This window comes from Mercenaria mercenaria, chromosome 2 (genome assembly GCF_021730395.1).
Source record: "Mercenaria mercenaria strain notata chromosome 2, MADL_Memer_1, whole genome shotgun sequence".
Classification (NCBI taxonomy): domain Eukaryota; kingdom Metazoa; phylum Mollusca; class Bivalvia; order Venerida; family Veneridae; genus Mercenaria; species Mercenaria mercenaria.
Window position 1 is genome coordinate 76,317,733 of NC_069362.1, and position 72,089 is coordinate 76,389,821.

Consider the following 72,089-nt stretch of genomic DNA (forward strand, 5'->3'; position numbering starts at 1 on the left):
GTTCTTTGACAAAGGACATTACTTTCCATAAATATCAATATGATTTCAGGACATTTAAGTTAATGTTATTGATTTTGATTTACAAATAATCGATTGTTTTGAAAGTTTTTACTTTAGTGCCTTGGGCTGCAATTTTTCAACCTTCTAAGGAAAAAAAAATCATATCCCAAGTTTTTCACAAAGAATACATTCAGATATCTACTAACAATACAGGTCTTTTAGCAGTATGAATGTATGATATGTCAAAGTTCATTCAGTTGAAAGTTTTCTTTTTCTGATTAGGAATGGTGATGTTTAACAGTCCCAGAAAGTTTTTTGTTGCAATATTTTTGTAAAATAAATTACAGAAATTAAAATTATTGTCTTTTTCAATAAAAGGAGATTAATGATAGCATGTGTGTTTTACACCAGTTATAAATATTGCTGTAATAGTTCAATAACTTTAAATGATGTGAAATGAATTTCAATGGATTGGAGTTTGTATGCAAAGATTAAATGAAAATACAATTGAAAATGCTGAAGTATCAAAAAATGCATATTTTTGATGAATAATTTTATTACCTTATGTCATTTGCATTGATTTCATTGAATTGTCATTGAAAAAAATGCTTGCTGATGAAAAACAGATTTCAGGATATGAATAATTACAAATTTCAACTAAAATAATGCAAAGGGATGACTGACAAAAATGGAACACTGATTCCTATGCTACTGTTCAAATCAGTAAATGTAAATTTGATATCCTTAGAAGTAGTTTTTATTTCATTATTTCTTTTAATCGGTAATCTTTTAATGATGAATATTAGTGTGTTTATTCCAAGGTATCAGGTCACCTGAAGTCAGTGTCACACTGTTATGCTAATGTCATATATTGCCATATCAAAGTTCACAAAACTATTTTTCCATAAATTTACAAACATTTTACATTTTAAAATATCTGTAAATAGAATCCACTAACTTTCACACCACTTACTTTCATGCCACTTACTTTCACACCACTTACTTTCACACCACTTACTTTCATGCCACTTACTTTCACACCACTTACTTTCATGCCACTTACTTTCAGGCCACTCACTTCCATACCACTTACTTTCACGCCACTTACTTTCACACTAAATCTATTTATCATATTCAATGTTTCTGAGTTTGCCCAGTGGTGTATATGGTCTGACAATAGAACTTTAAGTTTCTTTAGTCAAACACTCTCTTAATCATGGAAATACTACTTATTTCCCATTGCAGTCAAAAAAAGGAAGATTAATCTAGGTTGCAGTATGTTTCAATAAAACTTTATTATGAACAAACGATCAAACTGAGTCTGTGCTGTTGTTCTATGCTTCAAAAGGATGTTATAGATTCCATTCATCAGGAGAATATTATAGAACAACAATATGGTTTTACCTTATCTTGTACTGTACTTGTACTGTACATCTGTATTCGGGAACAGTCAGTTTTGTACGGAGAATGGCGGAAAAGTACGGGAGCCGCCAGTCTATTTTTAGAAATATTTTTGTGGTAGTTACTAATTTTTCATTATAATTATTACATGAAAGTAAATGTCGAGACAATACTCATATAATAAGTATACAAAATATTTTCAGACGGTAGATTTGGGGAGTTTTATGTGTCCTGTAGTATCTTTAATTTCTTAATAGTAGATAATTAATAATTAGAATTTTACATTAACATACATGAGAAATTTATGGTAATAGTTATATTTATATGTTTAACATGAAAAAGGCGTTAACATTAATAAGTAATTGTATTTAATGTAATGAAATAAAATGCAAAGATTTTTACTTTGGCTTTTCAACAGTATCAGTGAAAAGTGAAATGACTTTGTAAACAAGAGGTTACATTTCGCCATACTGTTCACATTTTGGCATACAAATGAATACACAGATGCTTGTTTGTATACATTCAGGTGTGATATGTTATTCTGAGTCAGATATGTTGTATTTATTATGGATATGTCTGCTGTAGAAATACATACTAGTCCAAGTGAAAGGTTGTTTTGTGAACTTCAGGTATGCATGTCTGTGCTTGCATCAGGTGTAGCATATGGTGCCTTATTCTTTGGCCTGTGATCATTTCTCAGATTCCATGATACCCTTATATTGTGTGTATTATTGATGCTTATTCCAACCACATGTGCTTTACTTATCAGTATAATTATTTAATCTATAGATAAATAGAATCCTTCCTTGCACAAAATGCCACATTACACTGAACAGTTTTTAGTTTGCTATTGAAAAACTGCAGAAATTAACAATATTGCAGTTAATAAATGGGTCATTCAAAGGTGCCACCTTAATAGTTACTGACTTTTCAGCAATGCCCAAAAGCTGTTATCTGCTCTAGAAATAAATGTTAATCTTGGCTATCATCTAGTTCAAATGTATTTATTTTTCTGGTGAAGATATTAAAATATTGTATAAGAAAAGTCTTCAACCATATAATGTATGCCCTTTTCTCGTTATTCCACGCCCCTTAACCGGTATTTCAGTGCTGGTCAGTAACAGTTTTAAGTTTCAAAAGAGTTTCTGCTATAGTTTGATATTCCAACATCTAAACTTAAAAAATCCCCATGAAGAAAAATTCTAAGGATTGTTGTAAATGAATAATCCAGGCTTTCACATGATGATCCTAACCCTCTGAAACAGCCAGATTCTTTCTCGTTGAACCGAGACTTGTGATCATTTGTACTAGCTCTGAAAAAATAAGGCTTATTTTTGAAAAAGTTCTTTTTTAAAATTAAGAAAAGATATATTATTGTGTTTGCGGACAAAAAAGTTTTAAAATAAGTGGTTTCTGTTTTCTGTAAGAAGGTTATATATTACCCCAGTGATTTTAGATAAGCAAATTTTGTGCAAAAATTTTCTGTTGTGTATATTTCTATTTTAATGCAAGTGATACTATTTTCTTTTTATTTTTGTTTAACTCTCATTTGATTTGCTACAACATACATAAAATTTAGAAACAGGAAATAGCTGCAAGTGCAAATTTTCCAAAAGCTGGGATCAATGAGAAGGCTCGGAATTACGAGAAAGAGGCATACAATGATGAAGTTGGATGCTACTAGAATTGTGAAATATATAGAATTATCTAAGTTTTAGTTCACAGATTGAGGATAAATTTGATCAATGTTTGTATCAAATTGTAGTAATTATGAAGTTTCATGTAATGATATTGATATCAACATTTGTAACAACACAACGAATTCTGGTTGTACATGTATATTCCACTTAACCTCAAACGAATTTAATTTAGGATTAAAGTCATATTATAAGTATATTTGGCATTGTTATTTTTGTTTTCAAACCCCATATGTATCATTGGCTTTCTTTTGTAAAATAATGTAGACAATTCAGTGAATTCACGAGTAATAACTAAAATGACTGTATAATACGTTTTATGTATAGCTGTATGATAAGTAGTTTTTAGTGCATATGGTTTGTATCGTATTGTTATGGCAATTGTTATTTAGTTAATTAAGTAATGGTTGGGAATAATGTTGTATTGTTTCTTTTATAGTATGCATATCAAATGTATAAATCATTTTGAGTAAATGTCAAGTGTGGTACATTTTTTTTTCAATTGTTTTATTTTTGTTTTAAACTAAGTAAATATCCAGTGTTCACATATTCATGGATCCAGAATAAGAAAGTAACATTTTTATCAATTTATAATATTTCAGAAGATAAAAGGTAAGATCACAGTAGCTTGTAATGAGCGATTAAGCAAGACCAAAGTAACATATTTAAATATTGTATGGAAAGTTTAAAAATGTCCTAATTTCAGTAATGTTATTCGTTTTATTTATATGTAACATGTATGTACAAACCTGTGAAATTGCAAATTAGCGTGATGTGGTCCCGTACTTGTGTTTTATGCTGTCATTTTTCTCTCGTAATCTTGATGAATAAAGGGAATGACTTAAATAAAGCAATAAACTGTGATCGATTTTGTTTTCATTTAATAAAGCAGCTCATTTAATGATCATTAGCGAGAAATGTAGCACTTTCTTTGCCAAAAATGTGATTGTTTTGTTAAATACAAAACATTGTTTTTGCATATAAGATGGTTGTTAAGGGATACGTGAACCGAATGCATCTGTAAAATGTGACCATAAAGAAATCGTAGTGCCTCCAGTATATCATCCCACTTTAGCCAAAGACTGTGTGCTGTTGGTTAGTGTTGTTGTTCAGATATACACCACATATGCAGTGTGAGACTGACAATTGGCGGACTCACGAAAGGGGCTGATACAGTTGTGATCCAATTATAATCTTGTAGAATATTGTTGAATCAGTTGCGTTTTACTACTTGCTTCAATATACGGGTAAAAAGTTCTGATGACTAAGACAAATTTACTTATTCAGTACATGTATCCTGAAGACAAGGGAAACATTCCAGATATATATGCAGGGTGGGGGGGGGGGGGGGGGGGGGGGGGGTAAGGAAACATATAGTTTAAAGATCTTTCACTTCCTTGTATTAAAGTAACGTATGCAGATTTGTTCTGGAACATTTTTGAAAATAGCAAGATTTCTAACCATACAGAAAATTTGTTCTCGACTTGTTTATTGTTCTTGGTGAATGATTCAGAGAACAAAGTTCTATTTTTGTATTGTGAAACATATCTGTCTAAACATAGGAAATAATCAAAGACACGACAGTATGGCATTTTGTTTGACATTTATCTTTAATTTACCCTAAAACGATGTGGCATGCACTGAATTGCTATGCTAGAGTTAAAAATTGGAATTCTAAGCACGTTTTATCAATAACCTTGCGTCAATAGTATGGTGATTGTATGGGGCATAAAACTGCCACAACTTAACAGTTTGTTTTCATGAAAACTTTCGCATTTTCACGTTAATAATGGATGATTTCATGAAAACAAAAATTATATTATTATTTTTGAAAAATATGATAAAGACCAGTAAAATATCTTTACATAAAATTATACTAGTTAGTGCTCTAAACTGACTTAAAGAAATTGTTCATGAAAGTTTTCACGAAAACCATGGCGGTTTTCATGATAACTAAATATATGAAACCAGAAAAATAACTTATGGAAAAAATAGCAAATTTTCGCAAAAAGTGACAAATATCATGAAAAGTTTCTACTTTCATGAAAAATTAACTGGTATCATGAAAACATTAATGGGTGTATTCTAGCAGTTTGAAGCTAGCAAATTTTCATGTTATTATATTTATCTTGCATCTGTTTTCATGATATTTCTTAGGTTTCATGAAAACCTTCATTATTTCTGCGGAAGTTTTAATGAAAACTAAAAATTAAATAGTGGCAGTTTTATGCTACCATAGTTATGTATTCAATTTGTATGTCCTATGTTAATAAACAATTAACATTCGCTGACTTTTGCATGGCAAAAATCTAAAAAATACGCCAATCACTAAGTGAATACCAAAACTTTGAACCTCAAGTAAGGGATGTACAAAATTTAGACAAATTTGCTAAATTGGCTAAAGATGAAGTGAAAACAACTCATCAGTGAATTGAATACTACACCTTCAGAGCTAGATATTTTGCCAACACGTATTCTGAAATCACATGTAGACGAAGTTATCCCTAGTATCACTAAATTGGTGAATCATTGCAACAAGGTGTTTTCCTGTTAAATACAAACAAGCTGTTGTTAGACCTATGCTAAAAAGCAGGTCTTGAACTAGAGCTTTCCAACTTTCGTCCCGTGAGTAACTTATCATTTCTGTCAAATCTTATTGAGAAAGCTGTTCCTTACAGATTAAACAAACATGCAAATCAAAACAGTCTTTTGCCAGTCTGCAAATCCTGTGTATCTGCGCTGCTTCGAATGGTTAATGATCTTGGTGGTATGGAGAAACAGGAAGTCATGGCCTTTATTATAATTGACTTGCCACGACATTCTGCTGGATGTCCTGAAAGTACAGTATAGTGTCCGTGAAATAGCTCTTCAAAGGATAGACCCCTACTTAAGGCCTCGTACTTGTAAGGTTTATGTCAACAATGCATATTCATCAGACCAGCATGAATGTAGTGTACCCCAAAGGCATTGGTCCGTGGCTGTATCCCACCTAAGCTGGAACTCTTTTTTGATGTCAGTCTACGGTTTTGCTGATCACCATATAGCAAATAAAAGCTTTCGTCCCACATCTGCTTCCATAGAATCACAAGCGGCCGGAGACCTCGAACGGAGCGCAGTTACAATCAATGACTGGATAAATAGAAACAAACTGAAAATGAACACTTCAAAAACTGGATTTATAATATCATTGCATTGGTAGCAGACCTCAATTGAACAAATGTTTTACAAATTCGATTAACACTGCTGGTGATAATATCAAACGTGAAAGCACATTTAGATATCTTGATGCATTTCTTGATGAAACTTTGAACTTTTAAGATCATATAAATCGCAAATGTTGTACAGCCATGTTAAATTACCTACGAATTAAGAACATCCGAAAATATTTAACCAAAGCAGCCACTGAAATTTTAGTTCTGTCTCTGGTTATGTCGCATCTAGATTACTGCAATGTCATACTGTAGTGAAGTAAGATGCAACGTATTCAAAACATGTGTTCAAAACTTGTCCTTATCAGAAGGAAATTTGACTGTTCTAAACAAGCATCGTATGACCTACATTGGTTGCCGGTGAAAGCAAGGATTGAAATGAGCCATGCCATGAGAAAACCAACATAGTGGCTTTGCGACCAGCATGGATCCAGACCAGCCTGCGCATCCGCGCAGTCTGATCAGGCTCCATGCTGTTCGCTTTTAAAGCCTATTGGAATTGGAGAAACTGTTAGCGAACAGCATGGATCCTGACCAGACTGCGCGGATGCGCAGGCTGGTCTGGATCCATGCTGGTCGCACACCCACTATGTTGGTTTTCCCATGGCACGGCTCAAATTAAGATACTTTCTTTCATGTATAGCTGTCACAATGACAGAGCACCTATGTATTTAACAGAACTGCTTATAGAGTATGTTCCTAATAGACAAGGTTTGAGATCGTCAGAAAATTTTGAATTTCGTTATGTTGTTCCAAACAACAAGTGCAAAACATTTAATGACAGAAGTGTCTGTACTATTGGTCCAAAACTATGGAATGAACTGCCGTTAGCATTATGCAAAAGTAAATCACTTGACACATTCAAATAAAAATCTTAAGACACTGTATCTTAGACTTTATGGCATTGTTTTAAATTTTAGATAATTGTTTTATATGCGATAACAACAGGTATTGTTTTTAATATTATATGAGTTTTAACATTTCATCATCAATATTTTAAAGTTTGTTAAATTGAATGTACAACGTCATTGGATATGTCTTTGTATAAAAATAGACGTTTAATCAAAATAATCAGTTTCAGTTTCAGTTATATGCTCACAAAACAAAAACACACGCACAATTCAACACATCAAACCTATATTAAGTCGGTGGCTTTTACTTTCAAAGATTGTACACTAACACGGTTGTTGTAATTCAATATGAAAGTGGACAAAACAACAAGCACATTACTCAAATCAGTATGCGCAAGTTTAATGTCGTAAATTGGGATATCATTTTAGATCGACCTGGCACCAAGAAATACCCCTGTTTATAGCGTAAATTTACACTTACCCAATATCAAACAGAATGGACGATCGGTTTGCTAATGAGCTATTTCCCGGCAAACAAAAGAAAACAGAAATTAACAAAAATAGAACGGCTAAAATGAAAGATAAGCGAAAGTTAAAGCATATTAAAACATAAATTGCTTTGTAGCGGTTAAGAATGACATGGTTATATGATGTACACACACACACACACACACACACACACACACACACACACACACAGCACATATAAGCACAAACCTGTAAATAAAAGTACATAAGTAAAAGGGAAATGGCATACATATAATTATAGGTTATTAGCTTTGTATCGGGAAATATGCACGAGTTCTTCAGCGAAAATATTGCGCGACTTTAGCAGCGCAATATTCTTCCGCTGAAGAACGAGTGCACATTTCCCGATGCAAAGATAATAACCTTTTTATTACATACGCATTTACACTTATAAATATAATGTAAATATCATAAATATGTTCAATAGCCTGAATAGGATTGACAATACTGAACTAAATAGAAAAAAAAAATAGTGCAACAACACACACTGAATTACGTCACGCACCCGATATGAAATTCAGGCGTCAGTGTATGGAAAAATATTGACGTTTCCGGTACCAGTGTAACTTAACGGGGAATAGAAACGAGTATGTATTAATACAAGTTACATAGTGAGTTTATTGGATGGAAGGTGCTACACTTGACAGCAACTATAAATATATAAAACAGTTTAAATGCAATTAATAGCATATTTACTAAGGTTGGTGTGACCTTTAGCACCTTCCTCTAGAACATATACAAAGGAAAGCACATAAAGGGCTTAGTTTAAAACATCAACAAACAACAAAAACACTGTCTCTACTGCAACCAGAACACTTGTCATTGTTCTGTTTGAGACGAAGTGATTGAGACGGAAATGTCTCTCTGTCATGTTACAAATTGTTTGAGTCTTAGATACAGTAATATAAACGTTGTATGATTTTATTAGTAGCCCAACTTCAAGTTATGGAGTTTTTTGCCAAAATTAAGTATAATACAAATACTGACGTAATATTTACAATATTTCACGACGGATTGGCGTACAACTCGTTTAAATGGGTCAACCGTGTTGTTGTACTTATATAAAATAGACTGGCCCGGTTTATAGGTTGGTCAGGGCTAAGATATGTATTGTATTTTGCCTTCGAAATATTTCTATAAAATGCATCTTCTCCTTCCGTTTGGATCCGTCTATGTTTACAAACACGTTTGTTTATTTTATGGACTGTTCTTTTTTTTGTATTTAGAAAGGCATAGCATTATTTTGGTTTACATATAGAACGACTGTAAAGATGGTCTGACATACAGTAGTCGCAACTTGACCGCGATGGTTGACCTTAGGCTGATTATTCAAGGGGTGCTTAGGTTAGCCGTGTATATTTATATGGAATTAGTTTGTATACAATGCAGTATCAAAGTATGTATACTTACATTTGATCAGTTAAAACTTTCCAATACACTGATTTATATTTACACAAATTTATATTTCCTTTTTCTCGTGCAGCTCGTGTTTTTTCAACAAAATTTATGAATGCAAAGAGCTGAAGCGTATTACGTACACTCTTTTTCAATAATTAAATAGGTTGTGCCTCATTATGTATTATGATACAAAGGTAAACCATCGGGGTCAAGTTGCGTCCACTATACAGAAAACTATAGCACGGTCTTGTAAGCAATAATTACATGCACAAATAAACTGAACGGTCTGTTATATAGAAATATGCAGAATGGCCAAACAGAATGACGTGACATAAGCACATATTCAGACAAATTTATGCAGTATGGCGTGACATGCAGTATTATGCAGGATGATCTGACTTAGAGAAATGCGCAGGATGTTCTGACATACAGAATATTCAGAATGGTCTGACATACAGAAATGTGTAGGATGTTCTGACATACAGACATACAAAAATGTGTAGGATGTTCTGACATACAGAATATTCAGGATGATCTGACTTAGAGAAATGCGCAGGATGGTCTGACATACAGAATATGTAGGATGGTCTGACATACAAAAATGTGTAGGATGGACTAATATACGGAAATAAATAGGATGGTCTGACATACAGAAATGTGCAGGATGGTCTGACATACAGAAATGTATAGGATGGCCTGATATTCGGAAATGTGTAGGGTGGTCTGGCATAAAGAAATGTGTAGGTTGGTCTGACATAGAGAAATATGTAGAATGGTCTGACATATAGAAATGTGTATGATGGTTCAGTGTACACATGTCAATGTAGGATGGTCGGACATAAAGAATTATGTAGGATAGTCTGACATACAGAAATATATAGGACGGTCTGACATACAGAAATGTGAATTATTGCTGACATTCAGAAATATGTAGGATGGTCTTATATGTAAAAACGTGAAAGATATATGAGCCGTGCCATGAGAAAACCAACATAGTGGGTGTGCGACCAGCATGGATCCAGACCAGCCTGCGCATCCGCGCAGTCTGGTCAGGCTCCATGCTGTTCGCTTTTAAAACCTATTGGAATTGGAGAAACTGTTAGCGAACAGCATGGATCCTGACCAGACTGCGCGGATGCGCAGGCTGGTCTGGATCCATGCTGATCGCAAAGCCACTATGTTGGTTTTCCCATGGCACGGCTCATATGTTGAACAGATATATGTAGGATGGTCCGACATACATCTAACATGGAGAAAGATAATATATGGCAACTTTTGTTAAATGACTGAACATTTGTCAGGTTTGTCTTAAAATTACTGTGTGCAAATCTACTAAAAATGATGTAGAAAATATGCATGATTTTCTCATAAAAATAGCAAAACCATGTTGATGATTAGGACAAACTGTTTCTTGATAAATATGTAATTATATCGTAAATTTCAGGAAAAATGTTAAAGTAATGACAATAATCTTGAAAAATTGATTTAAGTAGGCGTTTCAGTAAAGCAGGATGAACAACAAAAGTTCTTCGTTAGGCGTTGTTGACTGTGGTTTAAACAAAAACTAATTGTCATCATGAAACTAAATTATTCTGTATCGGGTTTTTGCTGCAAATTTTTTTTAAATTTCTTCAATTTTTTTAAAAGGAAAAGAGTTTGTTTTAAGGGGTTTTTTCGCGGGTTATTTCTTCTTTACGTTTTTTTTTAAAAAGTCAGTTGCCACCCTTTACCCTTCCCAAAAATTTCCCTTTTCCCGGGTAATCTTTCCCACAATATTGAAATTTTTATCCAATGGGGAGGGAAATTGGCATATTTCCAGATCGTTGATGCATTTAGCTTAAGTTTAGGAGTTGTGGGGGTTCGAAAAAATTACAAAAATTTTGTATACATTGTAAATCGGAATAAAAATTTAAACACGATTTTATCAAACAATGTTTAAACGTGCAGAAAAAATTTTCAATAAGAAGGGGCTTATACTACCAGGGATGATTTTATTGTCTAACCCAAGTTAAGCCAAAAATTTCTCCATGTTTTTTTTGTGTCTAGGGGGACACGAAAACCTTGGTGGTGTTTTGTGCAGGTCACACATGTTTTCCCTTGTTCGGCCATGTCCCGGAAACCCCTTTTACCCCTTTTCTGGTTTTCCCTGTCCAGGTCACCCCTTTTACCATGTATGGTCCAAAGTGCAGGGGAAAACAATGTACAATGTTCGGTTTGTTTTCCAGGGGGCACCCTTTTTCCATGTCTGGTCCAAAGTCCAGGACACCCTAGTTCCATGTTGGTCCTTTCCCGGGGGCATTGTACCCGTCGGGCCATGTCCATGAAACCCCTGTACCATGTTTGGTCCCTTTTCCAGAAAACACTGTCCATTACAAAAATATACGTACCAGCCGGTCAAAGCCAATAGATGTGTTTACTTTGCCTGGGCCATGTCACAAAGTCCCGTTATTTTTTAGGTTTTCGGGTTTTAAGCCCCGGTTTTGCAAGGAATATTCGGGGAAAGCAAAAGGGGTTTTTTTGTAGTTTTTGTCCTAATTATAAATTTTAAAAATTTCAGATTTCAAGGTAGAAAAACGTTTACTGCATCTCAAACAAAAACCAAGTATCTTCTTGCCCCCTGATCGTGATATTGGCATTTAGCTTAACTTGGTAGGCCGACCCAAATGTGTTTTAAATTTGACCCCCAACCCCGGGTTTTAAAATTTGGGCCCCGTCCGGGGGGTCCTTAAACATCAACTTTAACCCAAAAAGTTTTGATAATGTTAAAAATGATCATTTGGGTAAGCTGTTACACCGTGGGAAAGGGATAAAGTCATGAAAATCGCCCATCTTTATTTAAAACCAATTCCCGTCGGCGAACGTACAGGGAAATTTTTTTACTTCTTTCTTGCATTAAATTAGTATTTTGGTTTTAAAAATTGTTGCAGGGCCCCTCTGTCTCACCAAAAATTGGACCTCCCATACTTTATTTTTACGATGTAAAAAATTTTCAAAAGGTATTGTTTTAAAACCAGAAGTTTTTCTCGGGTTTATTTTCATTAAAAAAAGAAGGAAAATGAAGGTTACGTCCATTCCAAGATGGCGGCGTTTCCCCTTCAAACGCCTTTTGGGGGGTTTCTCAAATTTAGCGGCGGCTGATCTACAAAATTTTTTAAAAAATAGATATTGAAGAATTAAAAAAAAATTCGTGGAATGCCTGTAGGGGTTTTTTGAAAGGTATGTCCTGAAAAATTTTTTAAAAACGTTATTTTTCCGGGCTCAGGTTTTTTTTTTTTTGATGGGAAAATTTTGTTTGTAATTTAATCGTTAACAGTGACATTAAATTTTTTGCAAAAATTTGGGGGTTTACATTGATAAGTTTAGATAATTTTGGGGGAGGGAAAAAAAAAGATTTTTTCATATTACAAAAATTTTAATTAAAAATTTACTTAAAAATTTTTTAATGCTGCAAAATGGCCCCCTAAAATTAAAAGATTTCCTGGGGTTGTTTTTTAGATGATTAAATACTCTATCAGTACTTTTAAAAATTTAACATTTATCTACAATTAAAGATATTAACCAACCCCCCAAAAGGTTTACCAAACCCAATTTGCAGCAAGGAGCTACCTACCCCCAAATGTTAAAGCCAAAAGGACTGGCATGTTAAAAGAGCAACAGAAAAACCCCCTTGGCGCCGGAAAACCTTAACCCCCGAGACATGCAGCCTTTGGGCCCCCAACCAACACCCATGCAAGTTTAAAAAAAATGTTTCCCACCAGCCCGGGGCCCACCCATCCCCAAAGGGTTTTCATCCCCCTCACTCAAAACAGGGGGTCGAGAAAAATTTGGGATCCCGTTTTAAGAAAAGTTTTTAGTTCAACTATGGAGAAAAAACAACAACAAACATATGCAACATGACAATACCATTTACTATTGTAGTATAAATCTACAAAAATGCGGTCTTAACAAAATTTTCCGTGATGACATATATACAAATTGCATAATGGTTTCATTATATTTACGAAGTAAAAATAATAAATACAAATAAATTCAAACAGAATCTTAAACTTGAACTATAAACGTAAGTCTAATATGACTAGCAATGTTTAAAGTATTGTTATATTTTCTGGTCCTTTGGAATTATGTAGCGCATGGTTAAGCTGGTGCTAGAGAGCGCGAGTTTATCAAATAGTTCTGCATATTTTAGTAATCTACCAGTGCGAATAGAATACATTTTGAAATTCTAGGACTTATTAATCCATTGCGTGTTTTTGAGTCGGCTAAAGGCTGAAAGCCTTTTGACGAGTCCTTGCTATCCAACGATTCTCTAAATGGACCGAATAACATGTGAAGGGATGTAGTTCCATTAGATTTCTCAAATTTCAAACAGTTCACTGCATGAATGAAGTTAAGTTGTGTCAATTCCCTTTGCTACGACCAATATACGATGTAATCTGTCATATTTATGACTTGTAATTGTGCAATTCTCGAATGTAACTCATCAAGCATAAATGTGCATTTTAAGAATTGCGCAGGCTTACAAAGCTTGGGTAACATCCAGCGAAAGACAAAAAATAGTTCCAGCAGGGCTCCAGATAAGATGCGTATTAGCGTAAATTACGTATAGAAATAATGCAAATACGCATGTCTAATAATTTCTAAGCGTATAAAAACGTATATAAAATTACAGAAACGCACACAATCCTTTTTTAAAAACAAAATCTGAATCGTCTGGATGCGTTAGGTAACATAGCCGATCAGCCTTAATTCTCCCACATTGAACGTAAACACGCATCGTATGATTTCTATAAACTTTGCGTGGGTTGAATTTTGCAGTCAGTAAACGGATAAATTATCGGAAGAAGAAGCTCTTACTGGTTTGTTAAGTTACTATTGATATTAAAAATGATTTTGATTCTTATTTTTCGAGAAATAAACAAATCGGCGAAACATTTAATTGTATTTTCTTGTAGTTTTTGAAATCGAAAGTAGATCGTCTATGTTTGGCGAAACGAAACAACTTTTTTATGAAAAGATTTAAATAAGAGGTAATTTAACCGTAAACTTCAATGTCAGATACTGCCAATTGCTGCTAAATGTCTTCGTATCATCACAATTTGTAAGATATATTGTTCAAACTGGAGAAAAGTGTAATCGTATCCGGATATAATATTTTGGGTAAATATCGAGCTGTGTTATGAAATTTTAAGAAAAAAACTAAAAACAAACTGAAACTGGTAGACTGTCAGTACATCAATCATTAGCCGACTCAGGCCATTCAGGCCTTTGATTGTTAGTTGGTCTCGTCTACTTATAAATGTTTTATGCTGACATCATTTTCTCATAATCTTGATGAATAAAGGATAATAAAGCAAGAAACGGTGATTAATTTTGTTTTTTATTTGATAAAACAATTCATTTAATTGTCATAAGTGAGAGATGTAGCAATTTCTTTGCCAATTACAATGTGATTTTTTGTTACATAAAACCCATGTTTTGCATATCTTATGAAATTAATTTCAAAATGTTTTAGGCGTTAAAAAGGAATTAAAACTGACTTTATATAACTTGTTTGTAAAATCTAGCTACGTTTTCACCAATATTCAGAACCACCTGCCAGTTTGTATATCATTTCAATAACCGTGGAAACAAAAGAAATAAAATATAATCATATAAATAATGTGTGTGTGTGTGTGTTCGGGTTAAACGTCTTTTTCAACAATTTTTCAGTCATATAAACGACGGTGTCTACTTGTAGCAGAGAGCACAATGCCCAACTTTATAGTACTGCCTCACTGGAATATCACGCCGTAGGCACGTGACATGATACCCCACCCAGTCACATTATACTGACGCCGGGCTGACCAGTCCTAGCACTACCCTTTTAATGCTGAGCACCAAGCGAGGAAACTGCTAGTACCATTTTTTACGTCTTTGGTATGACGCGGCCGAGGATCGAACCCACGACCTCCCGCACTCGAAGCGGACGCTCTACCACTAGGCTACCGAGGCGGTTACATATAAATAATGGAAGTGCTGCCAATACGAGGGGCGTTCAATAAATAACGTTACTCCGTATGTAGTTCCGTAACCGGTGGTTAATTTTAAATGCGGTTTCGGCACATTATTGAGCAATTTATTGGAAACAAAAGGCCTTAAGAATGGTACAAATCAGTAGATTCAAGGTAAAAATATAATCATTTGAGTGAGGTGTACTCGTGTATACTGAACCATAGCAAAATAATTATATCTTAGGTTTGTCCTGGGCATCCAGGGTCTCAGAAAAATAGAATAACTTGTAAAATCACAAAATTATATCATTTTTCTACGAGATACAGCAATTTGTGATTTGAGTTTGAGTTTGTTTTTAACTACTTATTGTGTTTTTTATTTTACAACACAACTAAAATATCTAAACTCTAGGTTGATTCCATCTGGAATGTGTCTCGGGAGCGATTAATCAAAGTTGTAAGAACTTGTTTCGCAATCAAGAATTAAGAAATTAGTATCAACCAAAAATACAAGATTTTTTTTTCAACGATGAACATCACGCCTGACAAAATTGCAGAGGCTTATTGTACTCATCTTATCATTTTTCGAGTAAAAAAATACACACTCAATTTAATACTGTTATCATTTATTTTATTTTAGTTTTCAAATTATGTAAAGATGATGACTTGTTTTAGCTGTTTAAACAAACAATTGAACTACAGTTATAATTGTTGAATAGTAGAATCAAGGAATTGCATATTACAATCTAAATATTTTGGATATAAAATGGTCCGGTATACATGAGTACACCTCATTCAAATGATTATATTTTTACTTTGAATCTACCGATTTTTATTATTCTTATGGCATTTTGTTTCCAATAAATTGCTCAATAATGTGCAGAAAACCGCATTTAAAAATAACCAACGGTTACGGAACTACATACGGAGTCACATTATTTATTGAACGCCCCTCGTATACCAACCCACTATGGTGGCTGATTTCTGCCATTTCGTGTTGGCGTGTTAGCGGGCCGAAAACACGACAACACGAAAACTCGACAAAAACCTAATTTGTCGAGTTTCCGTGTTTTCGTGTCGGCTGGGCAAAACACGACACATTTTACGCGAAAACTCGACGTTTAGAGGGCGCCGACACCACAAATTTATCTGTCGAGTTTTCGTGTTGGCGGGTATACATATGTCATGTTGGCGCCATTTATTTGTCGTGTTTTCGTGTTTTCACCCGACACGAAAACACGACAAATACCTAATTTGTCGAGTTTTCGTGTCTTCGCCCCGCCAAGACGAAAACACGACAAATATCTTATTTGTCGTGTTTTCGTGTATTCGAGTTTTCGCCCCGCGACACGAAAACACGACAAATAATTTTCAGACATCTCTTATTAAACGTAGAGTTATTTTAAGCCAGTGTTTTAGAAGCATTTTTTGCTTCTGTTCGAACGAACCGTCAGTTCAGAATTTATCTGTATTCACTAAAGCTGCAGTTGGAGACTTGAGATTATAAACAGTACAATAACTATGTTAGAGGTCAGTTATCGTTTTAAGAATATGAACAGACCCGGTTCCAGAAATGTTTCATTTGGGTGGGGGGAGCGGCACCAGTTAAGAATGAATGGGGTTAAGTAACCCTGCTATAACTACGTATACACATGGGCCTCAATAAAGATTAACCTCCCTCGTTAATATTACAGGGCTTTGATATCATTATTATGATATTGTTCTTATAAAACATTAAACGTATGATACAGCACGTCTTCCGATTTTTTTATGTAACAAAAATGGTATTCGGCCGAAATATACATAGAATATAAGTCAATTTTTATTCTTAAACTTATATTCTCTAGTTGTTTAGGCATATGTTTGCGTGCAGTTATGTTGTATTTCGTTCAGTAATTGTTAGAAAACACTGTCGTGTTTTCGCCTCGCTAACACGAAATGGCAGAAATAAGCCACCATAAGTAGCTGCTTGGGCTGCTAGTAAGTCTGCCAATAAAAATGCCATTGCTGGAGATAGACGCTTGAAATCTGCTGACGCAATGTCGATACTACCGTAAGCTTGAAGTAAATTGCTGAACCACCTGTATTTTTATGCTTTGAAGTAAACTTAGAACGTTTTCACAGTTTACTTTTTAAATATTATATATATCTTGGATAAAATATGTGAAACTTTTTAAGAAATGCATAGATTTGGAATATAGAAATGAGCCGTGCCATGAGAAAACCAACATAGTGGGTTTGCGACCAGCATGGATCCAGACCAGCCTGCGCATTCGCGCAGTCTGATCAGGATCCATGCTGTTCGCTTTCAAAGCCTATTGGAATTGGACTGTGCGGATGCGCAGGCTGGTCTGGATCCGTGCTGGTCGCAAACCCACTATGTTGGTTTTCTCATGGCACGGCTCATTTTAATGTCTTTCTTTATAATGTATTATAGTAATCAACATACACAGATTTTGTTAATGTCAAAGCATTCGAAAATTTCTAGCATTATGAAACATGCACGGAAGCATGCTAAAGCTTATTTTCTCAGATAAAGCCAGTTGTTTTCGCAAGATATGAACCGCTACAAAAGCTTTGAGTGAGAATTGCTTTGCTATAAGAGATACAATTTAATTGGCCAGGAAATTATTCAACATGACTGAGCAATCAAAATTAATATATTATCAATTTAAATGATTTTGTGTACATTCTGAAAAAAAAACAAAACAAAAAAAAAACAGCACTTCAATCAATAAAATGCAAAACACAGGAAATAACCAATTTATCTGTAGGCAATAAAATTTATGATTCTCTGACAATAATTAGGCTACATGTCAAGTCTACGGGGGTTTTATGGATCCTTATCAGAGTGGACCAGACAGGATCTTGTATATTGGGGATTAAAAAGTCTGGTATTTGGGGGGGGGGGGGTCACTTATATAGGAGATTTTCTTTGCCTTTAAAGCAAGACAAAAAAAACCTTATGCATAAACGAATAATGGAGATAACGTTATTTTTAAAAGCTTTTGTAGCGGTTCATATCTTGCGAAAACAACTGGCTTTATCTGAGAAAATAAGCTTTAGCATGCTTCCGTGCATGTTTCATATGCTAGAAATTTTCGAATGCTTTGACATTAACAAAATCTGTGTATGTTGATTACTATAATTACATTATAAAAAGACATTAAAATGAGCCGTGCCATGAGAAAACCAACATAGTGGGTTTGCGACCAGCACGGATCCAGACCAGCCTGCGCATCCGCACAGTCCAATTCCAATAGGCTTTGAAAGCGAACAGCATGGATCCTGACCAGACTGCGCGGATGCGCAGGCTGGTCTGGTTCCATGCTGGTCGAAAACCCCAAACTATGTTGGTTTTCTCATGGCACGGCTCATTTCTTATTCCAAATCTATGCATTTCTTAAAAAGTTTCACATATTTTATCCAAGATATATATATATTTAAAAAGTAAACTGTGAAAACGTTCTAGTTTACTTCAAGCATAAAAATACAGGTGGTCAGCAATTTACTTCAAGTTTACGGTAGTATCGACATTGCGTCAGCTGATTTCAAGCGTCTATCTCCAGCAATGGTATTTTGATTGGCAGACGTACTAGCAGCCCAAGCAGCTACTTATGGTGGCTGATTTCTGCCATTTCGTGTTAGCGAGGCGAAAACACGACAGTGTTTTCTAACAATTACTGAACGAAATACAACATAACTGCACGCAAACATATGCCTAAACAACTAGAGAATATAAGTTTAAGAATAAAAATTGACTTACATTCTATGTATATTTCGGCCGAATACCATTTTTGTTACATAAAAAAAATCGGAAGACGAACGTCGAATATCAAACTAATTACTTCCGCCCTTTTACACTTCGCCAACATTTTATGTATTTTCTGATAATGCATCAAAGCAATTTCTGTAAGCTAACATATACACGTATGGAGGATATCACCATTATTATGAAATTACAGGATAAGTATTTGATATACTTGATATTAATCCCATGACGACAATATAGAATTACAATCAATTTATTGTATGTGCAGTATTCTATGAGAAGGCTGTGCTGTATCATACGTTTAATGTTTTATAAGAACAATATCATAATAATGATATCAAAGCCCTGTAATATTAACGAGGGAGGTTAATCTTTATTGAGGCCCATGTGTATACGTAGTTATAGCAGGGTTACTTAACCCCATTCATTCTTAACTGGTGCCGCTCCCCCCACCCAAATGAAACATTTCTGGAACCGGGTCTGTTCATATTCTTAAAACGATAACTGACCTCTAACATAGTTATTGTACTGTTTATAATCTCAAGTCTCCAACTGCAGCTTTAGTGAATATAGATAAATTCTGAACTGACGGTTCGTTCAAATAGAAGCAAAAAATGAACACTGGCTTAAAATAACTCTACGTTTAATAAGAGATGTCTAAAAAATTATTTGTCGTGTTTTCGTTGTCGCGGGGCGAAAACTCGAATACACGAAAACACGACAAATAAGATATTTGTCGTGTTTTCGTCTTGGCGGGGCGAAGACACGAAAACTCGACAAATTAGGTATTTGTCGTGTTTTCGTGTCGGGTGAAAACACGAAAACACGACAAATAAATGGCGCAACATGACATATGTATCCCCGCCAACACGAAACTCGACAGATAAATTTGTGGTGTCGGCGCCCTCTAAACGTCGATGTTTTCGCGTAAAATGTGTCGTGTTTTTCCCCACCCGACACGAAAACACGGAAAACTCGACAAATTAGGTTTTTGTCGAGTTTTCGTGTTGTCGTGTTTTCGGCCCGCTAACACGCCAACACGAAATGGCAGAAATCAGCCACCATAGTGGGTTGGTATACGAGGGGCGTTCAATAAATAATGTGACTCCGTATGTAGTTCCGTAACCGTTGGTTATTTTTAAATGCGGTTTTCTGCACATTTTTTGAGCAATTTATTGGAAACAAAATGCCATAAGAATAATAAAAATCGGTAGATTCAAAGTAAATATATAATCATTTGAATGAGGTGTACTCATGTATACGGACCATTTTATATCCAAATTTTTTAGATTGTAATATGCAATTCCTTGATTCTACTATTCAACAATTATAACTGTAGTTCAATTGTTTGTTTAAACAGCTAAAACAAGTCATCATCTTTACATAATTTGAAAACTAAAATAAAATAAATGATAACAGTATTAAATTGAGTGTGTATTTTTTTACTCGAAAAATGATAAGATGAGTACAATAAGCCTCTGCAATTTTGTCAGGCGTGATGTTCATCGTTGAAAAAAAAATCTTGTATTTTTGGTTGATACTAATTTCTTAATTCTTGATTGCGAAACAAGTTCTTACAACTTTGATTAATCGCTCCCGAGACACATTCCAGATGGAATCAACCTAGAGTTTAGATATTTTAGTTGTGTTGTAAAATAAAAAACACAATAAGTAGTTAAAAACAAACTCAAACTCAAATCACAAATTGCTGTATCTCGTAGAAAAATGATATAATTTTGTGATTTTACAAGTTATTCTATTTTTCTGAGACCCTGGATGCCCAGGACAAACCTAAGATATAATTATTTTGCTATGGTTCAGTATACACGAGTACACCTCACTCAAATGATTATATTTTTACCTTGAATCTACTGATTTGTACCATTCTTAAGGCCTTTTGTTTCCAATAAATTGCTCAATAATGTGCCGAAACCGCATTTAAAATTAACCACCGGTTACGGAACTACATACGGAGTAACGTTATTTATTGAACGCCCCTCGTATTGGCAGCACTTCCATTATTTATATGTAACCGCCTCGGTAGCCTAGTGGTTAGAGCGTCCGCTTCGAGTGCGGGAGGGTCGTGGGTTCGATCCTCGGCCGCGTCATACCAAAGACGTAAAAATGGTACTAGCAGTTTCCTCGCTTGGTGCTCAGCATTAAATGGGTAGTGCTAGGACTGGTCAGCCCCGGGGTCAGTATAATGTGACTGGGTGGGGTATCATGTCACGTGCCTACGGCGTGATATTCAGTGAGGCAGTACTTATAAAGTTGGGCAATTGTGCTCTCTGCTACAAGTAGACACCGTCGTTTATATGACTGAAAAATTGTGAAAAGACGTTTAACCCGAACACACAACCACACATTATTTATTTTGATTTTTATTTTATTTCTTTTGTTTCCACGGTTATTGAAATGATATACAAACTGGCAGGTGGTTCTGAATATTGGTGAAAACGTAGCTAGATTTTACAAACAAGTTATATAAAGTCAGTTTTAATTCCTTTTTAACGCCTAAAACATTTTGAAATTAATTTCATAAGATATGCAAAACATGGGTTTTATGTAACAAAAAATCACATTGTAATTGGCAAAGAAATTGCTACATCTCTCACTTATGACAATTAAATGAATTGTTTTATCAAATAAAAAACAAAATTAATCACCGTTTCTTGCTTTATTATCCTTTATTCATCAAGATTATGAGAAAATGATGTCAGCATAAAACATTTATAAGTAGACGAGACCAACTAACAATCAAAGGCCTGAATGGCCTGAGTCGGCTAATGATTGATGTACTGACAGTCTACCAGTTTCAGTTTGTTTTTAGTTTTTTTCTTAAAATTTCATAACACAGCTCGATATTTACCCAAAATATTATATCCGGATACGATTACACTTTTCTCCAGTTTGAACAATATATCTTACAAATTGTGATGATACGAAGACATTTAGCAGCAATTGGCAGTATCTGACATTGAAGTTTACGGTTAAATTACCTCTTATTTAAATCTTTTCATAAAAAAGTTGTTTCGTTTCGCCAAACATAGACGATCTACTTTCGATTTCAAAAACTACAAGAAAATACAATTAAATGTTTCGCCGATTTGTTTATTTCTCGAAAAATAAGAATCAAAATCATTTTTAATATCAATAGTAACTTAACAAACCAGTAAGAGCTTCTTCTTCCGATAATTTATCCGTTTACTGACTGCAAAATTCAACCCACGCAAAGTTTATAGAAATCATACGATGCGTGTTTACGTTCAATGTGGGAGAATTAAGGCTGATCGGCTATGTTACCTAACGCATCCAGACGATTCAGATTTTGTTTTTAAAAAAGGATTGTGTGCGTTTCTGTAATTTTATATACGTTTTTTATACGCTTAGAAATATTATTGACATGCGTATTTGCATTATTTCTATACGTAATTTACGCTAATACGTCTTATCTGGAGCCCTGCTGGTAACTATTTTTGTCTTTCGCTGGATGTTACCCAAGCTTTGTAAGCCTGCGCAATTCTTAAAATGCACATTTATGCTTGATGAGTTACATTCGAGAATTGCACAATTACAGTCATAAATATGACAGATTACATCGTATATTGGTCTATAGCAAAGGGAATTGACACAACTTAACTTCAATTCATGCAGTGATCTGTTTGAAATTTGTGAAATCTAATGGAACTACATCCCTTCACATGTTATTCGGTCCATTTAGAGAATCGTTGGATAGCAAGGACTCGTCAAAGGCTTTCAGCCTTTAGCCGACTCAAAAACACGCAAGGATTAATAAGTCCTAGAATTTCAAAATGTATTCTATTCGCACTGGTAGATTACTAAAATATGCAGAACTATTTGATAAACTCGCGCTCTCTAGCACCAGCTTAACCATGCGCTACATAATTCCAAAGGACCAGAAAATATAACAATACTTTAAACATTGCTAGTCATATTAGACTTACGTTTATAGTTCAAGTTTAAGATTCTGTTTGAATTTATTTGTATTTATTATTTTTACTTCGTAAATATAATGAAACCATTATGCAATTTGTATATATGTCATCACGGAAAATTTTGTTAAGACCGCATTTTTGTAGATTTATACTACAATAGTAAATGGTATTGTCATGTTGCATATGTTTGTTGTTGTTTTTTCTCCATAGTTGTACTGATAGCTTTTCTTAAAACGGGATCCCAAAGGTTTCTCTGTGCCCCTGTGTTGAGTGACGGGGATGCAAACCTAGGGATGTGGTGGTGTCCGGGCTGGTGGGTACATTGTGGTTTAATCTTGCATCGGTGTTGGTTGCGGCCATGGCTGCATGTCTCTGTGGGTAGGTGTCCGGCGCCAATGGGGTTTCTGTTGCTCTGTACATGCCAGTCTGTGGCTGTAACATTTCGGGGTATGTAGCTCCGTTGCTGCATATTGGTGTTGGTATACCTTTGGTGGTTGGTTAATATCTTTAATTTGTAGATAAATGTGTAAAGTTTTAAGTACTGATAGAGTATTTGAATCATCTATGATAATCAATCTCATGTAACTCATTTTATGAGTGGCCATGTGCAGCATTATAAATGTTATGTAAATTGTATATTATAAATGGTTGTAATATGAGAATAATCTATATTTGTCCTCACCTCAATTATCTATATCTGTATCAATGATACACACCTAACTTGCATTTATTTTATGTCACTGTTAACGATTAAATACAAACACAATTTCATCAAAAAGTTGAAAACCTGAGACGGAAATAACTGCTTAATAAGTTCAGGACATACCGTGCAAGAAAATCCTACAGGCATTCCACGAAGTTTGTTTTATTCTTCAATATCTATTATTTAACAATTTGTAGATCAGACGCCGCTAAATGTGAGCAAACCCCCAAATGGCGTTTGTATTGACGCCGCCATCTTGGAATGGACGTAACTCTTCATTTTACTTCTTTTTTAATGAAAATCATGCCCGAGATATTAAACTTCTGGTATTAACAATACCATTTTGACAATTTTACATACAGTATAAATAAAGTATCGGAGGTCCAATCTTTGGTGAGACAGACGGAGCCTGCAACTATTCTTAACTCATAATACGTAAGTTAATGCAAGCAAGAGAGTAATAATAGCCCTGTAGCGTTCGCCTGACTGGAATTGGTTTTAATATATGATAGGCGAGTGTTCATGACTTTATGCATTCCACGGTGTAACAGCTCCAGCATATGATCATATTTACATTATCAAACTTTTTCGGTTATAAGTTGATGTTGTAAGTGACCCCTACGGACGTGGCCAATTTAAACCGTGAGGGTCATTATTTAAACACACTTGGTACAGGCCTACCAAGTTAAGCTAAATGCCAGATATCTACGATCACGGCAAGAAGATACTTAGGTTTTGTTTGAGATGCAGTTAACGTGTTTCTAGCCTTGTATCTGAAACTTTAGAATATAGATTAGGACATAAGCTACATATAAACCTGTTGCTTTTCCCCGAATATGTCCTTGACATGAACCGGACTTGAAACAGGCATCCTGAAAATGAACGGGACTTTGTGACATGGACCAGGCATAGTACACACATCTATTGGGCATGGACCGGGCTTGGTACGTATATTCTGGTAATGGACATGTGTGTCTTGGTAAAGGACCAAACATGGTACACGGGTGTCATGGACATGGACCAGACATGGTACAGAGTGTCCCGGAAATGGACCAGACATGGTACTAGGGTGTCCTGGACATGGACCAGACATGGTACAAGGGTGTCCTGGACATCGACCGAACAGTGTACATTGTGTGTCCTGCACATGGACCAGACATGGTACAAGGGTGACCTGGACATGGACCAGACATGGTACAAGGGTGTCCTGGACATGGACCGAACAATGTACATGTGTGACCTGCACATACACCAGGCATGGTATACGTGTGCCCTAGACACAGATGAACATGGAGCACGTTTGGCTTAGACTTGGGTTAGACATAGTACATGCATGCCCTGGTAGTATAAGCACTTCTTATTGATATATTTCTGCACGTTTAAACATTGTATGATAAAATCTGCGTTTCATTCTTATTCCGATATACGACATGTATACAGATTTTTGTAATATTTCGAACGGCCACAACTCCTAAACTTAAGCTGATGCATCAACGATCTGGTAATATGCGCAAGTTCTCCCCATTGTGATATATTTCTATATTGTAGAAAGATTATCCGGACAAGGATTTTAGGACGGTCAAGGTGGCAACTGGACTATTTCGGAAAACGTAAAGAAGTAATAACTCGCGCAAAAACACGTGTAAGAACAAACTCATGCCATTTGAAAAATAGAAGTAATTAAGGTATCTGCAGCGAAAATCGATACAGAATAAGTAGTTTCATGATGACTTAATGTAGTATTGCTTAACCACAGTCAACAACGCCTAGCGAAGAACTTTTGTTGTTCATCCTGCTTTACTGAAACGCCTACTTAAATCAATTTTTCAAGATTATTGTCATTACTTTCACATTTTTCCTGAAATTTACGATATAATTACATATTTATCAAGAAACAGTTTGTCCTAATCATCAACATGGTTTTGCTATTTTTATGAGAAAATCATGCATATTTTCTACATCATTTTTAGTAGATTTGCACACAGTAATTTTAAGACAAACCTGAAAAATGTTCAGTCATTTAACAAAAGTTGCCATATATTATCTTTCTCCATGTTAGATGTATGTCGGACCATCCTACATATATCTGTTCAACATATGAGCCGTGCCATAGGAAAACCAACATAGTGGCTTTGCGACCAGCATGGATCCAGACCAGCCTGCGCATCCGCGCAGTCTGGTCAGGATCCATGCTGTTCGCTAACAGTTTCTCCAATTCCAATAGGTTTTAAAAGCGAACAGCATGGAGCCTGACCAGACTGCGCGGATGCGCAGGCTGGTCTGGATCCATGCTGGTCGCACACCCACTATGTTGGAACCATTTAAATTGTGCGGTGTTTAGTTTTGCAATTTGAAAAATGTTAGACGAAAGATGAATTTAGATGAAAAGTTCATAAACTTCTTTCCTTATTGCAATTCGCCGACCATCATTTTTAAAGATATTTCTTGTTAAAAAGTAAAAGCGACTTATTTCAGATTTGAGATGGCAAAGTGAAGGTTTGTCTGTATTCCGTTATTGTTTGTGCATAATTGTTTGTTTTATGTTCTGTTATAAAAGAGGACGTGTAACGTATGGTTGGTGCCCGAGCCCGGTAGGGCAGATGTTATAACACGAAATAAACATGCGCTAACGCTATTCTAGCATAAAATGCGCAAAAAAATAAATGAATGCATTTTCCCTCAACGTCATTAAATTTCCATGAAATGAGCGGGAATGTCTAAGCTGCTTTTTTTACGTTGATGTTTTGTCAATATGGATACTTTATTCGTTTATTTGTTTTTTACGCGTTTTATAGAATATCGTTAATGCATGCTCATTTTGTGTTGTAACATCTTCTGAACGTTGGTACACTCGCCCTACCGGGCTTGGGCTCCAACCAATCCCTCGAAATTCTGCAGATGTCAGGCCCGGATCCAGGACCCGGCCGAGTGGCCCCCCCCCCCCCCCCCCCCACAAGTTGGCCGAGAAGTGACTTGTACTCATCAAAGATGCCCGTCAAAATTTAGACTCAGAAATGCACCAGAGGCCATCATTTCATACCTGTATTTCAAAATTTTTAAGGGGGATATCCCCCTGACCACCCCCCCCCCTCCCCAAATCAAGAGGGGAGTATCGTAATTTAGACCTTAAATACACCAGAGGCCACCATTTTAAGCATGTATTTTAAAAATTTCCACACGGCCAAAGGCGCCCCCTCCAAAACCTTGCGCCTCAGCGTTGATGTCTTCGTTCAAGACTGGTGCACCCCCCCCCCCTCCCACGCCCGCAGTAAAAAAATTCTGGATCCGGCCCTGGATGTTATAACACGTAAAAAAATGCGTTATCCCTACAACACCATACAATTCATGATAGAAATAAAACAAATTTCTAGAGCTGCACTTAAATTTCTGGTAACTTCAAGTTATGCTACCTGTTTCAGTGCGACATTGTAGTCTTTTGGTTGATATTTAGCTTAAAGACACTGATTCTGGTATGCAAGGTATGTGGCCTATGGTCTGCATATTGGCGGTAAGAGCCAATATACAAGACTGGACGATTGATAGACTTGCTACTGTTTATCATAATAAGCTACTGTATAGCTACTGTGCAGTAATTAAATTGCAGATGATATTTCTTACCTTTATAGCAAATCAGTTCTCACCTTTATAACGATTTAGAAAGCTTGATTGAATTTGGGCTAAATAAACAAAGTGATAAGATACAACAGTGTTTTTATCATATTTTTAATAAATCAAGTTTTCTAACAATTACATCTCATCATTGCTGTTTTTTTTATCAAAAATATAAAAAATGCATTCAGGCACATAGCTTTTAGAAATAATAAATTATGTGTATTTTGAACAATGATATATCTTTATTGCTGGATTTATTATACATAAAAGAAACATTATTTAGACAACACAAGGGGAGTTATGCATTTTAGTATATAAAATCCTTCTGTCCATATTCCTTTTTTATCTATTAAAAATGCAACTGAACGCTTCTTTAAATAATTTCTAATAAAATCCAGCAATTATCTTTTTTCTGGTTTTATTTTGTTACTTTTGATAAAAAGATCATAATCATTGAATAAACAAACTTGTAATTTCTGTTTAAATAAATATTAAGTTTTAAATAATTATTTTATTGTTGAGGAGTGAGAATTGCTTTGCTATAAGAGATACAATTTAATTGGCCAGGAAATTATTCAACATGACTGAGCAATCAAAATTAATATATTATCAATTTAAATGATTTTGTGTACATTCTGAAAAAAAAAAACAAAACAAAAAAAAAAAAAAACAGCACTTCAATCAATAAAATGCAAAACACAGGAAATAACCAATTTATCTGTAGGCAATAAAATTTATGATTCTCTGACAATAATTAGGCTACATGTCAAGTCTACGGGGGTTTTATGGATCCTTATCAGAGTGGACCAGACAGGATCTTGTATATTGGGGATTAAAAAGTCTGGTATTTGGGGGGGGGGGGGGGGGGGGGGGGCACTTATATAGGAGATTTTCTTTGCCTTTAAATGTCAGACTACAATGTCGCACTGAAACAGGTAGCATAACTTGAAGTTACCAGAAATTTAAGTGCAGCTCTAGAAATTTGTTTTATTTCTATCATGAATTGTATGGTGTTGTAGGGATAACGCATTTTTTTACGTGTTATAACATCCAGGGCCGGATCCAGAATTTTTTTACTGCGGGCGTGGGGGGGGGGGGGGGGGGTGCACCAGTCTTGAACGAAGACATCAACGTCGAGGCGCAAGGTTTTGGAGGGGGCGCCTTTGGCCGTGTGGAAATTTTTAAAATACATGCTTAAAATGGTGGCCTCTGGTGTATTTAAGGTCTAAATTACGATACTCCCCTCTTGATTTGGGGAGGGGGGTGGGGGGTGGTCAGGGGGATATCTCCCTTGAAAATTTTGAAATACAGGTATGAAATGATGGCCTCTGGTGCATTTCTGAGTCTAAATTTTGAGGGGCATCTTTGATGAGTACAAGTCACTTCTCGGCCAACTTGGGGGGGGGGGGGGGGGGGGGGGCACGGGCCCACTCGGCCGGGTCCTGGATCCGGGCCTGACATCTGCAGAATTTCGAGGGATTGGTTGGAGCCCAAGCCCGGTAGGGCGAGTGTACCAACGTTCTGAAGATGTTACAACACAAATTGAGCATGCATTAACGATATTCTATAAAACGCGTAAAAAACAAATAAACGAATAAAGTATCCATTTGACAAAACATCAACGTAAAAAAAGCAGCTTAGACATTCCCGCTCATTTCATGGAAATTTAATGACGTTGAGGGAAAATGCATTCATTTATTTTTTTTGCGCATTTTATGCTAGAATAGCGTTAGCGCATGTTTATTTCGTGTTATAACATCTGCCCTACCGGGCTCGGGCACCAACCATACGTTACACGTCCTCTTTTATAACAGAACATAAAACAAACAATTATGCACAAACAATAATGGAATACAGACAAACCTTCACTTTGCCATCTCAAATCTGAAATAAGTCGCTTTTACTTTTTAACAAGAAATATCTTTAAAAATGATGGTCGGCGAATTGCAATAAGGAAAGAAGTTTACGAATTTTTCATCTAAATTCATCTTTCGTCTAACATTTTTCAAATTGCAAAACTAAACACCGCACAATTTAAATGGTTCTCTTTTAATTTTTCGCAAAGGTTTCGTAGGGCTGCAATTTTGTTTCGTTTATCCTTAGACGAATAATTACAGCAGTAGTTTGATGAAGATTTATGAAGCGGTTCATGAGAAGATGTCATTAAACGTGTTTATATTTTTAGCTAAATTGGTCCCTATCCCTATTTGTAACAAAATAGCAGGAGACCTTACGATATTGTTACACATCGAGTTTGATAAAAATCCATTACATTTTAGTGGTTAATGCGAAGAAAGGCATATCTACTTTTAGCTATAGTGGTCACTAATAGGGCTCAAGTTCCTATATAAATAAATTTGGAAGAGGACCTTATAATGATGCTCCAGACCAAGTATGACAAAGATCCACCAAGCTGTTCATGAGACGCTGTATAAAGGCATTTCTAGTTTTAACTCTAGCAGCCCCTAAAAGGGGTTAAATGTCCCAGCTGAACAAAGTTGGCTGCGGGCCTAACCAAGATGCTACAAATCAAGTTTGATTAGAATACTTGAGAAAAAATCAATTAAAGGTTTTTTTTATTTATTATTTTTATTTATTTCTAAAACAGGCCAACTGATCCCGCTTTAACAAATGCATATTCGCTATTCATGAATCTTTGGACAATGACGTCACACCTATAAAAAAAGTGAAGGTCAAGCAAAACATACAATTGTAATTATTTCAATATTTCTGTTTCATAAGCAAAGTTTGACCGTAGTCATATCACATAGATAAACTGTATGCAGCGTACCTTCATTTCAGTGTAATGAGATTCAGTCATTATATAGCATATATATAATAAAACAGATTTCAACTGAGTTCAATATTTGCATACCATACTAAAGAAAAATATTTATATATAATAAATCAGTTAAATAATTTATAACAAATACATCAAAGCAAACAAGTACTCATTTTAATATGAAATCTGAATAAGTCACAAAAGCAAGAAACCTTTTCATATACAGACGACAATTGTAACAAGGAAAATCTTTTAAAAAGCACTTCTCTACATAAAAGACTCTTATCACACCCTTATTCATGTGATACGCAGACCGTATTCAGCTCTTCCTTTAATTTTATATATGTTGGTATTTGAACAGGTTTTTATCATATTTATTAAACTTACTTATCATTTTGAGATATATCAATATTCTTGCTAAATATACTGAGCCAAAGTTATATAGCTTTAAAACTGTGAACAGCGTCATTTAGGATAAACGCTTTGTCTACATTTCACTCAGCGTAGCACAATCAACAGAGTGAAAGAAATTGACACTCTCGTCCAATCAGGCAGAGTGTTGCATAAATCTTCCATGTTGATAAATTATCTATAATGCGTTATCAAGTAGTTTGATTTGCAAACTGAAGTCACGTGGCATAGGTAACGAAAACGAATTTAAACGGCGTCGCCGAAAAAAAATGACAAAAGGGCTTGACTGTAATATATTATTATTGAACGCAACAGCATACAATGGCACTAACAAATACCTTAGGGCGATCTGTCATTTATGCATGACCGCTTTAGGACTCGCATCGGTTGGTTAACACTTATACAAAATTCAACTGAGTGGACAAGCGTGTAATCTAACCGTAAGTCGTATAAAAACAGTTCAGTTAACAGAAGGATCCTCGGTAACCTGGTAGAAGTTAGAGTAACAATAGACCAACGTTTTAAAATATGTAAAACTAAGCATGACAATAATTTAATCACTCCTTGAATGGCGTAGGATTTATGTTGGATTGGTCATTTGTCAAACAATGGGTACTGGGATCAGTGAGGCGGTTTTACAAAAACGCCAGATTCAGGATGGGTACTAGAATCTGTGAGATGGTCTGACAGTAACACACGATTCAGGACCATATTCAAGTTGGAAAATGCAGATTCAGGATTTGAGGATTATGAGATGGACTGACACCATATTCAAGATGGGAAATGCAATGTGAAAGATGGTTCGACAAAAACATCAGAATCAAGATGAGCACTGAAATCTGTAGGATGATCTGACAAAAACACCATATCCAGAAAATTTGAAATTTACGGAATGAATTGAAATACAAAATGTTTACAGAATGGTCATACACAATGTCCTGGCATTTAAAATATACGGAGTAACATGACTTTTAATAGTCTGTTTGTAATGGATTGACATACAAGATCTGAAATACAGGAATATAACTGAGTGTCTGGCTCACAGAAATATATGGATGGTTTTGCAAAGAGATAAATATGACAAGACATACAGGTACGATACAGAAAGTCGTATTTATCGGCTACTTAAAGATATCAAATACTCTATTTCCACTAAATTATCTAATCTTTAGATATTTACTTCTAATATAGAAACTCATCATCAAATGTATTTAATTTTTAAATTGCTAATTGTGTAGGTAGAGCTACATTCATAATGAAATGCCAATCAGTCGTTCGTTAAGAAAACTAGAAGTAGTAGTAGTACATGTTTGGTATATAAGCTCGAGTCACAGCATGCGTCCTGTAAAACTTGGTGCTATTTATAGTAACGTATACTATAAAGACATAATCATACAGAATGCAATGACAAACAGAAACATAAATAATGACCTGACATACAGAATAAACAGAATGGAATAGTACTAACTGTTAAGACGGTCTGAAATACAGAAAAATATAATGGCAAGACATTTACAAAATGAATGTTTGTCAGCTACAAAAGTATGCAAACAGACGCATAAATAATGTAGAAAAAACTGTTTTTAATGAATTTTGCACGGTGTGTTCCGCTGAGTTCGATCTATCAATTTGTTTTTACATAGTAAATTCCTGGAAAAGGCGACAATAATGACGCTTTTCATGAAAAACTGTTTCAAGTAGGCGTTCTTGTTGTTTTTTCACTAACACATATCGCTAAATCAAGCCTTGCTGTTTAATTAGTATTAAGCAGAAATAAATTAATTTCTGTATGAGGTTATTCAGTATATTCAGGAACAGCCGTTATAGGTTTTAATGTTTTATTGATTTTAACTTTCCTTATTCGACTTGTTCATTTCTCGGCGAAAAAGATATGACATGTGTTCAGAACACGTTTTGTAGGTCTTAAAGTGAGTAATTAAATCATGTTTAAGGAATGGTTAACGAGATGAGACTTTATCTGGTATTAATTTGTTTGTTTCTTATTCGCGTTTGAATAAGGAATAAGTAAAAAATGAAACCAGTTACTTATTCCTTATTCGACTTAAAATGATTTTCGGTGAAATAGATATGAGATGTGTTCAGAACCCCTTTTTGTAGGAGATGAGACTTTATCTGGTGTTAATGTGTCTGTTACTTATTCGCATTTGAATAAGGAATAAGTAACAAAAAGTACCTAGCTACTTATTTCTTATTCGAAAAAGGAATAAGGAATAAGTAACCAACTAGTTTCATTTTGTTACTTATTCCTTATTCAAACGCGAATAAGTAACAGACAAAATAACTTGAGATAAAGTATCACCTTATTTACCATTTCTTCAACATGATTTAATTACTCACTATAAGACCTACAAAACGTGTTCTGAACATATGTCATATCTTTTTCTCCAGGAAATGATATAAGTCGAATAAGGAATAAGTAACTGGTTTCATTTTGTTACTTATTCCTTATTCAAACGCGAATAAGTAACAGACAAATTAACTCCAGATAAAGTCTCACCTTGTTTACCATTTTTAGCTCATCTGATTTTTTGAAAAAAAATGATGAGTTATTGTCATCACTTGAGCGGTTGTCGGCGTCGGCGTCGGCGTCGGCGTCTGCGTCGGCGTTGCCTGGTTAAGTTTTATGTTTAGGTCAGCTTTTCTCCTAAACTATCAAAGCTATTGCTTTGAAACTTGGAATACTTGTTCACCATCATAAGCTGACCCTGTATAGCAAGAAACATAACTCCATCTTGATTTTTGCAAGATTTATGGCCCCTTTTGTACTTAGAAAATATCAGATTTCTTGGTTAAGTTTTATGTTTAGGTCAACTTTTCTCCTAAACTATCAAAGCTATTGCTTTGAAACTTGGAATACTTGTTCACCATCATAAGCAGACCCTGTACATCAAGAAACATAACTCCATCTTGCTTTTTGCAAGAATTATTGCCCCTTTTGGACTTAGAAAATCAGTTTTCTTGGTTAAGTTTTATGTTTAGGTCAGCTTTTCTCCTAAACTGTCAAAGCTATTGCTTTAAAACTTGCAACACTTGTTCACCATCATAAGTTGACCCTGTACAGCAAGAAACATGACTCCATCCTGATTTTTGCAAGATTTATGGCCCCTTTTGGACTTAGAAAATATCAGATTTCTTGGTTAAGTTTTATGTTTAGGTCAACTTTTTCTCTTAAACTATCAAAGCTATTGCTTTGAAACTTGCAACACTTGTTCACCATCATAAGCTGACCCTGTACAGCAAGCAACATAACTCCATCCTGCTTTTTGCAATAATTATTGCCCCTTTTGGACTTAGAAAATCATTTTCTTGGTTGAGTATTATGTTTAAGTCAACTTTTCTCATAAACTATCAAAGCTATTGCTTTAAAACTTGCAACAGTTTTTCACCATCATAAGTGGACACTGAACATCAAGAAACATAACTCTATCCTGCTTTTTGCAAGAATGATGGCCCTTTTTAGACTTAGAAAATCATGGGTAGGACAATATTTCTATTACACAAAAAAAAAAATCAGATGAGCGTCAGCACCCGCAAGGCGGTGCTCTTGTTTCAATATGTTTTAGTAACACACCTTTTAACCTACAAAACGTATTCCGAACACATGGCATCTTTCTTTCACCAGAAAATTGCAGAAGGCGAATAATTGGAAATCGAATAAGTAAAAGACGAATGAACACCAGATAACATCTCATCTCGTTCATCATTTCTTCAACATGATTTTGCAACTCACTGTCACACCTACAAAACGTGTTCTGAACACATCTCATATCCATTTCACGAAAAAATCATATAAGGCGAGTAAGGAATAAGTAACTGGTTTCATTTTGTTACTTATTCCTTATTCAAACGCTAAATATGATTTGGCATTGCATCTGGGGCTAGTACATCTTTTACTTATCCGTGCCCAAATAAGTACTAAGTAACGTACGGGTTGAATATAATTCAAACATGTTCAGAACCAGATTTATATGACTTGTTATAGCTTACTTAATCATGCTGAACATAAGTGTGTTCGATTTGCGACTTCATCTGGTGGTATTTCATCTGTTACTTATTCGCGACCGAATAAGTAACAAGTAACGTGCGGGTTCAATACATTTCAGACATGTTCAAAATCGATTCTATAGGTCTTATTATAGCTTACGGCATCCTGATGAACATAGTTTTGGGACTTCATCTGATTCTTCTTCGTTTTTTACATGATCGTGTCCGAATAAGTAATAGGGGAAATTCGGGTATAATCGGTAAGTGGCTCAGTTACCCGGGTGGCTCAGTTACCCGAATTTACCCTAAGTAACGTACGGGTTCAATATAATACAGACATGTTCAGAATCAGGTTTATACGACTTATTTAGCAACCACACTCAATCAGTAAATCAATGGCTTATCAGCTGGAATTCTGTGAAAATCCAATACCTTCTTGACTCTTTTTGCCATAAAATTATTTTTTGTTGTCATAATTTCTTAATTCATACACCAAATTAAAGCCAATAAAATTATCTTTCTAACCAAATCATTTCATGATCCCTTATCATGCAGTGCCAGATGCCCTAGGTTATGTAAGAGTTAATGGTCAATTTCACGCTAATCAGATAATTAGTATCATGGCTAGAACACCCGATGCATCTGTATGTTTACAATTAAAATGCGACTTACTAAAATCGATGTTTCATTCATGCATCACACATCAAAAGACAGGTGATTGGCTGAGCTGTCCAAAGGTGTTTTTATAATTTGCATATTCGTCTTCCACCCCGAGATATAATCCGCCGAAGTCGGGACATACTTCTCATTACATTTCTAAAAAAATCACAAATATAATATATTTTTCTGATTCTACATGCTCTCAGAATTATTTTGATATATAGATCATAATTCTAAACCATCGGGAAGTGCGTCGCAAATGCGGATGAAAATGAACTACTTAAAATTTGACCCGAGCCGACCTCGCGGCCGCCATATTGTTTACCTCGCTAAAATAAATGATCATCATACCAGGATAAAAATCGATCAATGTGTGTTAAAAAACAATGATCAAAGTAAACATTTGGAAGAAATGTAAAGGTAAGAAGTTTATTTTATTATAAATGTACATATTATTAACAATAATTGGCTATTAATGGCGAAATTTTCCGTTTTCTAGCGACGTCCATATGAATGAACAGTTTCAAAACCGCCGCTGATTTTGCGTCATTGAAAATCATAAATTTTATGGAAAAATGCCGTAATTATGTATTCAATTGATGAAATTATTGAAGTGTATCACTTATAATATTATATTCGTGCAATATATAACTTTTTCATTAGACTTTAATGAAGCCAACGGCGGTTTAATTATTTTCTTTTTCGTCCTCAATAATTATCGAACTTTCGTACTCGGTCGAAAAATACTTAAATATACAACAGGTAAATAAAAAAGTGAATACATAAATACCCTACTGCCACAATTTTAAATGATATGCTAATTTGGAAAACATGAATTGCTGCCCAGCGGCTAGTGCGGAAGCTATGCCCGATTTTTAAGTTTTGATTGAATTTTTTTTTCTATTTTCAGATTTGGCTGTGATGAAGTGAATCAAGTTGTTGTAAAGATGTCGACCCTCGGTCCATTCTGTCAGTCGGCAGGAATAACAGTTGATGTTATTGAAAGCCAGAAACTACAAATTATAACGGAAATCCCAAACGGACTCGCATTAGAGTTGAAAGCATATTGTGATGGAAGGGGTTACACTTTAATCCAGTTTGTGTCATTGTTACGTGACATTAATCCTGACTTTCAGAATGCCAGTGCACCTGTTATACTGAATAAGCTAAAATATGTTAAGGATCAGAAAAAGAAACTTGTGCATAAGAAAAAAGTGAAAGGCATTAAAAATGTGACAGAACTTTTAAATAAAACATTCAGTAGCCCAGTTCCAAACTCTACACAAAGACCAACCATCATCCCTTCCACCAAAGACACTACTAGTAGCATTTCCCCAATCAAAACTTGTGAAAGTACAAATGTGCAAAGTCAAAGTGTAAAAGTTGATCTTAATAAATCAGTGCAAACAGAAGCTTCAGCAGACTCCTTGAAATCAGAAGTGAAAGACTTGAATGTTATGCAATACAAAACACGCATCCAAGAACACAAGTTAAATAAATTGAAAGAAGAGCTGACAAGTTGTCAGGAAAACTTACAGAATTTGAAAGGGCATTACTCCGTGAAGAATGTTAATAAAAGAGACGAAACTGCTAGACGAAATCTTCACAAGCTCCGAGAATGTCAAAGAACTGTCATCAAACAGGATAGAATGTTAAAGTTGAAAGCACTTGACCAGTCGTCATTCGCTAGCCTTAAGCGTGAAAATGAAAAATTGAAACGTGAAAATATGGGTTTGAAAGACACTGTTGAATCCCTGTCAGATCGCATTGACACAGAAATTGCCAAGAAAATCATGTTGCAAAAATCAAACAGTTATCTTAAAATTGAAATTGCAAATTTAAGGTCACAGGTACAAAGCAGTGAATCAGTTGAAAAAGAGTGTGATTGTTCTGAAAATATGATCAAAATGAAATTTGAATTAAGTGAAAAGGAACAAAGGTTGTCAGAACTCGAGGAAGAACTTGAAGAAGTGAAAGTAGATTCTGTGAAAACAAAAAATGAGAAAGGCATGTACAATGAAAATATACGACTGTGTATAATGGAGTTGGCAGGACTTGAAGTTGCCACGGAAAAGATGTCTCCTGTAATAAAGGCAGTTGTTTCCCATGTCCTTGGAAAAAAAATTGACGACCTACCAAATGCAACATCATCACAGAAAATCATTGATGAAGGTCACTATATATGCAAGGCATTTATTGCAGACAAACTTGAAAATTCACAGCAGGGGATTAGGTAGAGATGGCACGACTAGACGAAAACAGAAAATTCTAGATACTTCAGTTACTTTAGATTCAGGCGATGTCATAAGCCTTGGATTTACGAGAGTTGCTAATGAAACAGCCGATACCATACAAACTGTTACGCAGACACACCTTAATCAGTTATCGTCCCTGAAAAAAAACCCCGAATACTTGGCAGAGACATTAAACAAATTATCATTTACAATGAGTGACCGAGCATCCAATGAAAAAAAAAGCTGACAGACTGTTAGATGAATGGCGTAATGATATGCTTGCGGAGTATGGAGGTGATAAAGAGGAGGTCCTTCATTTTCACTGCATGGCCCACGTACTTCTAGGCCTACATAATTACACTACCCCTGCCCTGAAAGACTTTGAACAATCCCTGAAAAATGAGACTGATGAGAGTGAAAAGATTTCTTTCTTCAACCCATGGAAGTCCGAGTCCATTGCCAATCGTGTTGTGCGACAAGTTGCCGAAACGTTCGGTCCAGCGGGAAACCATCTTGGTGTCAGAGATCGTTGGGAGACATACTGCTCTAAGAATGGTGTGAAATCTCTCATCGGAAATTACAAGGACAATAGGTTCAATGCTTTTTTCCAGACCGCAGCAGAAGTGTTTGTCCACAGAAATGAATTTGTGAGTGTTCTGGAAACAGTGATGTCACAAAATGGGAAACTAGTGGCAGTAAAGAAAGACTTAGAATCGAATAATGTCGCTTCTATACTTCAGGGTCTTGGATTATTTTACCTGAAACTCACAGGTCCTTACTGGAACCTTGTAACTTGTGGAAAGGTCCCATACCTGCAACTGTCCAAACATCATACTGAACATAAGTTTGATCCATTTGCGACTTCATCTAGTGGTATTTCATCTGTTACTTATTCGCGGCCGAATAAGTAACGTGCGGGTTTAATATAATTCAGACATGTTCAAAATCGGTTATATAGGACTTGTTGCAGGCTACTGAACATAAGATTTGGGACTGCATCTGGTGCTAGTATATCTTTTACTTATTCGTGACCATTATTCGTGACCAAATAAGTAATAAGTAACGTACGGGTTGAATATAATTCAAACATGTTCAGAACCAAATCATGCTGAACATAAGTGTGTTCGATCTGCGCCTTCATCTGGCGGTATTTTATCTGTTACTTATTCGTGGCCGAATAAGTAACAAGTAACCTGCGAGTTCAATATATTTCAGACATGTTTATTATCGGTTTTATAGGTCTTATTATAGCTTACTGCATCCTGCTGAACATAATTTTGGAACTTCATCTGGTGCTAGTTCGTTTTTTACTTGATTGTGCCCGAATAAGTAATAAGTAACGTCCGGGTTCAATATAATATAGACATGTTCAAAATCAGATTTATACGACTTACTGAAGCTTACTCAATCATGCTGAACATAATTTTGGTCGATTTGCGACTTCATCTGGTGGTGTTTCATCTGTTACTTATTCGCAGCCGAATAAGTAAAGTAACGTGCGGGTTCAATATAATTCAGACATGTTCAAAATCGGTTTTATAGGACTTGTTAAAAGGCTACTAAATCATACTGAACATAAGATTTGACACTGCATCTGGTGCTAGTACATCTTTTACTTATTCGTGCCCATATAAGTAATAAGTAACGTACGGGTTGAATATAATTCAAACATGTTTAGAACCAGATTTATATTACTTGATCATGCTGAACATAAGTGCGTTCGATTTGCGCCTTCATCTTGTGGTATTTTATCTGTTACTTATTCGCGACCGAATAAGCAACAAGTAACATGCGGGTTCAATATAATTCAGACATGTTCAAAATCGGTTTTATAGGACTTGTAATAGGCTACTGAATCAAGCTGAACATAAGGTTTTGGACCTCGGCTAGTGCTAGTATTCATGCCCGAATCAGTATTAAGTAACGTACGGGATCAATATAATTCAGACATGTTCAGAATCAGTTTTATTGGACTTGTTATAGCTTAATTAATCATGAACAACAAAACTGTGGTCAATCTGCGACTTCATCTAGTGGTATTTCATATGTTACTTATTCGCGGCCGAATAAGTAACACTTAACGTAAGGGTTCAATATATTTCAGACTTATTCAAATCGGTTTTATTGGAACTGTTATAGGCTACTAAATCATCATGAACATAAGATTTTGGACTGCATCTGGTGCTAGTACATCTTTTACTTATTCGTCCGGGTACACTATAATCCAGACATGTTCAGAATCAGTTTTATATGACTTACTATAGCTAACTGAATCATGCTGAACAAAAGTGTGGTCTATTTGGACTTCATTTGGTGGTATTTGATCTGTTACTAATTCGCGGCCGAACAAGTAACAAGTAACGTATGGGTTTGAGTATAGCTTAATGAATCATGTTGAACATAAGATTTGGAACTTCATCTGGTTCTAGTTCATCTGTTACCGATTTGCGTTGGAATAAGGAATAATTAAGTAGGATACAATACGTTTTGTAAGTTAAAAGGTGTGTTACTAAAACATATTGAAAAAATGGTGAACGAGATGAGACTTTATCTGGTGTTAATTTGTCTGTTACTTATTCGCGTTTTGAATAAGGAATAAGGAATAGAGACATACTTCATAAATGATAATATTTTCTGCCTTATATGTTTTATCTCTAATACAATTTTACTGTCGGGAGAGGGGTCGTGTAATTGTTGCCTTGTCTGTTCGTCCACCCATCTCGACAGTCATGTTCTATAGTTTGCAAGGTGTTTGGCCAGAAATTGCTTTGAAGTTAATTTTCACATACCGTCCTGACATACATGCATTTTCGACTAATGACTTGAGACCAGTCTTATTACATGTTATGACTATCTGTGGTCAGGAGATAACTCCATTTATTGGGGCGGGGGAGGGGATTAATAATTCAAAGGTCACAGCGCAATTGAGAAATAAAACAGGTTCTTCTATACCAACAACTGGCGAACTACTGGGTCCATGGTCAGCAAACTTTATGTGATAATTGCATGAGGCGAGTAGATGACACATTGAGACAAAATGTAAAATCAGCAACATGGACACATTATAAGTAGACGACGGCTCATTATCTTGTGTATTTTCCTTTCCAGAAACAGATGACAGTAGCTGTTACAGTTTTATGCAAATAATATTTATTGCTGTATCACTTAAAACTTCAAAGGATGATTAACCTTCATTTTGATGGATCGAAATTAAAAATCAGTAAGATTTATTGCTTAGGCTACACAAATACGTACATCAACAGAAAATATGCAGGATAAAAATACATATTTTGTGTTTTGACAAAGTGTCAATTGCGTACGCACTTTTTAGCTCACCTGAGCAATGCTCAGGTGAGTTTTTCTGATCGCTCAATGTCCGGCGTCCGTCGTCTGTCGTCTGTCTGTCGTCTGTCGTCTGTCTGTCAACATTTAGCTTGTGTATGCGATAGAGGCTGTATTTTTCAACTGATCTTCATGAAAATTGGTCAGAATGATTACCTTGATGAAATCTAGGCCGAGTTTGAAAGTGGGTCATCTGGGGTCAAAAACTAGGTCACTAGGTCAAATCAAAGAAAAACCTTGTGTATGCGATAGAGGCTGTATTTTTCAATTAATCTACATGAATTTTGGTCAGAATGATTACCTTGATGAAATCTAGGCCGAGTTCGAAAATGGGTCATCTGGGGTCAAAAACTAGGTCACTAGGTCAAATCAAAGAAAAACCTTGTGTATGCGATAGAGACTGTTTTTTTAACTGATCTTTATGAAATTTGGTCAGAATGATTACCTTAATGAAATCTAGGCCGAGTTTGAAAGTCGGTCATCTGGGATCACAAACTAGGTCACTAGGTCAAATCAAAGAAAAACCTTGTGTATGCGATAGAGGCTGTATTTTTCAATTAATCTTCATGAATTTTGGTCAGAATGATTACCTTGATGAAATCTAGGCCGAGTTCGAAAATGGGTCATCTGGGGTCAAAACTAGGTCACTAGGTCAAATCAAAGAAAAACCTTGTGTATGCGATAGAGGCTGTATTTTTCAATTAATCTTCATGAATTTTAATCAGAATGATTACCTTGGTGAAATTTAGGCTGAGTTCGAAAATGGGTCATCTGGGATCAAAAAGTAGGTCACTAGGTCAAATCAAAGAAAAACCTTGTGTATGCGATAGAGGCTGTATTTTTCCATTAATCTTCATGAATTTTGGTCAGAATGATAACCTTGATGACATCTAGGCCAAATACGAAAACGGGTCATCTGGAGTCAAAAACTAGGTCACTAGGTCAAATCAAAGAAAAACCTTGTGTCTGCGATAGAGGCTGTATTTTTCAATTAATCTTCATGAATTTTGGTCAGAATGAATGCCTTGTTGAAATCTAGGTCAAGTTCGAATATGGATCCTCTGGGGTCAAAAAGTAGGTCACTAGGTCAAATCAAAGGAAAAGCTTGTATATGCGATAGAGGCTGTATTTTTCAATTGATCTTCCTGAAATTAAGTCCAAAATGATAACCTTAATGAAATCTAGGCCGAGTTTGAAAATGGATCATCTTCGGTCAAAAAGTAGGTCACTAGGTCAAATCAAAGAAAAACCTTGTGTATGCGATAGAGTCTGTATTTTTCAATTGATCTTCATGAAATTTGGTCAGAATGATAGTCTTGATGAAATCTAGGTCAAGTTCGAATATGGGTCTCGTGCTCTGGGGTCAAAAATTAGGTCACAGGTCGAATCAAAGAAAATACTTATTTATACTCAAGATTTTTGCTCCAATTTTAATGATAATTGGTCAGAATATTTATTTCCATGAAATCACTAGGTCAAACATGTTTACAACACTGTTATGGTGTGTTATGGTGTGTTTCTAAGGTGAGCGACCTAGGGCCATCTTGGCCCTCTTGTTATTTCTATTGGTTAAGGGTTAAGATATGATGATAAACAGGTTTCTAGATTACAATATTGATATATCATTTTCCATCTCAAATAGAAAAGAACAATGCATAGAAACTAAAACAGGTGACTGAACGATTTTACAGATTGTTTATGATCCTTTGAAATATGTCTGAACTTTTTTCCAGGGAGTCAATAAATTTTCGACCAACAAAACAAGAAATCAAACAGGAAAAGCCATATTCAAAAAACGCAGCCAACCACACAGCAGTCAACGAGGAAATACGGGCATGTTTAAGGTCAATGTCTACACGTACACAGCGGCTGCGCATATTTGCACAGTGACACGAATGAATGAAATAATACTGACATAGAAGTAATAAACAGACATAAACATACATGTAAAAGCATTACATCAGGGAACCGCCTTTGAACGATCAGAGACAAAAATGCCACTGGGGGGTTAAACTAGGTCTCACTCTCTTACATCTACCATATTCCTGTGTTACATGACAGTGTAAATAAAATGAATCCCTAAGACATTGTAAAACAAAACATGCTTATGTAAATCAGAATCAATGGAACCCTTAACGTATTTACTTGATGACTTTGCAGAAGTCAGAGCACCAAAGGAAGCACAATTACGGGCACAACGAATCAGGGCATTGGACAAATATCAAACAAGTCCGTCACAAGAGGAAGATTTAGGAGCTAGTTGCCACGGAGTCACCGCCTGTCACACCATCACTATACTAAACTCTATAAGATGTGGCACGGGTTAGATCACAGTCATGGTTAGGGAAATATCAAAATTAAAGTCATCTCTCACGACATATTTTCGTACGTATAAACCATTATTAATGGAGAGATGATAGTCAATGGAAGCAATGGTGTTCAAATTGTCCGCCATATTAAACTGAAGCTGTTTAGGGTTTATATTAGCGGACATAGGAGCAATGTTTGATTTATTGTCCAGACAGCGTGAAGTACACTGATGACATTTGCCTGGGTATCTGGCGATCAGTTTTATCGTAAAATCTTTTTTCATAACAGTATAAAACAAGTTTGTGACGACTGGCGCGCAGTAAGTTCCCACTGGAATACCAAGAACCTGTCGAAAACCAGTATTCCCAGAGCTGACAAAAATTTTGTCTAATGAAAAGGAGAGGGTCTTAGAAAAATGTCACAAGTCAACAACTTGCAACATTTAACAATGCTAGTTATAACCATAATAACAAGCCAAATATAAGCGGTTCTCTCTGGCAAAGGTGTTTTGATAAGAGCAATCAGTTTGTATTTAATAAGAATACTAGTACATTGGTAGTGTAGTGGAGAAAAACTTATATTTACGCCGGCGGGCAAAGCCTGCCAGTCCCCAGGAACAAGTTGTACGCTCTTATTTTGAGTAACACATAGCTTTTCTTTGATGTGCAGTTTCTCATTATTACGCAATGTAGGTATATGTAGGGGAGGTTTGTAGTCAGGATAGGGCAAACTTGGAGGCAAGGCAGTGTTACATTCAAATATCTCATTTGTTCACATCAGAAGCAACATAGCAAGCATCATCCATGTAATCACACATACATTCATGGGTCTATTGTTATATATACAGTTATATTCAGAAACCACTCCAGTTATGGGGACTTCTTATTACTTTAATGTTGCTTACATGTTTATATTTTATTGTAGAGAATTAGGACCTAAAAGATATTATTTATAGTGGACAAATGTTTATATGAGAGATCTGGATACCACTTTTCAGATGGAGACTTTCTGTGTGCCATTGTCGGTATAAGAAAGGTTCACATGTCCCATTTTTTTTTAAACCAGAACGTTACCTCTCAAAATGACGTCAACATTAATGGGTACCCAGGGAATGGTAGCAGAACCCAGACAATTGTGGACATTAAGTTAGTTGAGAAGTTTTTAGTGATCATGGAATAATACGAGGATGACAGGTACATTTATTGATTTAAATAATTATGAATAATTATAAATGTATTAATGTAAGAGACCAAAAGTTTTCAAATGTATCGGGTATAGAAGTGGTTTCCAGAGGAAGTAGAAGTGTTTTAGTATTCCGACAATACATTCTAACATATGCAGTCTGGTAGCTCTTCAGATGAATTTTGTCCAGAATGTCTCGGTTATTCCTTACTGACTAGAACATATGTATTCCAGAATTCCATATACTTTATCACAGTATTTATCTACATTCTCTTTACAGCAATGAGTCAAACAATTTATCGTGCTTGACATCAGCCACGACTCCAAATGCGAAAATGTAAAAATTCTGTTAAAGTACAACATCAAGCTCATCGGATGGAGTTACATAGTTAGACTTGGTATTTGTAAATGTATTATTTAAAGTATTTATATTATGAAGGCGTCAGATAATATTTATATTGATATCTGATTCATCTGCAGAGACTAAAATGTATTTTGTATGGAATTCCTAGATAAACGGCTTTAAAAGTCGAAAAGTAAATGAAAAGATGTTCATTAAATTTCTAAATATGAGTATCGAAAATATTAAAAACGGTACCTTTCCAAGATGTAAGGTCATTGACATCTACATTTTCCCGACGTCAGCATTTGACACTGAAACGGCTGACATAGATTCAACACTCTGACCAATACATGCATCAATCTCAACACGAAACTTCAAATCTTATGCATTTATTTAAATAATAAGTGAACAAAATTACTCTTTTATAAGTCCCAGATGCTATAAGCTATCAAACCGAGTTTTATTGAAATAAACCTTAATATTTTATTAAACCTTCATATACTAATATGAAATCGGGCGCTGCCTATCCAACGGCACTTTGTCGTAAAATATACATTAGTCTTGTAAATATTTAACTGAAGGAACAAACTCAGTAGATATAATAACATATAACACGCGAATCTTGATTAGCGTTTCTTTTGCGGTGGCAGGATGCTTATAAGAACCTTTCAACAAAGGTGTCCCTGATATTCAGATGAGTTTAGTTGCACTTGATATTTTACTTTCGCTCATCAATAGAAGAGGTTAATAAAAGCAACACTACTTACATTAAAGATGTACGTTTGATTATTTACTGAAAAATGTGTGACACTAAATTTCTGGTTACAATGTTTGGTCATTATTATAGAATTACCAATTTATAACAAATAGGAATTTCCAAGTATTTTGAAAAACTAATTGAAAAGTATCAATATCTGGATCTGTAGAGGTGTTACCTTCCTGATATATCTAAAGGAAAGGGAGTATGCAAAGTTTTACCATTTGAATTCTGATATATGTTTATCCTAGATTTACAGCCAGTCGGTGCATTTTTTTTTGCTATAAATTACTTGTTCTACATTACTGCGAGCCGATTTGCTAAATGTTAGAATAAAAGGTAGTAAACTAAAATGTTCTTTGATGGTACGCTTCCTCAGTGTTAGAGATCCTGTTTTACTAAATGTTATTCTTTAGATGATATCTTCTAAATGGGCTGTCATAGAACTTACGGATTCCGTGACTTACCGATTTTAAAACAAGCAAATTCGATGAAATGGAATCCCCCGCCGAAAGGGTCAGAGTTGAGGAACGGCAAAAAAATATCTCCAGCAAAAAGTTAAGAATGTTACCAAGAAGCAAATAATTTCATTAGTCAAAATCAAATTAAAAGAAAATGAATGGTTTGTTTGGGTGGGGCTGGGGGGGGGGGGGGGGGGGTGAGGATACAACAGTTTACATGTTGATTATAAATATTGATAGAAAATGAAAAATGAAAAAAAAAAATAAAAAAAAAATGGTGGGGGTGGGGGTGGGGGGGGACCAAGGTAAGGTGGTGACCAGGTGTAGGTACACAACATCACATGTTTATAATAAATGTTCATGGAAAAGAATGAAAGAAGTTTAATGAAATTCTTCCAATTGGTTGGTTTGTTATGTACAGATCTGTGGATTTTTAAACAATTAAAGGGCAATAACTATATGGAAAATTGACCAATCGAAAAAAACCTTGAAGGGCATCGTCGCAGTATCTTGGTTCATGTCTGTTTCAAGTTTGATGAAATTCTACCTGCTAGTTACTGAGAAATGGCTGCAGACGGACATTTTTCATTAAATCAAGGGCAATAACTCTGACGGAAATTGACCTATCAAAAAAAAACTTGACGGGCATCAGCACAGTATCTTGGTTCATGTCTATTTCAAATTTGATGAAATTCTACCTGTTAGTTACTGAGAAATAGCTGCAGACGGACATTTTTTATTAAATCAAGGGCAATAACTCTGAGGGAAATTGACCAATCAAAAAAAAAAAACTTGACGGGCATCATCGCAGTATGTTGGTTCATGTTTATTTCAAGTTTTATGAAATTCTACCAAGTAGTTACTGAGAAATGGCTGCGGACGGACGGACGGACTGACGGACGGACAACACCATTTCAATACCCCCCTCCCGATTTCATCGGCGGGGGATAATAAAATGTTAACTTAGCACTATTTTACGCCGACAAATAGATTTCATTTCATATGTACACTTGGTAACAGTATAGAGTTAAAAAATCGTGCATTTACATCTACACAAGTCAAAGGACTCTGATGGCACTGAAAACATATTTTGCATTTTCATATCAAAATTTACTAAAATTTGTTCCATTGAATTATACAGGCTGGATATTACGTTTCACTAATTCAATAAATTAAATCATTAAATTTTGTTTTTCAAAACTGATTCTGGACAATTTTATTTGTTGACAGTGCGACTCTGGTTTGTGCTTGAGAAAAACGTGCTCTAGTCTGTTTATGTAGATTTCCTTATAATAATAATATACCTCTTCTACCTATCTCTCCTCCCTTGAACTCAGTTTTTATGCAAGAATTGTATCACGAATTATTAGTTTTTTTTGAAAGGCTTTACATATTCATCATTAGATATAATATATAAATGATATGATATATATAAATGCTAGCTATATTGAAATTTAAGCTGGACATTTTAGATATTTATATTAATAGTCATTCTTGAAAATATGTACTGATTACTCACAACTTTGTCTAAGTAATGTTTTTTCCTGTGATACCTGTTTAATCTATTCGATAAAAAGGTTGCATTTTATTTTTGAACTTGTTCATTTTGTTATATTTCTATAAATGTGTCCTTTGATGTTTACATTGATGTTTTCTTATGTACGTTTTTTTGCAAATAAAACGTAAAGTTAAATAGTCTGTCATAATTATCACCCGTTCTAGTGTTAATGTTACTTCTTTTCCCATAATTCTGATAAATACAGGGATTGACTTTTATATAAAGCAGTAAACTGTGATTGATTTTTATTTGTTTAATAAAAGTTCATTCAACTGTCTATAGCAATTATTTTGCCATTGAGCAATGCATGAATGTTTTCTTGCCCTATAAAATAGGGCTATTATAATAGTAGCTCGATGCGGGAAGCTGTATTCGGCTCGAGTGGACTTTTGCTAGATCGACCTGGCAAAATTCACGAGAGTCGAATACAAAATCCCATATCTAGCTACTGATATAAAGACCTTTATTATATACCACCAGGTTTTTGTCTGGTGTTTTGTTATTGAACGAAATCTTCAATGTTTATCGTTGTTTAAAGTTTTTATGTGCGCTTTTTATAGAACTGTGTCAGGTCATGTACATTAATGAAAGAAGTCCGGTAACATACAATACAAAAGGTACAATACGGATTTTTTTCTGCCTGTTCATATTTACTTGTGAAATACAAGCCGATGTTTTACAAAATTTATATAGGTATGTAATTAAAGAAAATGTTTGCTCTGCGATTCACCAACTGGTTTTCACTGTTCCTTAACTAAGAAAGAATTTGGAATGTGAGAGTAAAGTTAGGGGAGCATCATAACCCGGCTCAAACTTCCAAGTGGGATTTTTATTAATGACCGTTCCAAGGTGCGCAACTGTGTTCCTATATTTCTTTGTTTTGTACGCGTGGTCTGAATGTGTTGCTTTGTCTATGTCATTTTGTGTAGTGTACACATGTACACATCTATGGGTGTATGCGGAGGCAGCGTTCTTGATCGACGTTGTTGTTTAAGAAGTTAACATTATTTTTATTATTATTATTATTATACCAGATTTATATAGCGCTCTTTTCATGATCAATTTCACGTTCATAGGCGCTTTACATAGTTCAAATGCAGCCACACAGGGCCATAATTCATCTTTTACTAGTACAGACACAGAACGATCTGACCAGAGGGACAGAGCGAGACAAAGCCCCAACGACAGAGAGGTCAGAAATCAGATGGAGGCTTGTCCGGCTAACTTAGCCTAGCTCGTTGCGAATAGACAGCCTGGTTCTTTAACGTGCCCAGTGTATAGCCCTGATACACGCAATGATTGCCTGGGTTCCTGACCAGTACATGCAAGTGGATGAACATGTTTGCTTTGCACTCTTAAAAAGCATTGAATGTGTTCGTATATGGTTGATAATGTTTTCATAATGATCCGTTTTACATATCCTACATAGGTAACGTGCTGGCGCATTGTAGGAGTTCATCTGGCGGGAATAGCTGCGATGTACACTATCCCGTAACGGGTGAAGGGTGAGATTTCAGTGCAATATATCCCGGTAAAAAAATTCCCCGATAGTGGATGTTTCAAGTCGGAGCCCAATCGTGTTCCATTATTTGATTGTTTTATCCTCATAGTCGCAGTTTTTCACTTTGCCTTATCTGTTTTGTATATATTGTTATATGTCTACAATCCATAAATATATTGTCCGTATGACATATAATTGTGTCGGTGCGACGTTAAACCAAACTATATATATATTTACAAGCCAATTAACATTTTGTAGAACATGTTTCTGATTCTAATTTTATAATATAAGATAGATATATCTTTAACATTGACAGAAAAAAACAACAATTCTAAGATATGAAAAGTTCTAATAGTATTTGAACTGCACTGCTTTCTTCTGTATTTTTTCCTCATAAAATTCAGTTTTTGCTATTTCCGTTGTACATCAAACACGGTCACGAATTCCAAAACTGATTTTATTAGCCTGACAAGAAGATTACATGTGTTATGTATAAACATGAAAAAAAATTACAACGAACGACGGAAAAAACGATTGAAAAGTATGATTCAGTTTGAAATATAAAACTTATGACTTCTTTTTTGAGAGAAACGCAGACAGAAAACAGACGACTATTTTCAATTGAAGGTACCATATTTCAATATCTTAACAATATTAATCATTTCAAATAGGTTTACAACGAATGTACTGAACCCACAAGAAAAAAAGGTTTCCTTTTTTTTTATAAAATGAAGCAGTGTAATTTAATGCTCTCTTTTCAGTTTTATAGGAGGAAAAAATAATAAAACATTTATTTTTTATGCGAAATATTGACATAAAAAATTAAACAACCTGAGACCACCTCATTCTTTCAAACTGCTGAAATTTCATTAGTATACGTCCGTTGAAATATCTTTTTCGCATGTGCAAAGATTGTCAAATTATTTGCTAGCTTTAAAATGACTTTTTGGTTTAAACAATATTTTATTCATATATATTTACAACATGAAACGTTACATAGTTACAGCATGAAGGATTGAGTAGAAAATGACTTTTTGTTAAACTTTGTGGAAGCAAAACGCATGTAATGAACAAAAAAAATGACAGTAAAATAGAAATCATGAAGTCTGATACCTAATTTTTCATCAGAGTTTCAAAGAACATGAACTATACACAATTCAGCACACTCAAAGCTAAATGATCTGTGTGAATTGCATGTAAAGATTGATACTCTAAAGTCTTTTCCATAATATCCGCTATTGGGTATCCCCCATTTCTTTTACAGCTTTTTCTTGTTGGATCTTCAACAAGCCTGACCTGTAGCATCTTTCTACTCTGTCTCTGTTTCTCTGTCATTCTCTCTCTTTCTCTCTGTCTCACGCTCTTTCTCTCTTTCTCTCAGGCTCTGTCTCTCTCTTTCGTTCTGTCTCTCTTCCTTTCTTTCAAGCAAACACGCACGCATTCTTTAACACACACACACACACACTCGAACGCATGCAAATATATGCACAACTTTATAAAAGGGTTTGCTCCACTGTCTAAAACAGTCACCACAGGCAAAAGTAAACCTGTTTTGTAGCTCTAGTTTTGCCCTAGAAGACTATAATGAATATGTCCTTATATGGACATATGAAAATGCCGTTTAGTCGTAAACCACAAAAATATAAATAAATGTCATTATTTCAATGGATATGAGCCGAGCCATGAGAAAACCAACATAGTGGGTTTGCGACCAGCATGGATCCAGACCAGCCTGCGCATCCGCGCAGTCTGGTCAGGATCCATGCTGTTCGCTTTTAAAGCCTATTGGAATCCAAGAAACTGTTAGCGAACAGCATGGATCCTGCCCAGACTGCGCGGATGCGCAGGCTGGTCTGGATCCATGCTGGTCGCAAACCCACTATGTTGGTTTTCCCATGGCGCGGCTCAATTATATGTTTGTGTTCCACAAACTGGTATACTTGAACATAGCATTGTATGGGAGATAAAGGTGTGCAATTCATTTAAATTCTATGTTTACTGTACTGCTTGGTAAAATGAAAGTGTAGTGAGGTACTTCTTCAGGATACCTACACAAATTAGCATTTTTATCATTGTTTAAGTCACATGACCATGGCTTTCTTGCATTATGATTAACACGGAGTTTTTAGTATTTTTTCATTTCCTATACAAAAGACCTTCAAGATAGTGAACGTTTAAAGATGTTATAAATTGTTATTTCAAATAGGAAATAACAGAGACGAAAGAACTAACGAACGAATGAACGAACAAATTTATTTTCACATAAACTTCTAGTGACAAGCATAATATATACTAGTGTCACTAGCATCTATCCCATGCTGGTGACACCAGTTTGACATTTTTGTTCAAATTCGTCTATTAAACGCTGTTTTAAAATATTGGCAAATTCTTTATCATTATTATGAAATAAAGTTCTAGTATTTACAACTTCATCCATATGTCAACAAAAGGTTTGTAGCATGTGTTTGCCATGTACACAATCGGCTAGGTTTGACTCTATAACATAGTCTTAACCAATATCTTAAAATATGCACATACCTTCGATGTGTACCAGGTATCTGCTCAATTCACCATACAATGTATACAGCAACATTAGTCGATGACTGCCTCACTCCTATTAGTGTTTTACAAAATTTAACATTTGTATTTTCAATTGGTTGGATTTGGAAAATCCCCATATTTCGCATCCGTAGTTTAATGTAAACAGAACAAAGGAATCAAATAACTGCAATGCTACCTTTAGTAAAGTTTCATGTTTCTTTAGATTTGCATCAAGTATATTTATGGCATACTGATTCTGGATATTAAGTGACACCTAATTACAGGTTCAAGCACACATAAATCATTTCCATACAACCAGGCATAACCCTCCTCGTTTCCTAAAATCAACGCATTTTGTTTTAGCTACATTTACTTCGAGGCCCTGGGTATTGCATTAATCGTACAATTTATCAAGTGATGTTTGCAGATCAAATGGGTGTGTAGCTAAACTTACCATATCATCAGCGAATAATAATTAGATAATACATAGACCATCTAAATTGAGACCACAGTCTATTCTGTCTTTTAAAGACAGCTCTAGCTCTTCTATGAACATAGAAAAACTTAATCGAAGAAATTGTTTTACCCTTGACGTAGCCCGATTGCTATATCAAAGAAATCAGAATAATTGTTACTATTACTTTCACGGACACATGACTTTACTGATTGATACATGTTTCTAATAGTGCGGTATATTTTCCCATTAAGGTCCATTTTATACAGTTTATACCACAGTAATTGTAGAAAACACAATTGTAATATTACAAGTTACATCATGCAAATAAGTATAACAGTACAGTACACAAGAAAGCAAATTTGGAAAAGAACAAATCCAAACATAATTGTAAATTAACATGTATAAACAAAGACATAACAGTCACTGTATTGATATATTTCCAGTGTTTACATATATTTTGCGGGAGGTCGTGGGTTCGATCCACGACCGCGTCATACCAAAGACGTAAAAAATGGTACTAGTAGCTTCCTCGCTTGGTGCTCAGCATTAAGAGGATAGTGCTAGGATTGGTCAGCCCGCTGTCAGTATAATGTGACTGGGTGGAATGAATTTAACACAACTTGGCATACGGCAGAAAAATTTCTTATTAGTCTACATAAAGTGAACATTGTATGACAATAATATTAATCTTCCAATGTCTTACATATTTTACACTTCATTTCATCAAACGGTACACTTTGAGGTATTTATTCCATTAGCTACAGTCTGCTTCAACTCTATGAGAGGAGATTCTTTATTGTGGTAAGGAAATACGATACTTGAGCCGCGCCATGAGAAAACCAACATAGTGGCTTTGCGACCAGCATGGATCCAGACCAGCCTGCGCATCCACGCAGTCTGGTCAGGATCCATGCTGTTCGTTAACGGTTTCTCTAATTGCAATAGGCTTTGAAAGCGAATGGCATGGATCCTGACCAGACTGCTGGTTTTCTCATGGCGCGGCTCATTTCATAAAATTTGCGACAGTTGAATACGGTTACCATGGATCTGTACTTGTAGTACTACTTGTTGTTACGTGTGCTTACATTTTATCAAAATAATCGAATACACCAATTTAGTTTAAAGAAATGTATAATATAAATACTCAAAGAAATTAAAGAAGTCCCTGTTACGGATAATGCGAATTAAACATGAGATGCTACTACGGCCTGTATTTTGCATGACATTTGATTAAAATGTTTACGTGTGCTTAATGAGTATTTAACGATGACGTACAACAGTGACGAAGGAAATATTCACACTTAAAGCGTTAAATTTTCAAATCTATCACCGTGATAATGTTAAAACATAATTTTTTAACTGTAACATTTTTGTATTTTTTGCACAAATTTGTTAACCCACTTCTGAATATAGGTTACATACTCATTTATACACTACAGTTAATTTTATGGTACTATTTTATCATCTGCAATTACTTTTTGAAGAGTAAAATAGAGATTTAATTGTCATTTTAATTTTTTTCTGACACAGTATAGGTTATATTGCGACTTTTCCAGCTTTTGATGTTGCCCCGGGCATTGTTTTAACACGGGCGAGCTCATGGGTAGAACAACCGACCTGCCGTAAGCTAGATGTATGGCTTTCTCACATGAAGAATTCTACACTCCAAGAAAGATTTCAAACCCACATCGGTGAGGGGAAAGTGATTATTGTCAGATTTAATAGTTATATGAGCCGTGTCACGAGAAAACCAACATAGTGGGTTTGTGACCAGCATGGATCCAGACCAGCCTGCGCATCCGCGCAGTCTGGTCAGGATCCATACTGTTGGCTTTTAAAGCATATGGGAATTAGAGAAACTGTTAGCAAACAGCATGGATCCTGACCAGACTGCGCGGATGCGGATGTGCAGGCTGGTCTGGATCCATGCTGTTCGCAAAGCCACTATGTTAGTTTTCTCATGGCACGGCTCATATATTGTTCATACGGCGGCTTTGACCCCACATGATCCAGTTTCAAACTTGGTCTAGAGATCATCAAGATAAACGTTCTGTGCAAGTTTGTGTCAAATCAAAGCATAAATGAAACCTCTCTTTGGTTGAAAGGGTCAAAGTAGAAAATTTTGCCCCTTTCAGGGGCAATAACTCTAAAGCCCATGATGGAATGTAGCCGGTTTTCGAAAGGAACCTAGATCTTATTGTGTCTGAAGGTGTGTGTAAGTGTGGTTAACACTTCTATCGTGTTCACAAGGTAAAAATTAACCAGTTTTGGCTCTTTCAAGGGTCAATCAGGGGTCGTTACTCCGGAACCTATGATTGGAACTGACGGATTCATCATGGGATCCAAGACCTTTTGTTGTTAAAGATATTTTGCAAGTTTGTATAAAATCAAACCATAAATTAAGTATGTAGATGGCTGCAAAAGCCAAAATAGCAAATTTTGGCCCTTTAAGGGGCCATAACTGGAACCCATAATATGATCTAGCCAGATTTCGAAAGGAACCGAGATATTATGCCAATACAAGTTGTGTGCAAGTTTGATTTAAACTGATTATAAAATGTGGTCTCTATCGTGTTAAAAAGCCAAAATAACAAATTTTGGACCTTTAAGGGGCCATAACTCTGGAACCCATGATGGGATTGGGTTAGTTTTCGAAAGGAATCGAGATATTATGCATATACAAGTTGTTTGCACGTTTGATCAAAATTTATTGAAAACTGTGGTCTCTATCGTGTTCACAAGCCAAAACAACAAATTTTGTCCCTTTAAGGGGCCATAACTCTGGAATCCATAATGGGATCTGGCCAGTTTTCGAAAGGAAGCGAGATATTATGCCAGTACAAGTTATGTGCAAGTTTGATATACACTGATTGCGTCTCTATCGTGTACACAAGAAATTGCGGACGGACGGACGACAGACGACGGACATAGGGCAATCACAAAAGCTAACCTTGTCACTACGTGACAGGTGAGCTAAAACGCTTCCCTTTCATGGCAATGATTGATGACAGGTGAGCTAAAAACGCTTCCCTTCCATGGCAATGATTGAATGTAGCACCGTGTGACAAAACATGTTTTTTATGGTCTTTCTGAACTGGCTCTTTCCTCGGCGACCGAACCAAAAACTGTACACTTGTTGACATTTGTGTTCTTCTGCTGTCAAATCTGGTAATGTTGCAAGGCCACGATCCGACCAAACGTCCAAGTCCGTCGTCAAGCACGATGTTGATCCAGCATCTCAGCAAAGCACTGAAGCAATACCTGGAAACCAGCTACCGTTCTCCGCCTCTTAGTTCTCTCTTGACCTCCGCTGTCTTCAGCAGTTGTGGGCCATTTGCGAATCGTTTGATTAAAATGCAGATAACCGGCTATTGTTTTAGCGTCTGCAGTTTATAATTTCAGTTGGTGTTTGCGAACTCTCTACAGAACTTTATCTATACAAGCCGATGGCGACATTACATGCATGATAAAAAGCAATAGTCACTTAATTTAAGCGTTCCTCCCACGTCCGAATGACTCCATATTTTAGATGTATGTCGCCTTGGTGTAGTACTGCACTTTGGCGAAGTTTCATGCAACTACGCCAAAGTGCAGCACCACATCATTAGCGGTCGAATTCAAATCATGACGGATGAAAAAGCGACTGCGCCGGATATACGTAGCTATGGTAATTTAAACGTTCTGCGTGCTTCTCTTATCTGCAAAAATGTTACAATCAAATTATGACCGAATTACACAAAGAATGCGAATTGCAATCATATTGCACTATATACAAAAGGCGGCTTTTGACTGCAGAAGTCTATGCTTTTTTTTAAACAGCTCTCGTATATCTAGTTAAATTGCAATGTCGTATATCTAATCAAATTGCAATGATGTCGACTTAAGAAATGGAATGCTTAAAAGAATACAACAACATAAAAGCAACGACAATAATAAAAGACATTTTCATATACATTGTAAACAATAGAAATGTTCAAATAAATCCACTTAAATAAAGGGATAATACATGTTTTTATGTATTAACGTCAGCAAAAGCCAACAGGAATTTCTGTGACCTCGGTAACAAACATATCTCATATCCCGTTTTTATGCAAGAATAGATATTATTCCGTGATTTTTTATTCAACGAATCATAATACTTTCCGCGTCGTGAAACTTCTCCCCGTGCTTGGACTCGTTGTTTTCTGGCCATTCTGGACTGTGGAGTCCATCAAATATTTCTGTATAGCAGACTTCTCCTTAAGCCGGTATTCAGTATTAAATTTTCATGCCCTCTCATTGATTTGATAGAATCAACCAGACATAGTCTGATACTGTTTGTATTCTATGCGTCCAAGTCGGTAAGGAAAGAAATGGTAAAAATAAGTAATAGATACAGTATGAATTTTTCTTCAAAAGTGTCCTCTTACAGACGTAAGAAGCCGTTTCGCTAGGACGAACACCAGTATTGTCCGAGGCGAAGTGTCCTCTTACAGACGTTAGAAGCCGTTTCGCTAGGACGAACACCAGTATTGTCCGAGGCGAAGTGTCCTCTTACAGACGTTAGAAGCCGTTTCGCTAGGACGAACACCAATATTGTCCGTGGCGGAGCAGAGGATAAAATTGGTGTTCGTCCTAGCGAAACGGCTTCTTACGTCTGTAAGAGGACACTTTTGAAGAAAAACGAGTAACTGTATCTGACTTATACGACATCATCACCTGGATTCACCGGAAGTGTGAGTTTTACCGGTGTAGATGTGTCTTTCGGCTCAGAAAGTTTATCTGCTATTGAGGCTCCAGCGGGAGCTGTCACTTCAGCGATTTTACTCTTCTCCTTCTCTTTCACTTCGAAAGATAAACATTAAATTATTATCGTGTGCCTTTCTAAATATACTGTAATATGAATTAAGGCACCGCCTAGCATTGGGGATTTATCTTTTATATATCCGCTTAGAAAGAAATATTCAACGCTCAAGAAAGTGAAACTTTGCTGTAAACTGTAGTTTACATTTAGTGTCATCATACCTCTTACAGCGAATATCATACTTTGCAAAATTTACGGAAGCCATGCCGGTGACGTCATTCAGCGTTCTCGCACTAGCTTTTAGAATTTTGTTTTGTTTGTTTGCACTCCACGCAGAAACTTGACGGTCTTTACACTTCCTTACTGTTTTAAAAGTGTTTTTCAGTTGCATGTACAGTTTTCATTACGAAAAAGAAGTAAAATAATCATGTTAGCGCGGTTTACGAATTTCTATGACTGATTCGGGGTGTTCGGATGTTCATAAAGACAACCAGTCAGCGGATTTTACATAAACCGGAACCGGAAAACATCGAAAAAATTGCCTCAGTATATGCAAACAGCAAAGACGAATATCTATATACGGACGTTACCGTCTCGGGGGTTTTCATCTCCGGCGCTTCGCGCCGGTGATAAATCCCCTATTAACTAGTGGTATAACCCGAAATTTTCGTGCATTCAAATTTCAAACGGGTGGCTGACGTGTGTTTGTATATTGGTATACATCACTACATGATATACAAGTTTTAAAAATGACAGAAGCCGTTTTGACGAGGAAACGAACGAACAGGACGAAATCCTAGACCTCTTAGTACCATCCTTGACTGTTTACATTAAGGCATCGGAGCTCCGTTGCTGGATGTGTCATTTTGTATTGTAGGTACGATATATTTTATCTGTTTATAAATACACGTGTATTACGTTTCAACAGTAGAGGTTTGTTGTGATTTTGATCTTGGTTCTATAATATCTATTAGCAATACACTCGCCTTAATGTTTTAAAAACAGCCTGTTAAACGGAAAAAGACCGCAAGAGGTAATGTGAGCTATGTAGGCTCACAAAAAGAATGGTTACTAAGCTCAACTGAGAACATAATGCTCTTTAAGGATCGATGAATGCCTGCTCCGTGTTTATATTGATTAACTTGAACACAATACTCAAACGAATATCACCAGGCAGAGTGTTATTTATAAACAAATAATAAAATTGTTTACTTTTCTGGTGACAAATTAAAAATATTTAGGGCCTAATATAAATAATATTTGATTAGGTCTAGACAACAGTCTTTTGTTATCCCTAATCTTTTGGTAATCTGTGTTCCTTCAATCAGTTCGGTTATGTTCTTATAAATTTACGTTACACAAGATTATCAGTAATTCTAATATTCTTGTCTCTGTTAAAACAAGTTTACGCTAGAATGACATCACGTTAACTTGCGGTGACGTCAAAGTTTTTGTTGCGACTAAAGAAGAGCGCTACTACATCTTATCTATTGTTTTAGATAAAGGGCATATTCGAATCGAAATAATATATAGCAAACCGTGTTTTAACACTATTTATACATTCGGGCGGTAATATGTCGTACAAATAAGTTCTGCGCATGATTGACAGGACGGCAACAGTACGATGGTGAAGAACGAAGATACGATGGCAGAGCGCGACAGTACGATGGACTGTCACCATCATACTGCCGCGCTCCACCATCGGACTCTCGTGTTATCGTCATCGTACTATCGCACTTCGTCATCGTACAATCGTACCTTTGCCTTCATAGGGAGCAGTCGCTGGCCTTAACGGAACACCGTAGTTTTCACATGGCGCGGCTCACTTAATTTCTAATTTGTCAGGTATTGCAGTGCGGTCTAAAACTATCATTATCAGTTGAAATTAATAATTCTTTCTTATGTTGTTTAAAAAGCTTTATTTGCATTGCAATTCTGAATTATTGATACCTTCAACAGATAGTCAAAAATTAAGGTTCTTCCGCAAATTGAAATTAGAAATTCATGTGAAAAATCAGAATCCTCGAAACAGCTTTCAAAATGCAAGGACACAAAAAATATATGATAAAAGTTGAAAAGATATATCTGTAGGTAAACTTGCGAGCATGAAAGCTACGCTGAACCCTATCTCCACAGTGCTTTGGAAGAAAATGAGTGAAGATTTTTGGTGCAAAATTTCGGTATCGTATGTAACCTAAATTGCTATAAAATATTTATTTTCAAATCAAAGAAATGCCAAAATAGTGCATACGAGCGTTACTTTTTCAAGAAAATGTCGTTAAACATTCTAATGCGCAAAACACGTGCACAGTTTTTCTAAAATATTTCGCCGCCATGTTTATTTCAAGGAATTAAATATATGATTGTTCTTTTACCTCAGATTTCCTTACTGAAATATATATGCCTCCTTATTCACGGCTAGAGATATCCATTTAGTATAGTTTAGCACTGCCCGATCTCCTTAATCTGTTACCGATCCTTTACATTTAAAGAATAAACGCAATGTGTAATGATAGCTTTTCGCTTTACACACCACCTTTGGACAAGAAAGGCATTTCACTTAAAATTTGTAAGCATCCGCTGGCAAAATATTATTGAAAGATCGGAACTTTTTCTAAAATAAAGTTCAATTTCAATCATTTTCAAAAACTGGAAATATTGCACATTGTGTTGAATACATAAATAAAACAAAAATCCCCAAAATAAACCATTTTAGAACTTTTCCGGGAACTATAAGTTTCAGCCGAACAACGCATTTCAGGATGACACAAAACTGGTTTCTCTTTGTAAACAGTGTCAAAGTTCACCTGAGGGACATTGCTGAAAAAGTAAAAGTGCTTACTTGTTTCAGTTTTACATCCTGTAGAAAACGATAAACTTTCAACTTTAAATGCATATATGTTCTAAAATTATTCCAATATCAAAAACCGTCCGATCTTTTCCGTGAGAAATAAAACGAAGCAAATTTAACTATTTGTTTACACTTTAACCATGTGAAATTAAAGGCTTGACTATCACGAGACTCCCATGCATTTTGAACCTCGTGGTGAATAAACTGAATTTACTTTAAAGTATGGTGTCTCAGTTGAGCCAGTTATTTGTTAATTTCAGAGAACATACATTAAAGTGTGTGTGTGTGTGTGTGTGTGTGTGTGTGTGTGTGTGTTGTGTGTGTGTTTGGGTTTAACGTCTTTTTCAACAATTTTTCAGTCATATAAACGACGGTGTCTACTTGTAGCAGTGAGCACAATGCTCAACTTTATAGTGCTGCCTCACTGGAATATCACGCCGTAGACACGTGACATGATACCCTACCTAGTCACATTATACTGACACCAGACTGTCCTAGCACTATCCTCTTAATGCTGAGCGCCAAGCGAGGAAGCTGCTAGTACCATTTTTTACGTCTTTGGCATGACGCGGCCGGGGATCGAACCCACGACCTCCCGCTCTCGAAGCGGACGCTAGATACCACTAGGCTACCGAGGCGGTTCATACATTAAAGAAGTGCTTATGAGATTATGCATGTGTGCGCATATTTCAAAGTCTACTTTATATTAACGACTATAGAAAACAAGTGTGCACTCGGCAAATAGCAAGTCTATTATTTTCAGGTGTATACTGAACACTGATCCTTATGTTTGTACTCGTTATCCTTGGTTTCGTAGACAGTCTTAGTACTGGACCGCTGCTTCCGCTGTCAACACCGCAGTAATATAAAGTCAGTGTCCATTTCTATGCCGGAATTTCAATACACATTTATTATCAGTTTATATCTATGAAAGTGTGAAAAAATATTATTGTTTAACAAAGAACAGTAACTTTTGAGATCTTTCTGATTTTAATCATCAGGTTTTCGCCTGAAAAGTTCAACTGATTGCATTTTGTTTGTTTTGTAGTTATCTACAATTGTATACAAATTGTATTACCTCCTAACATATTTGGCTGTACATTTTTGTCTGCGATTTATTCTCACTGCGTTTTTAAAAACATGCTGCATAAATTCTCTAATACCGTGTTCAGACTACGTTTTTAATCCTACATTAACTTGGGTTTATTTTTTAAACTCGTTTGCGTCCACACTATATGTGGTGTAAAACGTGAATTTTGTAAAGGTCAAGTGGTTTCTGTAATGTAGCATTAAAACTACCTCGGGAGGTGGTTTTAATACTACATTAAAAAATAATGCTACATTATTTTACAAATGTGAACGCAAATGTGGGTTACAACTGGTTTTACAATCCCAAATCTACAGATCTTACCTTTTGGAGGACGAATACCATGTGTTTCTCTTTTGTATCAAACAATTGATGCTGTGGCTGGCAAAAGTTATTGGACTGTTGTTGAAACAAAAACGTTAAATTGCGATATGGAGTCATGCTGACGCTCAAAATGGATAATAGATGGAATGAACAGAAATTTTTAGATGAACAAAGAAGTTTAAATATTGATGACCCCTTCTTGTTTCTGTTAGCCTCAATTCTTTGTAACCTTTTTTGCTTATTGAAAGATATTTGGTGACTTCCAACATCCAAAATTGCATGTCTGTATTTAAACCACATTTCTTTGCCTAGTGTGGATGCAAACTAGATTATTTTTTGATGGGTTTTGAATGTCAAATACCAATTATAGCCAATTAGTGCCTAATAAAAATAAAACCGTTCTGCTAGTGTGAACACGGTAATAGTGTATAAAAAGTCGATAGATCAAAACTGGTTAGTTTACGACGCATGAAACATCTAATAAGGAATCTCTATAGGCCTACACATCGAACTTGTCCCGGACCAGTATGCGGAAATACTGTGGCCCAATGTTTCAAGATTGTCTAAAATGTTTGCATATATCGTGATAAAGCAAATATTTCGATTGTTTTTATAATTAATAAATATAAAATCACGTATATGTGAGAAAGTTACGTTAAGTAATTTCGGTAGTTACCGCAAGAAGTTTCGAAAATTCCATTTGCTCCAAAGTTTCCTTGAGATAAGCAGCGTGTAAGTCGTAAATTCTACTGTAATAAATTAAACCTTTCTTATACGTGCACAATCCTTTAAACGAATTTTTGATCATTGCCAAATCTTGGTCGCATTAAGTCGGAGACTTTTCTTACAATTTTAGGCAGTTTGGTACACCATACATAGAAAAATCAGTGTGTGCACATTGCACTACTTTTATGTATGTTGAAAATAGCAATATGTACAAATGTATTTTCGTTTTAATACATGAAGTGGTCAGATTTGAAAACAGATTTTGTAATAAGTTAAGTTCTATTCAGTAAGACAATTCTCCTATGCACTAATTGAAACTTTGAACTAACTTTTGCCATTCATGAATTTTTAATAAAGTATTTTGAAAGGATTTATAAATCTAACCAAAAATTTGGAAAAATACAGGTAAAATATCTGCTTTGTTTATTTCCAAATTTTAGTATCACTTTTTATACAGCTACTTTTAGTTCAGGTCTTGCAAACTGAGCTGTTTTTGTGCTGCGGAACAGCTGCATTTGAAAGCTTTGGTTCACTATATTTTCACACCTCAAATGAAGGTCACTCTAAATTCAAGATGGCGGAAGTACCTTAATTCACCTTGAAAAGTGACATTCTTACATCAGGCACAGTTTATGACTTTGTTCACGATTTTCACGTGCAGGTAGTTAACCGTAAGAAAGCTCTGCTAGGGGTATAGTCGTATAATTATCGATTTACTGCTATACGGAGTGCGTAAAAACCGTGTATACAGTGATCAACTACTGACAATTTAGATTCACGTTAGGACGGAGATCATTAACATGAAATATGCATTATTATTATTTTCAAAAATATCTGAAGCACAAACAGACTTCACATTTTCCGTTTATGTCAAAATAAAACCAGGTAAGATTTATTATGAAATGTATTTCCTACAGGAAGCGGCTAATTTCCTTATATAGAAAGAATTCCAAATGTTTTGTGTTATTGTACGCGTTTCTAACTTAAAGTAGTCAAACTGGCAGGACACAAACAGGAGCTAAATTAACATACACAAACAGGAGCTTTTTGTAGCGGTACAATACTTCATAAATCTTACAACGTCACTGATATTATGGGGTAAAGGATAGCTTCGCATGAATGGCTCAGTCGATTTTTTAAAAAAATATTTGGGGTGGACCTATTTAATCAGTATAGTAAAGTTTGTAAATAATATAATAGGGTGTAATTGCGCAAATTTGTATAAAATGGTGGTCTTAAAGGTAGGGAATTCATTCGAAGTTATGTGGTGATAGTTTTACATGTGTGAGTGATAGCTGCAAAAAAAAAAAAAAAAAAAAAAAAAAAAAAAAAAAAAAAAAAAAACACGAATTTTGAACTTCATTTTCTTTTTTTCTGGCTTGCTTTATGGGTGGGTTTCTTTTAACTTCAGTACTGAAAAATGTAGTAAGATAGAGTCCCATTTTCTACTTTTCTGTATGTGTTTCAGACTTCATTTATTTATTAGAAATGCATGGAATACCTGAATTTTCTGCGTGTATGTATCTTGAAGGCTGTACACGAGTAGCCATTTCTATACTTTCTAGCATTCATAATTCCATAGCTCCTTTCATGATAAAGTAATACAGAACACGTAACTTTACACACTCCAGTGTTACAAAACGGAATTGCATGTAGACACAGTTTGACAATATTAATGCACGAACTTGTGAAGGAGTATAAGACTGTGTTTCCTGTTCCGGCGTTGGCACCTCATTTGTCATCGAGGCTTTTTTTTCGCCACAAGTTATTACAAATGGAAAATCAGTTTAATATGTAAGACAACATACATGTACATCCACCATTACCGTGTAGAATAAGGAAGTTGTGCAGTATGAACTGCACCTTAACTTGTCACTTTCAAGTCAAGGGTTCACTAAAATAAACTACACTCTCACTTTATTACCAGCTGGGCATTAATTGTTATTAATTGTCATTAAAGAGATACATTTACATAGAAGAACATTCGCATTGTGACATTGCATTGCGTTCTTTCACCTCTGTTCATTTCAATGATTGTTGAACAGATTTGGATATACGAAGCTTCAATTTTGAGTGTTTCTACATAACTGATCGGAGTAGCGTACGGCGATGATTAATCAAATGTACTTTAATGTTTTACTGATTTTAAAGGCATAATAAATTATGCACAAATGTTCAACATGAATACTGATGTACAACGCATTATAGTTTATGTCAATGTTCTTTACAGGCTGTTGAACATCAATTAATACTTTTTTGAGCGTTCGATTTTTTGACGTTGACGTATAGCAAATCTTACGTTAACTCCGCCTTTCTTTAACACTCAATATTGCCAGGGGCTTGATCACAATTTAAGGTATTTCACTTACAATGTTCAATTAGCAAAGTGTCGTGGTTGATCATTAGCAAAGGGATTATATTGCAGTTATTCCATCTCACACAGCCAAAGGTAGGAAATATTTTCTATATTAACTTTTTGTGTAGCAAAGGAAAATTGTTCATCGTTAACCTTATGCATGCGTTTAATATATACAAATATATAAAAATAGAATATGAAAAGTTAGTCACGAGCACTATAGCTGATATGATATATTATTATGATGATGATGCCAGAGTGGCATATTAGTTGATAGATTGATTCCAAGTTCTTAGATGTGTATCAAATCCAAGAAAACGAAGAGAGCATTATCAAAGGATCTTAATTTGGAATTAAACGGGATATTTATTAAAGGAAATTTCCATTAAGAGTTGGAGAGACTAACTAGTTCACAAATTACTTATCAACTGAAAATACCATTCAAACCGCACTTTAATTTTTAGTTTTGTTAATTGCAATATATGGTATGTACGTAAGTATGCGGTTTCTGGTTCAGTTAGTACAGTTTATATCATTCGTTCCTAGGTAAAATGTGGGACTGCCTTTTTCAGCTATATCAAGGTATATCTGGAGTAATATAGTTCTTGACTTAGATGCTCGAATGTAAAATTATTACTAAGTAACAACTATAATATAAATACTATATAGAATACTTCAAAAACAAATCAAACTTGTTATTTAAACAAAGTGCATATTTTCCTTTGAGAGGAAGTGTCATGGTTATTGTACGAAGAGGGACTGTCAATTTGTAGAACCAATACTTAACTCATCAGAACAAATAACACGAGTACCGGAAAGACATTTCGTTATTCAAATTCAAATTCGTTCACGACCTAAATACTGAAGGAGCAAAGGCAATAGTGGAAGCACATTACTGATTTGAATTTTTGATAACTGACAATAATTTCCCACAGTATTAAAATACAGGCAAAGTCAAATTATACTTTTTTTCTATGATGCAAAAATGTCCGCATCAAACTGAGCACACCGAGGAAAATTTCCGACATTAAATTATGTCGTTAATGGGAAATGCGATACTTAAAATGAGCCGTGCCATGGGAAAACCAACATAGTGGGTGTGCGACCAGCATGGATCCAGACCAGCCTGCGCATCCGCGCAGTCTGGTCAGGCTCCATGCTGTTCGCTTTTAAAGCCTATTGGAATTGGAGAAACTGTTAGAAGTAGTGTGTACAAACATGAAGCGAAATTTGGATAAGATGTCGGGACAGTGAGCGTGTAATGATCGGTTTCTCTTCGGGTTCACGTGTCTTCAAAACCTTCAAGATAATACGTACCGTAATTTCGCTGTCAACAAACCTTGAAAGAGGCAACAGCGCATACTCCAGAACGTTTGATTATAGTCATACAAACTTATGTAGTTATTATTCCTCTTGATATTCAAATTGTTTTATATGTACCAGTATGATCAATGACATAGTGAAATTTTTATTTGTTTTATATCAAAGGACCTATTCTAAATCAAATGAACAGCGGCAGACAACTGAAGTTGTTACAACCGCACAATGTAATACCTGTATATAAATTATACTTTATACCTTTTAAAACAATCTTTTAGCAAGTTGAAGTATATGGGATCGGCCTATAGTATCATAGTGTGGGAAATGCGAAAAGTAAACACGCTTAAAGGTACATTTTGTATTTATCGCATAGTGTGAACTCCAAAATAAAATACAGAAACCTCTGTTAAAACTCATATGGAATGAGGAGTCAAAATTGTAAAACAAATTGTCTGTTACGATGGTCATTAAAATTAAAAGAGAAAAAATGTAAACATTAAAAAAATGATTGGCACCAAACGTTCGTGCTACATTTGGCGATAGCAGAATGCCAGAGGGAAGATGCTGTTAAACTGTGCGAGTTTGATACGTTTATAAGTATTTTTAGCCTAAGAGCATTGTACTCTTAACCTTTAACCTCCTGGTGGCAAGTGATTTTGCCTTTGCGACCAGTGCAGGCTGATCATGGTCTGCACTGTTCGTTATTCTGTCTGTAAATTTTCAATGCACAACCCTTTGAATAATAAATGGTGCTGCCCAAATTGAATGATGGACCAGTCCATTTTAGAAATATAGCAGGGTAAAGGTTAAAAGGGGATGGAAACAAAGTAAGAGTTTAAAATAGATTAAAGTATTGTTTAGAAAAAATATATCCTAGCAGATTGCTCGACATAGTTGCCACTACTACTCCTCCTACTACTACAATTACAACTACAGCTTCTTCTTCTTCTTCTTCTTCTTCTTCTTATTATTATTATTATTATTACAGTTGTAAAATATATTCTTTGAACGAAGGTAAACACATTAAGCTTATTAAGAAATTCGAAATAATTCTTGATATGGCATTCGAAAGTAAACAGCGATTTAAAGACGAGAACATTCAGTATCGTACTACAGAGAGAGCACTTAGGAGACGTAAAGAATCAAATTTTACGAGAAAAAGTCATTACTTAAAATATCTAAATGAGCCGTGCCATGGGAAAACCAACATAGTGGCTTTGCGACCAGCATGGATCCAGACCAGCCTGCGCATCCGCGCAGTCTGGTCAGGATCCATGCTGTTCGCTTTCAAAGCCTATTGCTATTAGAGAAACTGTTAGCGAACAGCATGGATCCTGACCAGACTGCGCGGATGCGCAGGCTGGTCTGGATCCATGCTGGTCGCAAAGCCACTATGTTGCTTTTCCCATGGCACGGCTCAAATGATCTTTAGCATTGATCACTTTTTACAGGTCTACCAGTATAATGGCATTATAATGAGAATACCTTATGTATCTCTTGCTAAATGATATATACAGCATCGTGGCATATGCTAAAACATGTAAAACGAAACAGCTTTCTCATGATCCTGTTCCCTTGACCGGAAATGGTTCGGTGTGTCAGTGGAGAGATAAGGTGTGGCGGTAAAAGAAGTGTTCGTACCTCATCCTTAGGATGGTAGGTAAACAAGAGAAACAGCTTAGGAAATGTACCCTTTCCTTATGTACATTGTATTTATATAAAAGAAACCAATCACAACATATATCTTGACAATATCAATTAACGTATAATTACAATATGACATCCGTCGGTTGACCACAATATGACAGTTCTTTCCTCCTATACATGATCAAGAATGATCTTTGATTTATCGTATGTAATTACCCTTGTGATATAGCATGTTTTTTATTTACGACCATTTTAAATGATTATGTGGACAATGTAGGGCAAATTTTTACTGTGATTTATATCTCGTGTGTTGGTTAAATGATTAACTGGCAGAAAAATAGCATTTCTTTTCTATGTTTGTGCTGAAGTAAGCTGGTTGTTGTTTGTAACTAAGAAACATTCCCAACAGTTACATCAAAACCACATTTTGAATATATAACTTCAATATGTGTTTATACTTTCCAGTTTAAAATATTTTTTATTAAGTTTCATAATTTCTAGTTTGATAAAAAAATAAATGTAATGTATCATATAATTGATTGGTCACATTTTTATGTATGCAAAAACGAAGTACTGACAAAATGAAGTGAACTTGAATTACAAAATGTATTCCATATCAATTTGTAAACTGTTCGTACGAGGATGTGACAGTATGTATAGGAGTCCTTAAGAGTTGAAGTACTGTTCACCGTACTTATATATACTTGCGCATTTTTTTTGTAAGTTTAGTGGTATGCACTAAGTGGCGAAGCGCAGTACTTGAAGGTTAATTGTTTAAACAGACTTGATTAGTTAGTGGTGTATAAGTAAAATGAAGCTTGGAATTTTTTTCCTGGTAAGGTATTGCAAAGATACGATCATTCATCCGGGAGTTATTATATGAGCCGCGCCATGGGAAAACCAACATAGTGGCTTTGCGACCAGCATGGATCCAGACCAGCCTGCGCATCCGCGCAGTCTGGTCAGGATCCATGCTGTTCGCTAACGGTTTCTGTAATTGCTATAGGCTATGAAAGCGAACAGCATGGATCCTGACCAGACTGCGCGGATGCGCAGGCTGGTCTGGATCCATGCTGGTCGCAAAGCCACTATGTTGGTTTTCCCATGGCGCGGCTCATATAATGAAAGAGAAATGTAAGATAAAGTCATTTTAATTTCCAATACTTGATATGGAAATGTTTACACAATAAATCAGTAAGGTGTCTGGTACTCCTCATAAAATAAACAAACGTGTTTGTAAACATGGACGGTTCCAAACTAAAGGAGAAGAATCATTTTATAGAAAAAATTCGATGGCAAAATACAATACATATCCGTAGCCCTGGCCAACCTATAAACCGGGCCAGTCTATTTTATAAGTACAACAACACCGTTGACCCATTAAAACATGGTATACGACAGTATATGTATACTGCTACGCTCTTTGTCGTAATTTGGTGTATTGTTGTGTTAATTTGTGCATTCAAATTCTCTCCATTTATAACTATTTATACTGCAAACTTGTATCTTATGGAAAAGGTAACTGTTATGGATTTAAATATTAAAAATTAAAATTCAAAGAAGGGAATATCATGTGCTCTACTTGTTTATTAATTTCTATATTCTCATTCATCCGTTGATACAATTGCGGATGAAAATAAACTAAATTAAACTGAACGAACAAACAAACCCACACAAAAACGTAACTCTTTCTTGAATATATATAAAGTTATCGCCCATATAAGTTTGTAGTATTTGCAAGGATATAATGAGATACTATTTTAACATTTCCATACATGGCTTCAACTTTGGAGAAAGAGCTATATTATAAAGCTCTTACTGATTTGCTCCCATCCTTACAATTTATAAAATATTTGCGTACAGAAATCGAAAACGTGCATGTGATCTTAGATTTTAACATTTATAGCTAAAAGTTATTTGTTAATGACATACTGAAATTGCTCTCAAGCATGATATAGACAATCTTGCAACATATTGTCAAGTCACGATTTTCCGCTGTGAGTATTGTCGTAGCATTCTTGAAGAAAATACGTTCCCAATATGGCCCATTCTTCACTTGATCAAGACATGTCAAGGATGCTAGACAAGCCAAGGATGCAATTTACAAATGAAATTTTATGTTGGTTTCTCACGGTCATTGTGCACACTATTTGGTATAATTATAGCTTAGCCCATCTACTTTTATTGATATTTTATTACATTTTCTGACATGAAGCGCATTAAGCAGCACTTATCCTCTTTCCATACCGGTCAATGTGATAAATACATTAGCTTTTTAACAAAATCATTATGAAACAATTTAGTTCAGTGGTTAAAACCGTTTTGATCTATTTCAAGATGCATAACTTGGTCATGTTGTTAAAACACGTATTTCAGATATTTCAGTGGTGTTCAATATGCCTTTTTATTACATGAGTACCTATAAATAATAACAAATTTGTGCTGAAAATTCTCCCATTATCGCATTGCGTCATGCATTATCACATTATCATAATAAGCCCCGTGGCCATTATCGATAATGGCCCTGGCGTTAGCGCGGGAAATTAACGTCCGTAAACAGAAATGACGTCATGGTGTTTCATGGAGGTAAAACAGCAAATTTTTCCGTTTTATTTTATCATCTTGAGCGTAACATCGTGTATTCTTCGTGAAATAACGTATTTTTATCCCTAAATTATGCAATAAGCATGAAAGTACAATTACGATAATGGCCCCGGGGCTTATTATGATAATGTGATAACGCATGACGCAATGCGATAATGGGAGAATTTTCAGCACAAATTTGTTACTATTTATAGGTACTCATGTAATAAACGTGTTTCATATATCTTGACTATATATTGTCTATATGTTGGGTGGATGAGGAGCTATGCTTAAGTCATAAATAAAGTATATATTATATTCTGTTTTGTTCTGTAAATATATACCTGTTAGCAACATATGACTATACAAGCATTGAATTTAATAACAGTTGCACACATAAACAAATTAACCATTAGCATATGTATCGGCTACATCATATCTCTTCTGACTGGGGGGAATTAAATTCATGCAGTCACTTATTAAAAATCAAAAGCATACAGATACGACTGATATATTCTAATGTAAGATAAACTCAAGCTTTATTGCTTTCATTCTGCTCTTTCAAATTAACAATATATTCAGCTGTTTCAAATAATACATTCTACGGTTTTAAATTAATACATTTAAATAATAATTAATTTAATAATTTAATGTTGTTTTTTCTTGCTTGTTTGTCTGTGTCTATTAGTATGTGTGGGTGGGTGCGTGCGTGCGTACCTGCGTGCATGCGTGCATGCGTGTATATGTGTGTTTCTTCTTGTTGCGGGCCTACTTTGCGATGTATGGCTCTATGACTGTGTTTGGGGTGCTCTGTGCTTTCGGGAAATCTACCCTTACCCTTATAGTTATTGCTTACATTCCACTCTTTCAAATCAATACATTTAACTGTTTCAAGTGAATACATTCAACACTTTCAGATAAAAACAAATGGCTTTAACTGTATGTACATGTTCTTGCAAACAGAGAATGGTAAAGTAAGTGAGAATTTTATTATTCAGTAAAATCTGTAAGAAGATAGACATATCAAAAGTATTCAGTGACATAGATGTTTTCAGTAAGAATTCAATGCGGTATATTTTCATTCTAAACAACACACCAGAAACAATTATTTTAAGTTTACATGAAGATCCTTTTCTGAGAAATATTGTCTGGTTGGTAAACTAATTCCCGTTAAGTGAATATTCAATGCAAGTAATAAATAATATTTTTATTAATTGATTGTATAGGATACAAAAAATAATAATCATAAGCAATAAAAGACAGCACGATGTAAAATGACAAATTTAATTGCCTTGTCTGTTTGCAATTACAAGTCTAGAAGCAAGATTTATGATGACTTCGACAATAATTATTTTGCATTATTAATTTTGCCCTGTCATATCTTTGTGGTCATGTTCTATGTTTGATTTTCGTTTGAAACTAAGAATTATGAAAACTGTTTCTTGGTAAGCATCTCAAGGATCATAGGCAAAACATGTAAATAGCCATTGCTACTTTTAAATCTGATTGTAATTTGTAGTGTTTTAACGGAAACCTTTACTCACACACAGACGATATGTATAGGTTAATAAATGGGAGAGCGGTGCCTTTGAGTGATAATGGCCCTGGCAAGGTGATAATAGCCCGAGGGCTTTAGCCCGAGGGCTATTATCTTCTTCCAGGGCCATTATCACTCAAAGGCACCGCTCTCCCATGTATTTACCTGTTTATTACATGTTTACCTATAATATAGTAAGAAATGTTTTTTTTTGTGTCATTTTTATGGGTAGATAGATACTTGCATCTTCTGGCACAATAAATTTCAGCTTTTCAGTTTCTAGGCCTATATTATTTGTATAAGAGTCTATTTACTGTATAAAATCAAATACCTGGTTAGTTGTACTTTCTTGCTTATTGCATAATTTAGGGATAAAATACGATATTTCACGAAGAATACACGATGTTACGCTCAAGATGATAAAATAAAACGGAAATATTCGCTGTTTTACCTCGAAGAAACGCCATGACGTCATTTCTGTTTACAGACGTTAATTTCCCGCGCTAACGCCAGGGCCATTATCGATAATGGCCCCGGGGCTTATTATGATAATGTGATAATGCATGACGCAATGCGATAATGGGAGAATTTTCAACACAAATTTGTTACTATTTATAGGTACTCATGTAATAAGTTTAATTCTAACACGATCCGCAGCAGTTGCTATATAAACATATAGCGAAATCGCCTATACATGATTCTACGATAAAATATAGCTGTTCCATTCCACCCTACGGTTGTAACATGACTGTGAGATTCTACATGCAGACTAAATACTCTATTTTTCAGTGCTAAGTAGTAGTTTTCTGAAACAAACAATTTCTAACTGATGAATTTGTTTGTTTATATTTTTACCGTAAGAAAATGTTTCAGCCCGTAAGTTTCAACTTCAACATCGGTGCATCTAGATCTATATCTGGACGTGTGCGTAGTTTACAATTTCTGCGTTGTAGGCACCACAAATGTCAACTAGGTTCTGCTTTGACAGTAAATAAATTATAATTCATGTTCCAATCTTCCAGACTCAAGTGTTTACGTGTTTATATGCCGCAATGTTCTGGCGTGTATGCTTCAGTGCCATCATGTAGGTGACGTGTACTATTCTTAGAAACTGCATATATAAATTTTGAATGAAGTATTTACTTCTGATTTCTATATCCGACCTTAAATGTTATTGAAAATAACATTTTCACAGCAGTAACTACTTAATACTT

The 72,089-nt window shown here is 35.3% G+C and overlaps 1 pseudogene; it reads left to right on the forward strand.

Annotated features, from left to right (window-relative positions):
• Nucleotides 1–35,289: 35,289 nt before the first annotated feature.
• On the forward strand, nt 35,290–39,834 carry LOC128548533 (uncharacterized; annotated as a pseudogene).
• Nucleotides 39,835–72,089: the final 32,255 nt, after the last annotated feature.